The sequence below is a fragment of the Mustela erminea genome, chromosome 9, assembly GCF_009829155.1.
Source record: "Mustela erminea isolate mMusErm1 chromosome 9, mMusErm1.Pri, whole genome shotgun sequence".
Lineage (NCBI taxonomy): Eukaryota > Metazoa > Chordata > Mammalia > Carnivora > Mustelidae > Mustela > Mustela erminea.
The window spans coordinates 58,908,411-58,969,358 of record NC_045622.1 but is presented as its reverse complement, the minus strand read 5'-3'; the positions used below and the strand labels follow the sequence as shown (position 1 = coordinate 58,969,358).

Here is a 60,948-nt window from a genome sequence, read left to right as displayed (position 1 = left end):
GTCGGGGGCTATACAAGTCCCCCTAGGCAGTCAGAGGGTTCGAGTCCCCCTAAGTGGTCACCAGGGGTTCGAGTCCCCCTAGGCAGTCAGGGGATTTGAGTCCCCTTAGAAAATCCCCACCGGTGGCAGGACTATGGGCCTGCAGTTGTCTTTGTCTTGTCCTTTTGTTGTCTACTGTGTTTTTTGTTGCGTTTGAAGGAATGGGGCAGGCAGAGAGTGAGGGGACTCTACTCTGGCTTTTATCTCTTTGTTCCTCATAATAGATGTGTGGCTTCCCCCTCACTCATTTCATGTGTTAATGGGTATAACTGGAACCGACTGGGGTTAGTCTAACTCAAGACAGAGACTTTAAGGAATATTCCCAAGCAGCTGCCAAAACTCCCTTTGTTTTGGGGAATTCTTTGCCTTCTCTGGCCCGACATGGATTGCCTATCCCCTCCCCACTGCTGGCGGGAAAGCATGGCGTCTGAAGTGGAATGGGCCCAGGTGGAACGTGAGGTTTGTTGGTGGAGGGATGGCTGGACTGATGGTTAATTGTATGTCTCAGGGTTTTAATGGGTAATTGTTAAAGTAGCTTTCAGAGTCTTTGGTAACCTGAAACTTTGAAGTTTTGCTTGGATGACAAATGGGATAAAATGCTTGAGCACTGGTTGCTGGAATTAGGTTTGTGCTTTTGAAATCTGCTGGTAAACATGTTTTGTGCTTAACTGAATTCTGTTGTAACAGTTCACAATTGGTTAAAATGTAAATGGTTTTCTCTTTGCCTGCACAAAATTGTAAATGAGATCTCTTTGACTCATAAGGCTTTTCCATGATATGCTAAGTTACTCAGAAGTACTGCTAAATCAATGATAAACCTTGGGTCACATTTGGGTAAACGCTGTAACTACTCCAGAAGTTCTATACATTTCCTAAGGTTTTGGTGTTTTGATAAGGCTCATCACTTGATATTTAACCATGTCTATTCTGAGTTTTTGTCATTTGTAATTTTTTTAATTCTCTTGTAAGATGAATTCGACCTTAAAGGAAATTCATATGGGAGACTTTCAGAACAAATACAGGTCTTTGATATGTTAAAATCCTGGAACTGAAATGGGTAAGAATTTCCAGAAGTAAAAGTGCACTCGGACTAAACCAGAACTAGTACAGTGACTCAAGGTAAGAATGAGTCTCCTCAGTAAGCCTTTCCTAGAAAAGCTTATTGGATGGAGCCTTTAAAATGTATAACCTGATCGACCCTGAGGCACCTGAAAATCAGAGGGCAATGAATCTTGCTTTTGCCAGTTAGTCAGCCCCAGATATAAGAAGGAAACTTCAGAAAATTGAAGGATTTGAAGGGAAGAATCTGACTAAGTTAGTGGGAATAGCAGAAAAGTTGTTTAACAACAGGAATGCATAGGAGGAAGGTTTTGGCATTACAGGAGACAGGTAGGGGATGGCAAATGGAAGGAAAAGCCTAAGCACAGAGAAGGCAGGTGGGAAGACTTAGATCCAGATCAGTGTGCTTCCTGTAAGGAAAAAGGATATTGGGCCAGGGAGTGCCCCAAACAGAAGACGGCAATGCTGGCCACCAGAGACTAAAGGGGCCATGGTTCAGAGCTCCTCCCCAAACCTCGGGTAAAAATGGAAGTGGAGGGGAAATCAATTGATATTTTGGTGGACACAGGAGCCCAATTTTCATCATTGCTTAAACCTATGGGAAAACTATCTAGAGAGGAACTCTGGGTTCAAGGGGCAAATGGCACAGAAAGATGCATTTTTCTGCATATCTTTAGCGGGGGGGGCTCAGCCCCTCTTTGCTTTTGAGTGGTCCAACCCACAGGAAGTATTCCAAGGCCAGCTTACCTGGACAAGACTTCCCCAAGGGTTCAAGAATTCACCCACTATCTTCGACGAGGCCCTACACAAGAATTTGCATGAGTACAGAACCTCCAAGCCCTACACAAGAATTTGCATGAGTACAGAACCTGTACAGTATGACAGTACATACTGTCACTCTGTTATAGTATGTTGATGACTTGCTAATAGCCACTGAGGACTATGAGTCATGTTTGTGGGGGACGAGAGCTCTTACAGACTCTGCAGGAAAAAGGGTATTGGGTGTCAGCAAAGAAAGCACAACTCTGTCAGAGCCAAACCACTTATCTAGGCTTTGATCTCCATGAGGGAGTGCATTCGTTGTCTGAGTCCAGGAAACAGTTGATCACCCAATATCCCCACCTTACCACATCCCAACAAACTCCCAAGGGAGTTTCTTGGGACGGTGGGCTACTGTAGGCTGTGGATACCATGGTTTGTGGAGATTGCCCGACCTCTCTACAAACTTGCAAAAGGGGGGTTCACTACGATAGAATGGACAGCTGAGGCCAAAGGAGCATTTCGGGAATTACAAACAGCCTTCCTGAGTGCCCCAGCATTGGTCATCCCAGAAGCCCTTCCACTTCTATGTGGATAAAAAAGCAGGGGTGGCCAAAGGAGTTTTGACTCAGACTCTGGGGCCTTGGCAAAGGCCAGTAGCCTATCTTAGCAAAAAATTAGATCCAATAGCACCTCGGTTCCCTGCTTGCCTCAGCATAATTGCTGCCATGGCCCTCCTGGTCAAGGAGTGTATGTAAACGCAAGTAAATTGACTTTGGGTCAAAATCTCATCTTGAACACCATGCACGCTATTGAGGGCCTTCTCCAGACTCCACCAGACCGAGGGATGATGAACACTCGAGTGACGGGGTATCAGGCCCTCCTCCTCAATGAACCAAGAGTGACCTTCGGCCCCAGTGGTGCTAAATCCAGCCACATTGCTGCCAGAGGAGCTAGCTGACCACCTACATGACTGCAGGGAGGTCCTAAACCAAGTAACAGGAGTAAGGCCGGATCTCAGAGACATTCCCCTTCTGGTTGTGGAGATGACTCAGTTCACAGACAGGGGTAGCTACATGGTCAATGGAAAGAGGTATGTGTGGGCTGTGGTGGTTTCCCCTGAGCAGGAACTCTGGATGGCAGACCTGCCACAGAGAACCTTGGCGCAAAAAGCAGAGCTGGTTACACTCCTGGCTACACTCCCAGAAAAACTGGACTATTCAGAGGAAGATTTAAAGTGTTTATAAAAATGGGCTAAGTTAGACTATGAAGGGGACTGGGCTAAGACTAAAGCAGGAAAAATAATTCTTTCTCGAAGACTAGGTAAAAAGTTAGTAGACCAGATACAGCAGGCTACTCATTTGGGGACACACAAACTCAAGGAGCTTATAAGCAAGCAGTTCCAGGTTTCTAAATTAGGGCGTATGGTTCAGGATGCAGTTGATATATGTGCTCAATGCCAGGCAGTTAATGTGGGAAGAACTCGAATGGGAAGAGGGAAAAGAGAAAGAAGTAAGAAACCAGGAATTTATTGGGAAATAGATTTTACAGAAATGAAACCCAGAAAATATGGGCACAAGTATATATTAGTTTTTGTAGATACCTTTTCAGGTTTCATAGAGACTTTTTCCACCAAACATGAGACGGAGACAGAGACAAAGATGGAACCACATCCTTACCAACCTAGGGACTTGGTTTGGATACATTGCCATCAAGTGGGAAACTTGGAGCCTCGCTGGAAGGGACCATTTACTGTCATCCTGACCACCCCCATGGCAATAAAAGTAGAAGACATCAGGGCCTGGATTCACACAGGTCATGTCAAATGAGCTGAGGACAAGGACACCCCCCAGAGATGGAAGCCGCAGCCAATGGACCCCGCTGACCAAGGACTAAAGCTAAGACTCAAAAGACTATGAGTTTGTGTGGGAGCTTCTGAGTCACCTCATAAGTCAGAAAATATAGGTGGGAAATTAGATGAACGGAATTAGGAAAAATGGAAAAGGTTATAGAAAGCAGTGAATGGCTAACTCATCAGCCAACTGTGCACTACTGCTACTTTTTGGTCCCTGCATTATAAACACCCTAATGTCATTTGTACAAGAGAAAATTAGAGCGATAAAATGTTATTCTTACATGCTCAATATAACCCATTACAACAACAGAACATAAAACTGGCTGAAAAGTCAAGGATTTGACTAATTTCCAAAGAAAAGGGGGGAATGTAAGGGCCTGGTTAGCCAGAGGGAGCCATTTCTTTGTAAACTTGGATTGACCCTGCCCCTCCCAGAGGAACTTACTTGCAAACCCCGGATATAGGGGTGGGCCAGGACAGATGGAGATATCCAATCAGTGAGGCGCACATATATTTACTATGGTAAATTGAAATTCAATTGGTCACCCATATTGCCAACCTAGCATGACTGTGCAGTTTTCCCTGTGTATTGCAATCTCAGTGGCCACCTGTGTGTGGGCTGGGCTCAACCCTACTTCTATAAAAGTTAGTCTGTGAGGCTCGGAAGCGTAGTCGTTGGGAGCGTCGTGGTCGTGGGGAGTGCCATGGTCATCATGGTCGTCAGGAAGGGTCGTCATTGGGTAGGGGAGTCGTCAGGTAGGGTAGTCATCAGGAGCAGCGCCGTGGGAAAGTGGAGTCGGGAGCGGCGTTGTTGGGGTCAGTGTCCTGGTCGTTGTCACCTCTTTGTAAGAGATGGCCCCAACCAGTCAGTTTGATTTTCGATGCTTGGCGCGAAATAAAGCTTTGCTTGACTTTCATTTTGTGTTGGTCTCGTTCCTTTGATCATGGACCCTAACATTCTCCACACTATCTGTAAGCATAGGAACTCCTCTCATTCACATATAAGACCTCAGATACGACTGGTCTCAGGTCTTATCTCTGCTCCCTCTGCTCCTTTCTGGTGGTTCTTTCCTTGACATGGTAGTTTCTTCACAGACATTCCCTGACCAGTACACAACTGAAGGCTTCTGAGGAATGTCCTGAGGTCATTTGTCTGTCTCTGCACACCTCTTCTTGCCTCGTGTTCTACCTTGTCATTCAGGGAGAACATCACACTCTGGGTTCTCTGCCCCTCTCTGTGACTTGATAAATTGCCAGTAAATAAGTAATGTCAGGTCAGTCTTTGGGCTCATGTTATTTTTTCCTTCTCTTAGAAATCACTTCCTTTGTTTCCTTTTTATCCAGTTTTGAGAACTATTATTTTATAAACTTTCTGACTGTTATTCAGTTGTAGAAGGTGAAGGAATAAATCTGATCCTTGTTACACCATCATGGCAATAAACAGAAATCAATTGTCTTGTATTTAATGTTTGAGTGCTTAATTGTTTTTGTCCAAGTTATAACCTGATTGTATGGGTGAACGTTCTCCACAACCATCTACATTCCAGATTTGGAATCATCTTCTTGATCTCAATGTGGTGAATGCACTCCTGGTTCTGTTGTCCCACTTACTGTATGTTGACTTTGGTTGAGCAATCATGACCTCGGTGTTTGTCTCAACACCGACAGGTGATTATGATTTCTAATAGATATACAAAGGAGTGAATGAAGAGGATGTGCAGATAAGTGGAAAAGGAAAAGTTTAAGAAGTCAGTTATAGGGATGATATTTGATAGAGAGAAGACAGGGTTTGGCAAGGTCCTCAAAATTTCAGGACCACTACAGGACAAGCCTACTTTCTTGAAAAAATTTTTCCACAACATTCTGGCACTGGGCTCTTGTGTGTGGATCACAGACTGCTAAAGATAACCTTATTTGGGTCTTTGAATTATTAAGAGATTTCAATTGTATTATTGTTTTTCAAAACAATACAATATGTCATTAAAAAGATTACTTTGTTATATTAAAATCCTCATAACGAATTATTCACATGATGTTCACATAATGCAGAGCCATCATCAGAGCAATGATAAAATTTCAAATTTACAAACAAGAAACTTAGAAATGAAAGAGATTTAGAGAATTCTCTAAAACCACCTATCTAGAAACTTGCACCATTAAGAATCTGATGGAGAAAATTTTCCTCCAGACCAATACCATGGGATTTCTAAAGACTCAGGCTTTGCCTAAACATGTAGAAAATTTGAAGATGAACCTACTTGGCCCTGACACTATAGATGATGGGATTAAGTACTCGTAGAAGAAGCAGGTAAATGACCACCATGAGAATGTGGACTATGGGAGACAGATGTTTCCTAAAGTGATGGACCATGCATACCCCTATTAGAGGTACAAAGAAGATAAGCACCACACATACATGGGAAAAACAAGTGTTGAGTGCCTTTAGTCGCTCTTCACGAGATGCAATGCTCAGCACAGCATGGAGAATTAGGACATAGGAGAGGAGGATGAGGACTGAGTCTGTGTCCAGTGTGATAATAACCACATACAACCCATAGATGTTGTTAACACTGGCATCAAGTAGGATAATTTCAGAATATCCTGATGCAGGCGAAAGGGGTGGCTGAGGACATTAGTGTGGCAATAATGATAACACCTTAATAATATGAGGGTGGGCATCATGACTCCTGAACTTTGTAGCAAGTGGTCCAAGCCAGTCTTACCAATCACATCATTGGTGAGGATGCCTGAGTAGTGCAGTGGATGACATATAGCCATGAATCGGTCAAGGGCCATGGTCAGCAGCACTGAAGATTCCAGGAACGTGAAGGTGTGGATGAAGAAGAGCTGAGTGAATTAGGCTCCTACTTTGATTTCCTGGGCTTCCCACCATAACACGGTCAATATAGTGGGGAGTGTAGACATGGACATGCTCTGTTCAGATATTGCCAGGATGGACAGCAGATAAAAATGGGCTGGTGGAGTGAAGACTCATTCCAGATAACAGAGAGGATAGTGATGTTGCCTAGGAAGGCCCCCAGGTATGCAAGACAAAATGGAATTGGGAACCAAGCATGAACAGACTTCAGTCCATGGAAACCCTCTAAGAGAAAGGTGGGTTCCATAGTACCACTGTTATTCCAGACCACCATGGTGGTACTTCAGAAGCCCTTTAGGTGTGAGAGATGCTGAGAAAGTTATAGGCTATTCAGAATGGTGAGCAAATTCTACCATATTCATGTAAAATCAACCATTAGTGTTCAAATGATTTACAAAAATACAAGTAGGAAGAAAGACATCCCAGGCAGCTGAATCATCAGGTCAGGAACAGCTTATAAAATATGCAGTCTGGTCGCAACTGTATACAGGGACCTGTGATCTTTGTAGGATGCTTCAGGTGTACATCACAGCCTTGAAAAATTTAATGTACATGCAAAATAGAGAAATAAATCCTCTAGCTAAATTATTTGCATTAATACAACAAAATTTAAGTGAAAATAAGGACACTCATTGATCTCCTTCAAATTAGCCTGTGGATCAATTCTTAATCTTATTTTCATTCTTCAGGGGTAGCCTTATATCCTTAATCTCATTGTTAACGATATATAACATTTTATTTATTTACCATTCTTCACTTCATTCTGTTTTTCAGTTTAAAAATAGTTGTTCATGCATATGAACACATGTCTCAGTTAAATAAAATGATTTAATTGATTAGTTCTTTTATTTACATATCAAATGAATTCCAATTTCTAATTCTTTTATTTATTTTTCCAGGAACTTGAGTAGTCCTGCATACGTGGTTCCAAAGCACACAACAATAGACCTTCTTATGCACTTGTCTTTTATTTAATATTAAAAATTGTATGATTAAGTTTTAAGTCAGAACTTTTGTCTCTCAACTTTAACTTTCTTAATATTTGGTAATGATATTTTGTTACCCTTTCTGTTTATTATCCAACTGACTTAGACAAATATATACCAATCCCCAAATGGATGTTTTTATTACTCTCAGATAAATTTGAATTGGTGTATACAAAATATAAATTACTTGATATTACAAGACTTTATCCAGTTGAAATAGATAATCAGAAAGGAAATGCTGCTTTATGTTCATTATTTTGACTTCTGTATTATTCACCAATGTATGTTTATTTGTCTATGTAGTTGTTGATCTCACTGTATAAATATTATTATATTCTTTTTTTCATTATATATAATGTGGTATCTCTATATTTTTACTAATTTTTTAGGCCACTATTTTCACACCTACCATTATATGAATATCTTCATGTAAATCATTTTTTCAAAAGATTTTATTTACTTATTTGACAGAGATCACAAGTAGGCAAAGAGCAGGCAGGCAGGCAGTGGGGGAAGATGGATCCCTGCTGAGCAGAGAGCCTAGTGCAGGGCTCCATCCCAGGAACCTGATATCATGAACTGAGTCAAAGGCAGAGACTTAACCCACTGAGCCACCCAGGTGCCTCCATGTAAATCAATTTTTTATATCTTAAGGTTTTCCTCAGCATGGATTTTCAAAAGGGGTATACTGAATCAAAAAATAAAACAATATATACTGAGATACAATATATACTGATATACATTGCCCAACACAAATTTAAAAATAATACTTAAACATTCATTTCTTCAATAATATGACACTGGTCCTTCTGTTAAGTATATATACATATCTCATCTTATTTATTTATTGTAGCGACCATATAAAAACAGAGTAACTAAAACAACAGGGGTGTCTCATAATTTGTCCAAGGTTATACAACCAGTAAGCAGAATAGCCAGAAATTCATGAGTCTTTCTACCATCAGTTCATGTCTAAATGATGTAAGAAATTCTCTCTGGCTATTAATAAATATTATTTCTAAGCCCCTTTTCCCTCAAAAAAAAAAAAAAGCTATTCTCATTTGTTTACCAGTTAGATCATTCTTTCACATAAATGACTATTTATTTTCATTCTTCTGTGAATTGTCTTCTTAAGCTTTTTATACATCAATTATATTTGTTAACTAAATAACACAAAATTAATGGTTTAATCAAAACAGTTAACCCATTTTAAGTTTTTTATAATTTTCTTACTCTGGCCATTATTCTTCAGAAATCAATTTTAGGCAGTAAATTAAACTACTCTTTTCTTTTGCTTATCTGTTCCTTGCAAACATGGAAAAGCATTCTGTTTTCCAGCAATTAACAAGTATTCAGTAGCATCTTCTTTGATTTTTTTTGGGGGGGTGATCTATAAACTTTTTCTTTTCATCTGTCAAGATGCTGTATGTGTGTGTATGTGTGCAAGGAAGAATATAGTATAAAGAACAGTATTATTAGATGTTCATGATTACTAAATTCTATCCTTCATTATCATTTCTCAAATTATCTCTTCTTCAAAAACCTGCAGAAAATACCAGGATCTTACCCTTCCCCTTCTCAACAATGCCTAAATCTCCAGACTCTTAAAAATCTGTCCCTGGTATTTGTCCAGACCAGGGTGAGAACTTCCTGCAGAGAGTTTGAGTTTTCTTTTAAGTTTCAGCTGCCTGCACTGATTTATGTGGATTTCTTTCCTAGTAGAGAAAACTGAATATTTAATGCAGTGTTTGGAACCTGAGGGTTCAAATTTAATTTCCTTATTTTCTAAGGTGTGCCTTGTTCCACGTAACAGCTGAAAGGTTCAGAAGGAACATGGAACCAGGGCCTCCAGGAAAAAGTATAAATACATTTCTCAAGTTCCCAAGTCCAGCAGTTCCTGATCCATAGGTTCTCATCCTGTCCCCTAGGGGACTGACATGTTGTTGACTCCTCTGGATGTTCTTCTCACAAGTCTAATCTGAAATCTCCTCCTGGGACCTTGTATCACAAAGATAGCTTCTCATTAACTTCCCATGGTCTATCCTAACCAAATACAAACACCCCCCTCACCCTCATCCAGAGGGTTTTCTGTCATAATTGCCAAACAATTCTTTACTTCTTAGGGTCTGATGATATCAACTTTCAACATTCTTTTCTCCTTCTTCACCAGTAAACTCTTGTCCTGTCTACCTTGCCCTACTACTTAATCTATGCACCTCTCTCATACATCCAAGATTTTAAGTTTAACCTGTGTCTACAGAGAAAGAACAGTTATTTCTACTCACTATGAGGAGTCTCTTTATGACATTTTGGGCTATTTTTTGAACTCATGTTTCACTCACTCCTGGTGGAGATGGAGAATGAAAGATGGACATAAGTTCCATTAATTAGTTAGTCTGTCTTCTCCCATGCTAGATTCTAGGAATACCTACCAATGTTCTAGGAATACCTACTACCTACCTCAGGTAGGAATACCTACCAGAAGTCCCTACTTCTAGAACCATGCTTTCTCACTACTCTTGGGCCATGTCCATCAGTCCCCATCATGTTCTCTTTCTCAAGCTCCCTGTCCTTAACTCTCTGACTCTGTTTCTGTGACTCTTCTAAGCGACTGAGTCTCTTTATATCTCCTTGTCTCTGTAGTGTGTCTCTCAACTGATTTCTGGTTCCATCTCTCACTGATACTCGCTTTCTCAATCCTGGGGTTTCTGTGCAATGTAGTAAGCACTGATATATCAGCCATGACCTGAAACAGAACATTACCATATTTTTTAGTAAGAATATTGAAGGATCCCCTTTAAATTCATCTCTCCATCTGTATTTCCAGTCTGGTGATTCTCAAGACGCTGGAGGAGTAAGCAGAGCTGAGCTAATGTTTTTAATATTGTTGCAAAGTAAAATGTGCTCCAGATTCCCTCCTCATGATCAAAAACACCCCTTCCTTCCTTTTTTTTTTTTTTTTTTCTTTTGGTCTTCTGAAGCTTACAAAGAACTTGTTGTATTCTAGGTACTGCTTTGTCACCTTACAAATATTTATTTGTCAACCATACGAGGAAATTATTATTCTCATGTAACATATAAGAAAATTGAGGCATGCAGCAATAAACCATTTTGCCCGAAGTCATAGAAATAGGATATAGTGAAGTAGCATTTCAGGACTTGCTAATAGGGCTCCAGACTCTGTGCTCTTCGTCACTATGGTATGCTGTCTCTCCAGTCTGGATAGACAAGGGGAGTCAGGTATGCCTTGCTAGCAGACAAGAATAAAGGAAGAGTTAACGTCAGTGTTCCTGTTAAGTATAAGATTTTACAAAAGCGAGTTCTCTCCAAGGGTGTGAAAGTTTTTCTGACCTTTCTATCTCCCTTTCTGCTTATTTTCATCTTCTTTTTCTATACCCATATCTCCTATGAATAAAACTCCTTTGTATATGTCTATGTATTTACTCCTCTGATTCCCTGACTCATATTTCACAGTCTTTGTCCTTTTTTCTCTCCTGCCGGGCCTTCACTATATTTTCACTTTTTTACCCATTTCCTTTTACTTCTGTCTGCTTCCATCTCTTTGAAGTCTTTTCCTCTTTCTCCCAGATTTCAGTGTTTTGGGTATATCCATTGTTTTCCCATGATGTTCTCTCATTGCTTTGTCCCTTAATCATGCCTTTTTCTTTCTTCTCTTTTAGTGTCTTTCTCATTGTTGTTCTGCTTCTATATATTTCTCTACCTCCCTTGAGGGTTTCTGTACTCACGAAAGATGCTACCTTTGAGTTTTCTTGCTCAACATCACCCATCATCAGGGAAATACAAATCAAAACCACAATGAGATGTTACCTCACACCAATCAGGATGGCTAAAATCAACAATACAGGGAAAAACAGATGTTGGTAAGGATGCATAGAAAGGAGAATCTTCATGTTGATGGAACTGCAAACTGGTGCAGCCACTTGGGAAAACAATATGGAGGTTCCTCAAAATTTAAAAATGGAACTACCCAATAATCCAGCAATTGTACTACTAGGCATTTATTCAAATGATACAAAAGTAGTAATTCCAAGGGATATATGCACCCCAGTGTTTATAGTAGCATTATTTACAATAGCCAAATTACGGAAACTGCCCAACTTTCCATCAATAGGTGAATGGGTAAAGAAGTATATATATATATATATATATATATATACACACATACATACGTGTGTGTGTGTGTATATATATATATCAGATATATATATGCATATACATACATATATCTCAGATATATATATAGATATCTCAGATATATATATGCATATCACATACATATATATATATATCAGATATAAAAAAGAATGAAGTCTTGCCATTCTCAGTGACATGGGTAGAAGTAAAGAGTATTATGCTAAGTGAAATAAGTCAGAGAAATACAGATACCATATGCTTCCACTCATATGTGGAATTTGAGAAATAAAACAAATGAGGCCACAATTGGGAATTTTAATGTCATAGCATTGTGGAATACCTTTTCTGATACCTTTTTTGATATGGTAAGGGCATAATAGTATTAGATTAAGGGGAAGTTTGCTTTCTACAAAACAAATCACTGAATTCTTTTAGGAAAGTAATGTGCATTTTTTTTTTTTATGTTCTGAACAAACAAGAGAGAAAATAGGGGGTTAATCACCTATGATAGTAATTTTAATGTGTTATTAATGTATTCCTGGCCAGAGAGGGAAGTTAATTGCCAACCTTCTCTCTCTTCATGGCTAGCCAAACTCTTTATGTTCTGGCCATTGTATTTTTAATTTTCAGAATATAATGTTGTTTTATATCTCTTGCCTTTGCAAATGCTACCAGTGCTCTATAGTATACTTTTTTTAATATGTCTGTCTTTGCTTATATCCTAAGACAGTCAGCATTTTAAAAAAACCTCTAGAAGTCTCCCCTGCCTTCCACTGCAAAATGACAGATGGTTTGGTCTATAACCTCTTCAGGAATCTTGCAAGGTTATCCTACTAATTATGGTTCATTTGTTTGGCATCTCTTTCCCCAACCTCACTGCATTCTTTGAGAGCAGAAGATATTTTATATTTATCTCCTGGTCACTCGATCCTGTGATACATTTGGTTCTTGTTCAATATTTGTTGGGCAATCTATCTTTGTCACAAAGAGGCTAAAGAAATGTAGGACAGGAACAAAACAAGTAAGAATAATCATGGAAACAAATTCTGTGCTCCAAACATTGGCTTGCTACTAGGCTTGTATTCTTCTTCCTTTTTTTTTAATATTTTGTTTATTTATTTGACAGAGAGTGAGAGAGAGATCACAAGTAGGCAGAGAGGGGGTGGAGAAAAGCAGGTTCCCTGCTGAGCAGAGAGCCTGATGTGGCGCTCAATCCCAGGACCCTGGGATCATGACCTGAGCCGAAGGAAGAGACTTAACCCACTGTGCCACCCAGATGCCCTTAGGCTTGTATTCTTGAAGAAATAATCAATCTCAAAGCGGTCAATGTTAGTTTACAACTAGAAAGCATGAGGAACATATTTAGAGATGTATATGTTACCATAACTAGTGTTTGACTATTGTTTTCTTCTGACAACAAAAAGGCAATTACATTGAAGAAAAGTATTCACTCTATAAACAAACTATCTATATTCCAAATTGTTAAAGGATAAATATAAAATTAAACTGTTTTGCATTCACAACAATACACAGTCATTAGAGAATTTATATTCTTCCACCAAGAGGCATCTAGCAATGTCACCTTACACTGCTTTGTTCTTTTTTCTTGCCTTCACTTTCCCTCATCCCTGTTGCAAGAGGCTTACAGATAGATGCTTTCGGTATATAATAGGTGCCGAGGTTTTCTATTGTTGCCATTCTTTCCTAAACATATACTCTCACAATTCCTTTCTCCATGTTTCTCTTCCTTGCACCTAACTTTCTGTATGTATCATTCCCTCTCTTGTATATTTTTCTCTTAGTTGTAGACTGATAAACTGCAATGTAATCATGGTATGTTTCTGAGCTGCTACTTCTGTGATCACATTTCTGGAGCTCCTGAATTGCTTCTCCTGGGCTGAAGTTATTGCTCAGTTTGGTTTGTCCCTTTCGATTGCCTACAGTAGTTTAATGATAACTGAATCCACAGCAACAAATCTTTGAAATAAAACAGGGAATAACAGGACACTTAGCAGAGGATGCAGGATAATTTCTGGATGCAGCTAATAATAAGGAAAATGTTTAAAAACTTTTAAGAAGTTGATTAAACAGTTATTACATGAAACGTGGAAGACACCACTAATGTCAAACTGATTAATGAATAAAGTGAGAAGTGGGATTTATATATCGCACATCTTTTTTCTCATATATATATATATGAGAAAAGATATATATATATATATATATATATATATATATATCAGTATAAGAGAGAATGAAAACTTGAAAATTTCAGCAATGTATATGGAGCTAGAGAATATTATGCTAAGTTAAATAAGTTAGTTAGAGAAAGGCAAATACCTAATGATTTCACTCACATGTGAAATTTAGGAAAACAAAGAAGCTTAGGGGGAAAAAAGAAAGAGAGAGGCAAACCAGAAAACAGACTCTTAACACTAGAGAACAAATTTATGGTCACCAGAGGGGAGGTGAGTGGGGGGTGGTTGAAACAGATTATGTGAGCTAAGGAGGGTACTCGCTGTGATGAGCTCCGGGGGTGTATAGAATTGCCAGATCACTAAATTGTACACCTGAAACTAATATTACACTGTTTGCTCACTAATTAGATTTAAAATAAAAACTGTCAAAAGTGGGGGGGGGGACAGTATAGGTACACAATTGTTACAATTGCCTTTGTGCCAGGTTTCAGAGTTGCCTTCCTCTATCATTAATCTGATCAGTCCATCTTCCCCTAAGAAAACTCAGAAGTGCACTCCAATGTCCAATTCTTTGTCTGACCTTGCCCTCTCCCTAGTTTGGCTACACACATTTCCAGCCTCTTTCCCACCTCACTCCTCCACTTAAGTCCTTTGTTCTACCAGCTGAGTTTGTTAGCCTCTAAATATTTCATGTGTTTAGAGCTTCATGCTGCATACTCTTTCTTTATAAGATGATTTGAAATGCAAGATTGCTTGATCAACAGGCAGCAGTCACTTGTTTAAAGGATACATATTTCCAAATGATAGTGTAGATTCTTTTCTTTGTGTTAGGTGAGCTTAAGACAGAATATGATAATTTTAATGTTGTAAAATTTGAGCAATACCTATAATTCCTACAGCTTGAAAATGATGTTTTGTTGTTTTGTTTTCTTTTAATCCTTCCTACCTAGTGTACCCAAATTAATCCTCAAATTTTCGGTCAGGGATTAACAGTAACTCAGGTCACAGTGGGGTCCCAGTGATGACAGTATGCTTGGCCTCCTCTCTCTGGCTGCACAGATCCCATGTCAGCGATATTCAATATGTACTGACAAACACTGAATGAATGAAAAATTTATAACCTCATCTTGCAGGGCTGTGTCTTCAAATTAAATAAAATTTATGCAAAAAAAAAACCCTTAAAAGATGATTTTAAAACTATGAGCTCATAGATACCATTTTTGTTAGAATCATAAGGTTGCTTTCTTGTTTATCAAGAGGGAAATGTAAAGCAAGGATTTCAATTTAACCAGAAGTATGCAGGGTTAGTATAGGCTGTGGAGAAAGACTGATGGAGGCCACCATTTTTTCCTCTGTTGCCTACCTCAAGCTCAGTAGACACGTATATCCACACCCAGAAGCAACTTATATTATCACATAAGGGGACAACTATGACAACAGCAAACCACATCACTCAATATCTAGGTCAATGTTCTTTTCTTGGAGTTTCTTGCTGTGACCTGCACCTATCAACAAGTTGATCCTCATGGTTGGCAGGATCGTGAATTTCCACCTATGCATTCACATGTATTGCACTTGTTAGAAAATTGGACTTCTGGCATTTATGCTAAGCACTGGGGAAGCACACAGACTCATAATACAGACCTGGCTTGCTTGAGTTAATCAAAAGGGACTGACACCTGTGACTATCAGGAAACTTACCAGCAAGTGGGGAGGCACATCATTGTACCACACATCACAATAAAGAGGAACTAGAGGTGGCACACAGTTACTAGAGTTGTGCTGATGTATAAACACACTGATATATGCTGACTCACATAATCTAGCCATCCTTGATGTTTTCCCAGGGGCCCAGAAACTTCTGAAGAGTCCAGCTTAACAGGATGTACTCAGAAGAAAAAGAAAATTCCACACAGGTGAACCTTTAGAAGGGACCAGAGACCATGGGAGTATCAGAATTAGTCATTTGTGGAGAACACTCTGAAGCCTCCTCTGCTCCTTCTGGTATGATTATGGTCACCCCACCCATGATCCCAGAGTGCCAAGTGAATAATAGAGCAGTTTCAGATTATGTAACTAAGCCTTTCTGTGTCAGCCTCCTCCACTAGATTTACATCCTGAAAGTTACAGGGTTTTTCTTCTACAAGTTGAGAACATTCTGAAATTTTAATTGTCATTGAGCAACTTCAAGATCAAAGGGTTTTAAATGGAGATACAGATAGAATTCACTATGGTGTTTTATAAAAATGCAGATGTCTAGGTCCTATTCAAGACTCACTGAATCTCTTTACTTGATGTTCTTGGTGTATGTTTGATATTTGCTTGTTACATTGTATATATTATTTCTCGTGACTACTGTGAGTCGAGGTACTTTCCTCAGAAAAAATTCTATTTATCAATTTTTATACAAAAATGTAATATCTACTGTCCTTGAGCATCTGCTTTATCATTATTTGAGAGATGATTATCAAGAAACTCATTTCTTGAAGAAGAAAGAGAGAGGGGAGCAGAAGGTATACTGGAGAGAATATTGGGGAGAATTTCCCCAATATAGCAAAGGGAACGAACATCAAAATTCAGGAGGTTCAGAGAACGCCCCTCAAAATGAATAAGAATAGGCCCACACCACGTCACCTAATAGTAAAATTCACAAGCCTTAGTGACAAAGAGAAAATCCTGAAAGCAGCCAGGGAAAAGAAGTCTGTAACATACAATGGTAAAAATATTAGATTGGCAGCTGACTTATCCACAGAGACCTGGCAGACCAGAAAGAGCTGGCATGATATTTTCAGAGCACTAAACGAGAAAAACATGCAGCCAAGAATACTATATCCAGCTAGGCTATCATTGAAAATAGAAGGAGAGATAAAAAGCTTCCAGGACAAACAAAAACTGAAAGAATTTGCAAACACCAAACCAGCTCTACAGGAAATCTTGAAAGGGGTCCTCTAAGCAAAGAGAGAGCCTACAAGTGGTAGATCAGAAAGGAACAGAGACCATATACAGTAACAGTCACCTTACAGGCAATACAATGGCACTAAATTCATATCTGTCAATAGTTACCCTGAATGTTAATGAGCTAAATGCCCCAATTAAAAGACACAGGGTGGGCGCCTGGGTGGCTCAGTGAGTTAAGCCGCTGCCTTCAGCTCAGGTCATGACCTCAGGGTCCTGGGATCGAGTCCCGCATCGGGCTCTCTTCTCAGCGGGGAGCCTGCTTCCCTTCCTCTCTCTGCCTGCCTCTCTGCCTACTTGTGATCTCTCTCTGTCAAATAAATAAATAAAATCTTTAAAAAAAAAAAGACACAGGGTATCAGAATGGATAAAAAAACAAAACCCATCTATATGTTGCCTCCAAGAAACTCATTTTAAGCCCGAAGACACCACCAGATTTAAAGTGAGGGGGTGGAAAAGAATTTACCATGATAATGGACATCAGAAGGAAGCAGGAGTGGCAATCCTTATATCAGATCAATTAGATTTTAAGCCAAAGACTGTAATAAGAGATGACGAAGGACACTACATCATACTCAAAGGGTCTGTCCAACAAGAAGATCTAACAATTTTAAATATCTAGCCCCCAACGTGGGAGCAGCCAACTATATAAACCAATTAATAACAAAATCAAAGAAACACATCAACAATAATACAATAATAGTAGGGGACTTTAACACTCCCCTCACTGAAATGGACAGATCATCCAAGCAAAAGATCAACAAGGAAATAAAGGCCTTAAACGACACACTGGACCAGATGGACATCACAGATATATTCAGAACATTTCATCCCAAAGCAACAGAATACACATTCTTCTCTAGTGCACATGGAACATTCTCCAGAATAGATCACATCCTCGGTCCTAAATCAGGTCTCAACCAGTACCAGAAGATTGGGATCATTCCCTGCATATTTTCAGACCACAATGATCTGAAGCTAGAACTCAACCACAAGAGGAAGTATGGAAAGAACCCAAATACATGGAGACTAAGCAGCATCCTTCTAAAGAATGAATGGCTCAACCAGGAAATTAAAGAATAATTGAAAAAAATCATGGAAACAAATGATAATGAAAATACAACGGTTCAAAATCTGTGGGACACAACAAAGGCAGTCCTGAGAGGAAAATATATAGCGGTACAAGCCTTTCTCAAGAAACAAAAAAGGTCTCAGGTACACAACCTAACCCTACACCTAAAGGAGCTGGAGAAAGAACAAGAAAGAAACCCTAAGCCCAGCAAGAGAAGAGAAATCATAAAGATCAGAGCAGAAATCAATGAAATAGAGACCAAAAAAACAATAGAACAAATCAACGAAACTAGGAGCTGGTTCTTTGAAAGAATTAATAAAATTGATAAACCCCTGGCCAGACTTATCAAAAAGAAAAGAGAAAGGACCCAAATAAATAAAATCATGAATGAAAGAGGAGAGATCACAACTAACACCAAAGAAATACAAACTATTATAAGAACATATTATGAGCAACTCTACGCCAACAAATTTGACAATCTGGAAGAAATGGATGCATTCCTAGAAACATATAAACTACCGCAACTGAACCAGGAAGAAATAGAAAGCCTGAACAGACCCATAACCAGTAAGGAGATTGAAACAGTCATTAAAAATCTCCAAACAAACAAAAGCCCAGAGCCATACGGCTTCCCGGGGGAATTCTACCAAACATTTAAAGAAGAACTAATTCCTATTCTCCTGAAACTGTTCCAAAAAATAGAAATGGAAGGGAAACTTCCAAACTCATTTTATGAGGCCAGCATCACCTTGATCCCAAAACCAAACAAGGATCCCATCAGAAAAGAGAGCTATAGACCAATATCCTTGATGAACACAGATGTGAAAATACTCACCAAAATACTAGCCAATAGGATTCAACAGTACATTAAAAGGATTATTCACCACGACCAAGTGGGATTTATTCCAGGGCTGCAAGGTTGGTTCAACATCCACAAATCAGTCAATGTGATACAACACATCAAGAAAAGAAAGAACAGGAACTATATGATACTCTCAATAGATGCTGAAAAAGCATTTGACAAAGTACAGCATCAATATCATCAAAGCCATCTATGAAAAACCCACCACAAATATCATTCTCAATGGAGAAAAACTGAAAGCTTTTCGGCTAAGGTCAGGAACACAGCAGGGATGTCCATTATCACCACTGCTATTCAACATAGTACTAGAAGTCCTAGCCTCAGCAATCAAACAACAAAAGGAAATTAAAGGCATCCTAATAGGCAAAGAAGAAGTCAAATTATCACTCTTCGAAGATGACATGATACTATATGTGGAAAACCCAAAAGACTCCACTCCAAAACTGCTAGAACTTGTAAAGGAATTCAGTAAAGTGTCAGGATATAAAATCAATGCACAGAAATCAGTTGCATTTCTCTACATCAACAACATCACAGAAGAAAGAGAAATTAAGGAGTCAATCCCATTTACAATTGCACCCCAAACCATAAGATACCTAGGAATAAACCTAACCAAAGAGGCTAAGAATCTATACTCAGAAATGTATGAAGTACTCATGAAAGAAATTGAGGAAGACATAAAGAAATGGAAAAATGTTCCATGCTCCTGGATTGGAAGAATAAATATTGTGAAAAAGTCTATGCTACCTAGAGCAATCAACACATTTAATGCAATCCCTATCAAATGCCATCAATTTTTTTCAAAGAAATGAACAAATAATTCTAAAATTTATATGGAACCAGAAAAGACCTTGAATAGCCAAAGGGATATTAAAAAGAAAGCCAAAGTTGGTGGCATCACAATTCCGGACTTCAAGCTCTATTACAAAGCTGTCATCATCAAGACAGCATGGTACTGGCATAAAAACAGACACATAGATCAATGGGACAGAATAGAGAGCCCAGAAATAGACCCCCAACTCTATGGTCCACTAATCTTCGACAAAGTAGGAAAGAATGTCCAATGGAAAAAAGACAGCCTCTTCAATAAATGGTGTTGGGAAAATTGGACAGCCACATGCAGAATGAAACTGGATGATTTAATTATACCACATGTGAAAATAGACTCACAATGGATGAAGGACCTCAATGTGAGAAAGGAATCCATCAAAATCCTTGAGGGGAACACAGGCAGCAACCTCTTCGATCTCAGCCGCAGCAACATCTTCCTAGGAACATCGCCAAAGGCAAGGGAAGCAAGGGCAAAAATGAACTATTGGGATTTCATCAAGATCAAAAGCTTTTGCACAGCAAAGGAAACAGTGAACAAAACCAAAAGACAACTGACAAAATGGGAGAAGATATTTGCAAACGACATATCAGATAAAGGACTAGTGTCCAAAATCTATAAAGAACTTAGCAAATTTAACACCCAAAGAACAAATAATCCAATCAAGAAATGGGCAGAGGACATGAACAGACATTTCGGCAAGAAGACATCCAGATGACCAACAGACACATGAAAAAGTGCTCCATATCACTCAGCATCAGGGAAATACAAATCAAAAGCACAATGAGATATCACCTCACACCAGTCAGAATGGCTAAAATCAACAAGTCAGGAAATGACAGATGCTGGCAAGGATGCGGAGAAAGGGGAACCCTTCTCCACTGTTGGTGGGAATGCAAGCTGGAGCAACCACTCTGGAAAACAGCATGGAGGTTCCTCAAAATGTTGAAAATAGAACTGCCTTATGACCCAGCAATTGCACTACTGGGTATTTACCCTAAAGATACAAACGTAGTGATCCGAAGGGGAACATGCATCCGAATGTTTATAGCAGCAATGTCCACAATAGCCAAACTATGGAAAGAACCTAGATGTCCATCAACAGATGAATGGATAAAGAAGAGGGTGGTATATATACACAATGGAATACTATACAGCCATCAAAAGAAATGAAACCTTTCCATTTGCGACAACATGGATGGAACTAGAGCGTATCATGCTTAGCAAAATAAGTCAAGCGGATAAAGACAACTATCATATGATCTCCCTGATATGAGGAAGTGGTGATGCAACACGGGGGCTTATGTGGGTAGGAGAAGAATAAATGAAACAAGATGGGATTGGGAGGTAGACAAACCATAAGTGACTCTTAATCTTACAAAAGAAACTGAGGGTTGCCGGGGGTGGGGGGGGGAGGGTGGCTGGGAGAAGCAGGGTGGGGTTATGGACATTGGGGAGGGTATGTGCTTTGGTGAGTGCTGTGAAGTGTGTAAACCTGGCGATTCACAGACCTCTACCCCTGGGGATAAAAATATATGTTTATAAAAAATAAAAAATTTAAAAAATAAATAAATAAATAAATACTCATTTCTTGTAATGACTTAATTACATTGAAGTGAGGTGAGACATGTCTGACAAAGCAATGGATAATGGCCAAGCTGACGATGGGCACTGTACAGATGTGTGAAACACAAGTGTTGAGGGCCTTGAGTTGCTCCTTTTGGGATGCAATTACCAGCACAGTCTTGAGGATCAGAATGTCAGACACAGTAATGAGCATAAAGTATACCATAAGGCAGAGTACTCCAAAAAAAAAAAAAACATAGAAGACATCAATTTGGTTGTCAGAGAAGGCCAACTACATGACATCCTGGTGGAGACAGTAGGAATGGCTTTTTCTACAAACTTCTCAGAGAGAAGGGTAAGGGAAGAACCATGAGGAAATGCCTGAAAACTAATGTCATTCCTATTTTTGCAACTCTGACAGGAGTCAGGATGGAACTGTATATCAGAGTGCTCTGGGTGGCTAGAAAGTGGTTAAATGACATGATCAGGAGCACTGAGGACTCAACTACTATGAATCCATGGGTGAAGAATTCCTGAGCAATGCAGGCATTGGAAGAAATTTCAGGAGCATCGAATAAGAAGATCCTCCCCATGGTGGGTAGAGAAGAGAAGGTCAAGCCCAGGTCAGACAAGGCCAACATGGAAAGGAAGTAGTACATGGGCTCATGCAAGGAGGGCTTTGTCATGATAACAAGAAGGATGGTGCAGTTTCCCAAAATAGCAAAAAGATACATGCTTCAGATGGGGATAGAGATCCAGATGTGTGCATATTCCTGCCCTGGCATCCCAACCAGGAAGAAGGTGGTGATTTCAACATATGCTATGTTGAAATACATTTAGAGGGCTCTACAATGAGAGAGATAGATGCTGAGTTAGTAAAATATGAGGATCTGAAAATATCACAGAAAAACAGCAGTTTTTGAAGAGCTTCTTTCAGCTCTTTTGACAGAACAAAGCATTTATGTGGCTGCCATGCAGTGAAAAATACATGCCACTTTGAACTAGACTTTTCAGATATCCTAGCTTAGAAAAATTACTGCTGGCCATATTTTCCTTATAAAGAAACTGGATCTTTATTTTGCATTCAAGATTTTATTTATTTATTTGACAGAGATCACAAGTAGGCAGAGAGGCAGGCAGAGAGAGAGAGGAGGAAGCAGGCTCCCCACTGAGCAAAGAGCCCAATGCGGGTCTTGATCCCAGGACCCTGGGATCATGACCTGAGCCGAAGGTAGAGGCTTTAACCCACTGAGCCACCCAGGCACCCCTTTATTTTGCATTCAGATATAGGTCTGAATTCATTTTTTTTGTAGTGTTTTAATAACCAGTCGTCAATCCCATCCCTTTTTTAGTTTTTTAAACAAAAACTTGACAAGTTTTTGTTTAAATTCTAGTTAGTTAACATATAGTGTAATATGAGGTTCGATAGCAAAATTGAGTGATTCATTGCTTACATACAACACCTGACAGTCATCACAACCAGTTCCCTTGAGTTGTCTATTGTTTTGTTTTCATGTCCTAGATCTACTATTGGGTAGAATATATGATTCCCAAAGTGACACTTATTAAAGGCAAAGGGATTTCATACTCTTTTTCTTCCTAACCCTTCCCACAAATGTATATAGCCTTCTCAAAATTAAACTCTCCTTAATTCTGTTTCTTGCCATCTGAAAATTGGTTATTTAAACCTTCTTTAAAAATCATTACTATTTCAAATCATGTATATATTTGTCAGGGAAGTCCTTGTAGAGATTACTGACAGAGTATACCTCATTTCTTTCAGCCTGGAATTTGTGGAACACTTTTGTAGTGTTGCCAGAAGAATAATAACCTGGTGCGGTCAATATTGCAATTTAGGAGGATTTAAATACTATTGAAGGCTGATCCTCCAAAAAGTAAACAGTCTTTTTAACTAGTCTCTGAAAGGAAAATTCTTGCTAGAGGTATGACTTTTGGAGGCTTCTCCCTGCTCTATATGAAGTTCTGTGCTGTTGATTACCAAAAAATTAAAAATAAAATACAAATTTTAAAAAATTAAAATATAAGTGAAAACTAAAAAGAAGGATATCTGGGTACTCACCAGAGAGTGGATATTTTGGAGAGCATCTTTGAGAGTAACTGAAGGCTTTCAGTATAAAATCGCAGAAGTCATTGAATTTGACTTACAGAAAGTCTTCTCCTCATATAGGAGGGCTTCTCCCTTTTTATTTCCCCAGTCACCAGCTCTAGGGGCATTGAACTCTCTGGCGATTGCAACCAGGCTGCATCTGTTCTGAAAATAAGCATATAAACACATGCAGATGCAGGAAATCCAGAGAAAGTTAATACCAAGGACATGTAATAAGCACCTAGACCATGAATTAGGAACTGTTTTCATTAGAAAGAGGACCTTAGTAACCAGGTATGGAAGAGACATGGTAGTGGTAAATGCTGAGCAAAATCTCTGAGACTTCTGTTTGATATTTGGCTCAGATATTCCTCTGCCCGTCAGAGTCAAAGCAGAGATGCTGGGAGTTGAGTTTGTGTCTTTAAAAAAAGTGATGCAAGACAAACACCCTATGATGTGTATTTTAGCCTAGACTTCACTCAAGTTGGATTCATCCTTCCAGATAGTCCTGGATCACTAATTAAATATCCCTGTAAACCAATATATACAAATTAGACATCATTTTCTCCTTTCCTAAATCTGCCTCTTCTTAGGGACTCATCATAAAAATACACTTTGATGCTCAATTTTCACAAACCAAAAATCTGAACCCTTTAATCTCTTCTTTCCCACCTTTGTCCTTTTTTTTCCCCCACTTATTTGTTTTATTTCTTAATTTCCACATATAAGTGAAACCAAATGGTATTTGTCTTCCTTTGACTTATTTTGCTTAGCATCATACTCTCTAGATCCACTCATGTCATTGCAAATGGCAAGATTTCATTCATTTTTATGGCTGAGTAATATTTGATTGTATGAATATACCACATCTTCCTTATTCACTCATCAATGGACAAGAGTAAGTTAGTTTTATCTTTCTGAAGATCCAGTTTCTTTAAAAGATGTTATTTATTTTTGAGAGAGAGAGAGAACACAAGCGGTGGGGAGGGGCAGAGGGAGAAGCAGTTACCAGGCTGAGTAGGGAGCCTGATATGGGACTCTCAATCCCAGGACCCTGGGTCATGATCTGAGCCAAAGGCAGTCACTTAACTGACTGAACCACTCAGGTGCCCAAGAATAAGTTGTTTTTTTGTTTTTTTGTTTTTTTTTTAAAGATTTTATTTATTTATTTGACAGAGAGAGAAATCACAAGTAGGCAGAGAGTCAGGCAGAGAGAGAGAGAGAAGCAGGCTCCCGCTGAGCAAATAGCCCGATGCGGGGCTCGATCCCAGGACACTGAGATCAGGACCTGAGCCGAAGGCAGCGGCTTAATCCACTGAGCCACCCAGGCGCCCCGAATAAGTTGGTTTTAAAAAGCCAGCCAGCAATATACAAAACTGAGATCCTACACACTTGAAAAAATAATTTGTATTAATACAAAATACCATTTATGTCAGTCAGGGTGTTTAATCAGTAAAATCAAATATGTAAAAATAAATACAATAACTTTATTTATTTATTTATTTATTTATTTATTTATTTATTTATTTGACAGAGATCACAAGCAGGCAGAGAGAGGGGAGTAAGCAGGCTCCCTGCCAAGCAGAGAGCCAGAGGTAGGGCTGGATCCCAGTATCCTGGGATCATGACCTGAGCCAAAGGCAGAGGCTTTAACCCACTGAGCCACCCAGGCACCCCAATACAATAACTATTTTAAGATAGCTACACGGATAAATTCAAAACCTTGCACAAAATTTCAAGAAGATATTTGTAAGTAGAGAGATCAGACTCATTAGTTAGAAAACGGTGTCGCTAACAATTCTTCACAAAGTAACGTTGGCTCTGCGAAATCCTAATCAAGCCCTAATAGCTTTTATTGTAGATACTGACAAGGCGATTGTAAACTTTGTGTGGAAAAGCAAAAGATCTACACTATGCAAGATTAGAAAAACGTTGTTGGATCTCACTAACTCTAAAGCTACATTTATTTAGGGGTGTGGTATTGACACAATGTTGGAGGAATTCATCAGGAGGCTCTGACTGTCAACTGATCCATTAGCTGGGCCTGGATAATTGGAGGGTCCTCACCCCCTCCCAATCTTCAGAATGTACATTCTGTGCACCATTCCCACAGTGGGAGCCCTGAAATGTTCAAGGACATAGCCTCGAGAAAGCACGGTGTTATTGAGACCATCTGGATGGTGTACATGACTGACCCCCACTAAAGCCTCTGTATAAACTTTTTAAGATTCTGGAGGCAGGTGTGGACATTTACTCATTTTAGGACTTCCCAAGACAAATCTCATATATGTTTCCATGCTTACTAAACCTGCTACCTACAAATGTGGAGGGCTCTGCCTCTTTCTTTGGTCTCTGCTTGCCCTCCCTGTATGGGGGTCCTTTTCAGATTTTACCTGAGAAATTCCTGAGGTTGCAAACCAACACACAATAAGGAACAGAATGACAGTGAAAAAATTCAAAAGGGAAAAATCTTTTCAATAAATGAAGCAATTCATATACAAAAATAAATGAATGAATAGTGAGATTTATCATAAATTAATTTCAGCTAGGTCATAGACCTAAGCATTAAACATAAAAGGAAAAAATGTAGAAGAAAAATTACTAAAAAAATTCATGACTTTGGAATAATTGAGGTTCTAAAAAGATTAGCCCGGAAGTAATAATAATCACTTATAATTAAGAAAAGGGAAGAACTTCTGGCACTGAACAACACTTTTAAGAACACCAAAAGACAGACCACTCATGAGGAATAAATAAAGATTACACATATCTGACAATAAATAAAGATCACACATACCTGACAAAGTATGTATAAAGGACTCCTAGAAATTAGTAAGTAATGTAAAAAAAAAAAAAGTGTACTTGAACTCTCACATTTTAATTTGCACTTAGGAAAATAAAAATTAATATCATAATGCAATACCATAAAATAAATACTACAGCTGCAACAAGAAAACACATCTCTAAGATTATCTATAGGAATTTTATTTATAACAGTTAAAATTTGGAAACGACTCTAATATCCATCAATGAGATAATAGGTTAAATACAATTTTGTATTCTGATTTAATTGGTCTGTGATATTACATAATATCCAGACTTTTAAAAGCTCCCAAGTGATTCTAATGCCTTGTCAAGATTGAAAGGAAGACTTTTGTTGGCTCTTACATAGGTGCTGTCAGTTAAGATGATATATATCAGCATACTTGTCTGTCTTCTTAAAGGTAGCATTCCAAAGATGACTTACCATTTCCATGATGAATTGCATTCTCTAAGTACACTAATTCCTAATTCTTGTATAAAAGTATAATGGATGTATTTTCTAAGAACTCCCAATCAAACTCTTAAAGGCCTCTATTTGAGTTCATATCTTATGTATCCTTTAATAATTTTTTTATTGAATCATGGTTTTTATATTTTTTCTCAATAATGTCATTGTGCTCTTTGGCAGGTCTAGTAGACAACTACTGGTTTTATTTTGTTTTCCTTTATTTAATTTGTTTTGTTCTATTTTTTCCAAGTAACATTTCTCCAACCTCCCTAGGAAAAGAAATATCTTCCTTTGTGTATTCCAGTCACTGTAATCTAGTAGTGCCATAACCCAGTTTTGCAAATCACAATGAGTTCATATCCAAAGGTATTATGACCAGCTCTGGTTTAAGAATGTCAAGTAATTCGTATTTTTTAGCCTTTTTCTTAAGTCTCTAAGCGAAGTTCATGTTGAAAGTCCACTCTCTTTTGTTAATAGAGATGTAAGAAGTGTCCCCACTACCTATCACTCCAACCTCTGACCATTTATTCAACATGTAGGGGCTTTCACTCGGAATAGTGATTGAAGCAAAGTAGAAAGGTGAAGAGAACAAGAGTGGGTGATGCTAAAAGTAACTTCCAGAATTTAAGAATGATGAAGCTCCCCAGGTTCCTGTGACTTCTATTTCCTATCTGTGAGTCATTGCAATGTCTCACCTAAGAATGTTGTGTTGCTTAGGATACTGTAATGTAGCACCATCTCTAGCATGGAGTGTTTAATCTTACTAACACTTGCTAATCTTACTAACACAGGGTTCTAATTTCCAGGGTTTAGTGTGGATTAAATAGTCGTGCTTATCAGAAGTGAGACTAAATTCAGTTAATTTTTAGTGAGGGCCCGCCTAGATCTTATCTACATACATGAGATTACTCCACTTATTTTAGGATTGCTGACTATATTTATGCTTTATTTGTGCTTGCTTTTAGTTTAATTTTTTCTTTTTTCTTTAAGACTTTTTATTTACTCATTTGACAGAGAGAGATCACAAGTAGTCAGAGAGGCAGGCAGAGAGAGAGGAGGAAGCAGGCTCCCCACTGAGCAGAGAGCCCGATACAGGACTCGATCCCAGGACCCTGAGATCATGACCTGAGCCGAAGGCAGAGGCTTAACCCACTGAGCCACCCAGGTGCCCCACTTTTAGTTGAATTTCTATCCAAGTAATTAGTTTGTAGAAGTGAACTTCATATTAATGGAGATTTGCAGACATACTTTAATGGGTTCTTTGGCGTTCTTATCATGCATTATATTTGTGTCTTCACAATGTGCTAGGATTGCTATGCTTTCAACAAACATATGATAAACAATTCATATGTTCCAGGTACTTTGCTAGACACTGAACACAAAGATGGAAATTTAAACATTCTACTTCAATCACATACACAGGGATGGAGGATCTAGACAATTAAGAAATAATACTACTGCTTAGGTATGTAACTGGGGAAAAAAAGAATACTATACAAACTTTCAAGGAGCAGCTCACCCAATATGTATACTAAAGGGGGAGATTTATTAAATATATTGCAGAGAACTTAAAATATAAATTAATGACATATTGCTCATCTGCTACTGTATTTACGTTTAGTACATGTTTCACAGTACTTGAGACAGGAGCATTTTTATGATTTATTTGAATTTCTGTAGAAACATACACACAAACATACATATATCAGTCCCCAACACACAAACATACATACATACACAAAAACACACAAATACATATACAAATGCACACAAACTAGGGGATGTTTAGGGGATGCTGATGCTGTGTGTATGTGTGTGTGTGTGTGTGTGTGTGTGTGTGTGTGGTGTGTGTGATTAATCTTTCAATTCATTTCAGTTAGAGCTGATCATGCCCGAGTTAGAGTTATGTTTGCTTTTTTCCCAAATGGACACACTAATTTTCTTTTCTTTTTTTTAGAATACTAAATTGAAAAATTTATATACTCAAATTAAGAAGGTACTTCTGTAGCTATTGTTGACATAGTCATATATAGCTAGTTGTGAAGAGAGGTAAAGGAATAAAGGAGGCAGAAAATGTAGTGGTCAACATATTACAACCCAAGACATGTTGGATATTGTTGCTGCTAAATGAAATCAATACTTTGAAACTTGATGAGCCTGCTGAGTATATGAAATATGTATTTTTGTCAATCTCTATCACTTCACTGTCATTCCTGTACCCCTACATTTGCTCAAACATTGCCAAGTGAGCTGAGCATTCATTGCAGCTCAAGTTTCTCATCAACCTTGTCTCTCACATAATTTCATGAGAATCAGATTTCTAATCTGCTGACTCTTCAGAGAGTACACAATAGGATTCATTAGAGGGGGAACCAGAAGGAAAGTATCAGCTATGATGACCCTAACAACTGGAGAAATACTTTTGGCAAAGCGGTGAATAATAGCCAAGGTGATGATTGGCACATAGAAGATCAGCACAGCAGAAATATGGGAAATGCAAGTGTTGAGGACCTTGACGCAGCCCTTGTGTGAGGCAATGCCCAGAACAATTTTCAAGATGAACAGGTAAGACACAGAAATGCATACCAAGTCTAACATATCTGTTAGAGCTACAAGCAGTCCATAGATGACATTTACCCTGTTGTCCGAACAGGCAAGCTTCATGACATCCTGGTGGAGGCAATAGGAGTGGGATAGAAGGTTTTTCCTACAGAATTTCAGCCTCTTTAGAATAAAGGGGAAGGGGAAAACCAGTAAGAGACTTTTTATGGCAAATACAAGAACAATTTTAAAGACTCTGACACTGGTCAGGATGGAGGTGTATCTGAGAGGACTGTAGATGGCTATCAAGTGATCGATGGACATGACAAAAAGTACTGATGACTCCATAGCTGAGAATCCATGAATGAAGAACTCCTGGGCAAAGCAGGCATCAGGAGAGATTCCAGTGGCATTGAACAAGAAGATTCTCAGCATGGTTGGAAGGGAGGAGATGGACAACCCCAGGTCAGAAAAGGCCAGCAAGGAGAGAAAATAATACATAGGCTCGTGCAGAGAGGTCTCTGTTTTTATGAAAAAGAGGATGGTGCAGTTCCCCAGGATGGCAAGGAGATACATGAAGCAAATGGGGACGGAGACCCAAATGTGAGCATGCTCCACCCCTGGGATCCCAATGAGGAAGAAGGTAGAGATTTCCCCTTCAGAGGTGTTAAAGACTGACATTGCAGGAAAGTGAGATGAGGTTGTGGGTCTCAGAAGAGTCTTCTTGCTATGGCAAAAAGTAGTTTGCTTAAATGCATATTTGCATAACCATTTGGGTCAATGGAAATCTTGTAATTCTACCTATTCTTCAATAATTCTTAGGATGAAAATAAAACATTTTGTAAAGTATAACGTGTAAGTAATGTAAGTAACATGTAAGTAAGATACAGGAACATGAATATATACCTATCCCTCATATATTCATCAGTAGATGGATATAAATATTCAAAATGTTTCCCCTAGACTCAGCACATAAGAAGGAAACAAAATTTGTCAGACTCTATTTCTTACAGCGTATTTTGTTAGGATAATGACTCTCAATGAATTTGGAAATGATATGCATTAACATAGGTTCAGATCAAGAACATCACACTATAGATGCATGTGCAGTTATTTGATATTTAACCTTTAAGAAACTGTATTGTTTTTAAAAATGGTGGTAGGACAATTGCATATTCACAAGCAAAAGAATGAATTTAGACACTACCTCACACTATATACAAATTATTTCAAAATATGAGACTTAAATAGAAGAGCTATTATAGTAAACCCATTTGAAGAAAACAAATGAGTAAACCTTTGTGAATTTCAGTTAGAAAACGTTTTTGTATGGCACAAAAAGTATAAACAAAAAAATACATAAATTGGACTTGATCATACTTTTTCTTAAGTTTGTGATCCCAAGTACACCATTGAGAAACTCAACAGACAACCCACAGAATAAGAGAATGTATTAGCAAATCCTATATCTAAATGTGTATCTAGAATTTAGAAACAATCTTTATAACTCAAAAATGCAGACATAAGTGATCTTCCACATCATTTGTCATTGGGAAAATGCACATCAAAACCACACAGATAGCATCCCACACCTTTAGGCTAGCTAAAATTTAAAAATAATAATAATATGTTTCGGCAAGGGTTTGGAGATGTTTTATCTTTGTACATTGCTGATGGAATTGTAAAATGGTATGCCAACTTTGTAAAAGGGATTGGAAAGTTACGGTAGAACCACAGTTAATATTTTAGATTTGTTGGTTATTTTTATCATCTAGGAGCTGAACATAATGCTTTCCATAATGAGACCACAAACTGGAAGTTTAAAATCCACACTGATTGTAAAATTCACCCTATGATATGATAAGGGTGTAAGAATTTTAGATTAAGAGAAATGTTGCTAAGAAAGTAATTTAGTTCTTTCTATGTAGTGAACAAAAAAGAGAAAATGCTGGACGAAACATTTTTAATAGTGATCACAGGCTAGAGGAGGCTATTAATTACCAGTCTCCTGGCTTTCTATGGCTAACTCTCCTCTTCATGTCCCAGTCAACGTCTTTCAATTTCCAGAATACTATGCTATTTCAAGTATTTTGCTTTTATGTATCATAAAAACACTCTTATTTTCCTTTCCTGCCTTTGTCCAAATCCTTAATTAGATATCATGTCCTTTAGAATACTTTCCTGAAACATTTCTTCACCTTACTTACAAAATACTGTGAAACAAACTGAAGGTTTGGGAGGGGAGAGGGGAGGGGGTGTTGAGTGAGCCTGGTGGTGGGTATTACGGAGGGCACATATTGCATGGAGCACTGGGTATGGTGCATAAACAATGAATTTTGGAACACTGAAAAAAATTTAATTTAATTAAAAAAAACAAAATAGAATATGCTTTTTTTATGAACTTTTGCGAGTTTAGGAGTATTTATTTGACATTTATTTCACATCTGTTCCTCCCACTTCACTGATCTGTTTGTGGTCAGGGTATATTTCATGTTTATCTTGATGTTCCTTGAAGCTTTCACCCATTTGATTATCAATAAATATTTGTTGGATAAATACACAGCATCATTTTAAACTAGAGGCTAAAGGAATGAAGGACTGAAGTGGAATATGTAAGGATAACTGCTATGCATGGGTGCCTGCCTCATGGCGGCACCCACCCCATACTCCAACCTTGGCTTGCCATCCAGCCTGTATTTCTGTGGGAATCTTGGAAAGTCAATGTTAGTTACAAGTGGAAAAACATGAGGACTAAAAGAAAACATTTAAGTAAAAGAGATACATTTTAATATAACTGGTGCCTGGCTACCACTTTGTGCTGGCATGAAAGCAGTATTATTGAAGATAACTTGTTGACATTATTTAAAGTAGCTGTAAATATTCCAAAGTGTTAAAAGGTACATTGTAAATAAACATAAATTTAACACATAAGATTTACTTTTATACCAATTCCTGATCACTAGAGAACTGATGCTCTCCCATAAAGTGATACATAGGTCAATTGTTTATTATGCTGTCTTGTTCTTTTCTCTTCCTCTCTTGTCCTCACATATGTTGCCAAAGTCTTATAGATTTCTTTTGTATATAATCAGTATCAACTAGTTTGTAATGTTGTCTCTCTTTTCTATACCTTTGTTCCTTCATTCTTGCTTTTATCTTTTCTCCATTCCTCTTTTTTTTTTTTTCAAGATCTTATTTATTTCTTTACTTGAGAGACAGAGTGTGAGTGGGGGTAGGAGCAGAGGGGAGGGGAGGAAGAATCTTAAACAGCACAGAGCCCCACAGTTCAGGACCCTGTAATCATGATCTGAGCTGAACCAAACCAAGAGTCAGATGCTCAACAATACAGCTGCCCAGGCATCCATGCATTCCTCTTCTTTTGCACATAATATTGTGTGTGTGTGTGTGTGTGTGTGTGTGTGTGTGTGTGTCCACACCTATCTCTTGTACCCTTTTCTTATCTCTCCTTCACAGTCCATAAGCTGCTTGGACATGCCTGCTGCATTTCTAAGCAGCTATATCTGTGATCACTTCTGTTGAGCTTTTGAGGTTTTTTGATTGTTTTTTTTTGGGGGGGGGGTGTTAATTCCATCTTTGTAGATTAAATTCCTTGCTTAATTTAACTTCTGTCTCTATGTCACCTATTAGTGATTTAGTGGTAAATATATCCACAGAAAAATATAGTTTGGAAGTAAATGCATATAGAATTTTATGCTAAATAGTGGAGAATACAGAGTAAATTCTAAATGCAACTAGCACACAAAAAGAAAATAAAAGCCTTATAAGCAATCAATTGGTCAGTACATTCCGGATGGAAAGGTACTCGCCACCAGTATCGCAGAGGCCCTGTGTGTGCATGGGTGTTACAAAATGCCTTTTGTGCCAGCTGCCAGATTTGCCTTTCTGTAATGTCAGTCATTCTCTTTCTCTTAAAAAATCAGAATAACCTCCACTTCTCCAAGTCCAATCCCTTCCCTGAAGTTCAAGGCCCTGCCTTCTCCCATATTAAGGGGGTGTCTGTTGACTTTCTTGATGATGTACTTTGAATTACAATAAAACTCCCACCCTCTTGGACTGCCCTGCAGCCCCACCCCTGTCCTCTACTGATGCCTGTGGGCTGTTTAGCCCCAAACACAACATAGGATAATGCTTTTGTCCTCCCTGCTAGTGCTGCAGAAGGTGAGCTGATGAGAAAGAGTGCAGTGATAGAGGCATTTCTTTAAAGGATATATGTTTTTATATAATAGTGTAACATTTTTATTTTACAAAGATGAACTTAGGGCAGAACTTGGCATTTTCAATAATACAAAACTTGAGCAACACTTGTTTTTTTCTGGTTGGAATGCCAGTTGTGGCTTTGTTGCGGTTTGTTTGTTTGTTTTAACCCTGCCTACCTTGTGAACACAAATTAACCCAAACTTTAGGTCAAGGGCTAACTCAGTAATGAAAGAAATGGTAACTCAGAGCATAGTGTGCTCTTGCTAATAATATTACTGTTTTTCCTCCTTCCTCTAGCTTATTGTGTCCCATGTAATCATATATCATTTCCCATGACATCCAATGAATGAATGAAAAATCCTATCTTCAACTTGGAGGACTCTAAAATCAAGTGATTAAGCGGAATTTGTGCAAAACCTAGCCATATGTGATTTAGTAAAATCTGTAAACTCAGATCAAGCAGTTTGCCTTTCCCTCTATGGGATAGCATGATCCAATCAGTTTAGAGCCTGAATAGAGCAAATAGGGGGAGGGAAGAAGAATTCAGTCCTTCCTACCTGATTGCTTGAGCTAGGACATCAGACTGAATTATACCACTACCTTGCTAGAACTTCCAGCTTCTAAGTGGCAGATTATGGAACTTCTCAACCTCCACATATAATCCTCAGCGTCCAAGACATATCCTATTGCTTCTGTTTCTCTGAAGAACTCTAATCAAGACAGTGGTATTGCCAAGGTCTTAAGTATATCCTGAGATTTAAGCCAGTATTAAACGTAAAATACTAACAGTTCATCAAGGACACAATTTATCCATCTGAATGTTCTTGATCAATAACATCTAACTGGAACATTAGGGTCTTCAGGTACTTACCGAGGAGTGGGCCATTAAGTCTACACTTCAGGTTCAGATATATGAACCAAGAATGAAGCCACTCCAATCCCAGTCTCAGGTACACAGAATTATCATGACTTCTGATACTAGTCCTTCCTTCATAATGCTTTGTTACTGGCCTTTTGGGATGATAATGCTACCTCCAGAGGGAATAAAAAGCCCAGCTGTATACTTTAATGAATCCTTAACTGGATGCAAGAAGAGTCAGGTGAATTGCCATAATGCAAATGATTTAGCCATTTTTTTAGGGAAAAAAAAGAGAGTATGAGAGTGTCCGGGTCCCATTATGCTGCATTAATTGCTCCCTTGCCTGCAATTTCAGAGCATTCTGTTCTTGGCTTTTTCCCAGCAGTTGTCACATGTATTATTCTGTCATTATGTGAGTGATACTATAGTTGGTTTATTGGTTTTTTAATTTTTGTTTTTTATTTTATTTTATTTTATTTTATTTTATTTTATTTTATTTTATTTTATTTTATTTTAAGAGAGAGCACAAGTGGTGGGAAATGGCAGAGGGAGAAGGAGAAGCATTCTCTCCAATGAGCAGGGAGTCCCAAGTGGGGTAGACCCTGAGACTCCAGGATCATGACTTGAGCTGAAGACAGGCAATCAACTAACTGAGCCACCCAAGGGTTTTTTAATTCTTACAGGAGCAAATTATTACTTTTAAAAGATAAGGGAATAATACTTACTTTTAAAATACTGCCCGAAATTGAAAATAAATAATACTGGCATGTTTAATACAAAAGTGAATGTTGACCTCTCTCTCTGACCCACAACCATAACCAAGGATAATCTCCATTGACCATTTGAAATGATTGATTCCATGGATCTCTCTCTCAATATATACACACACATACACACTACATGCACACATTTCATTTGAATTATTTTTTTAGAATTGAAATAATTCTACAGCACTGTTATTCAGCTGCCTCCTTCAATAAATCATATATAAAAAGTATATGATTACATATACATCCATATTATTCCCTTCGGTTGCATAATATATATTCCACAAACAAATTTTCCTTTTATTTTAAGTGTTGATCCCCTACATGGAGACTTAAGTGGTGTACCTTGTGATCACTTTGGGTGAAAGAGGAAGTATCCTGAGGCTGGCACATATACAGAATCATTGGCAGTGGTGAATTAGGGCTGGTCAGGAGACTGACAGGAAAAGACTGAAAAACCAGAGTCCAGGAGGTCTGGGTGGCAGAATGACATGAGCATATGTTGCGAATATCTTCGTACCACACATTACTGCCCACCAGAGATGGGCACCATGGAAGATGCAGCCAGACTGACCAAAGAGCCTAATCAGCTATCAGTCACCACAGTGTTTACACAATGGTGCATGAGCAAGGAGGCCATAGAGTGCTATACAGCTGCCCGAGGGTCGAACACTATGGAACCCCACATGATTAAGTCTGATCTAGCTGTTGCCATCGCTAAATGTCAGACCTTCTAGCAACAGAGACTAATTTTGAGAAATTGAATTGTAACCATTTCTCATGGTTACCAACTACCCACTTCATGACATGTTGACTACATTTGTTCTTTCAATCCTGCCACGAGGGCAGCTTGATTTCACAGAATTAGACATGCATTCTGGGTGTGGGATTGTCTTTCTGTCCTCAGATCCTCAGCACCATTCTCTGAAAGCTTATGGAGTGTTTCATCCACTGCTCAGGATTTGACTAAACACTGTGTCAGACCAGGGGACAGAGGTTATAACCAAAGACGTGAGAGAGTGGGCTCGTGACTATTCAATCTGTTAGTTATATATCCTAATACTACAAGTTATAGGCCTAACAGAGCATTCACACAGCTTGCAAAAGGCACATCTGCAGTTTCAGCTCAAGGAGTAGTCTATGGAATGGCATCCTCTTAGCATCAATGTACACACCAAATCAATGACCTTCATATGTGCTGGGACCACAGTGAGAAGACTACATGGGTCATGGGAGATATTATGCTTTCTGACCTAACAATGACTGTGTGCTTATAGGTCCTGGTGATATAAAGGGAATGTACTTTTCCAGCAAGATTTGTACTTAATTATAAATTCTGGCTATCATCTGGGGACTTAGGGCTTTTGGGCACAAGAACCAGGAGGCAGGAAGAAGGCATACCATATCAACACGTATAGTTAACCTTAATCCTCAAGAAAAGCTAAGGCTGCACTTAAACACATAAAAAAAGCCAGTTCATTGAGGTCCATCCAAAGATCACTATTAATAGAAAATACTCACAGCAAGATCTCTTCAGCGTTGGACACAGTTTTTTCAGGGCTATATTACAATTCTATTTCTCTCTGTTGAACGCTACTGCCTTTCCTTTCCTTTCACTAGCATTAAAGCTTTCATCAATACATTATGCCCCAAACACCGTCTCAGGATCTATTTACAGAGAACGCATATTGCCAGATCTGTTTTCTAAGTGTTGTAGTATTTTATGCACTCAGCTACATAGGAAACTTCAGAAAATCTCATCCACACCCTTGTTTATTGCCTCAGCCTCTTTAATTCTAGCCTCCCTGAGTAGCCATATGGATTTTTTTGTGATTTTAATTTGCATTCCTCTAATTCCAGAACACATTTTTATATGCTCATCGGCTGTTCATATATCTTCTTTGGTGAAATGATTCTTCAGTTCTCTCCATTTTATACTAGGAGGTTTGTCTTTTAATTATTAAGTTGTAGGAGAAGTTCATTCTACCCAATACACAATACATTCTACACATAACACTTGTCATGTGTTTTACACTTATTTTCTTCCAGAATTTGGCTTATCTACTTTTTTCAAGACTTATTTATTTATTTATTTATTTGAGAAAGAGAGAGAGAGCACAAGTGGGAAGGGGAGAGGGAAAATGGGAGAATCCCAAGCAAAGTCCACGCTGAACATGGAGCCTGACTCAGGGTTTGATCCCAGGACCCTGAGATCATGCCCTGAGCTGAAATCAAGAGTCCATCACTGAAACAACTGCACCACCCAGGTGTCCCTGGCTTGTCTATTTTCAAGCACTATGTTTGATGCACAGAGTATTTTAATTTCATTAAGTCTAACTTAACAATTTCTTCTTCTTAGACAATGATTTCAGATTATAGTCAAATGCAGCCTAAAAGTAAATGCTCTAAGACTTTACTTTGAATATACACACACACACACACACACACACACAAACAGAGCAAACACCAGTAAAGGTAATTTTATAATTATAAGAGACAGTTTAAATGTATATTTTATCTCTTTTTTTATCTTAACTTCCTTAAAAAGCAGTTTTAAATAAGTGATATGTATGCAATATCATACTGGGCCTATAACATATAGAAATATAATGTATCTATTACGTATTTGACAGTACAGCCCAGAGGAGGTAGGCAGATACAATGCTGTATTCTCAGAAATGTCTACAGATGGTAAACTAATAATTAAAACAATGTATTTTAGGATTGTGACATTAATAGATGTATTATACATGTAATAATACCACAAATAAAGGGAAAATGGAATTAAGCTCTATAGGAGTAACAATCTGAATGTTCCCATATATCACTGAAATTGAGCTACATCAGAAGCTTATTTTGGTAATATGATTGTGATAAACCCTATTATAATCACTTAGGAAAACCTTCAAAAATATCTAGTGAAAAAGTGATTAAAGAAATTAGAATGCTACATAGGGCAATATTAATTTAAAGCAAAAGAAAGTACCAGAGAAGGAATGGAGAAATTTTTAAAAAATGAGTTGTGAAAAAACAAAAAATTAAATGGCAGATGTAAGTCCAACTTACCATTATCAGTATTATTATTGAAGGTAATGGACAGAGCAATCCAATCAAAAAAGCAAAGTTTTCAGACTAAATAATAAAACATGACCCAACTATGTGCTTTCTGTAGGCAACATATACAAATGTAAAATAATGGAAAACAAAATATCACACATAAAGCAACTATAAAAAAGCTGGCTATACTACCTTAGAAACAAATAGACTTTGAAACAAAAAACAAAAAGAATACTTATACACAAAGATGCCAATTTTTTAATGGTAAGAGGGCTCAATCTATCAGGAAAGTATACCAATGATAGGCATAAGCTCACATAATTACAGAGCAGCAAAATATATGAAGCAAAAACTACAGAAATGAAAAGATGAATAAACAGTTCAAAAATAAAAGCTAAAGATTTTAATATCCCACTTTCTCACTATCAATAGTGGATAGAACAATTGAACAGATCAATAAGGAGATGGAAAACTTAAGTAGTATAAACCACTCCACTCAGCAATAGGATACACATTTTCTCAAGTGCTTATGCAACATTTTCCAAGATAGACTATATGCTAGATCATAAATACAGATATAGATTTGTATCATATATAAATATATATATTTAAAATAGTAGAAATAACATAAACAGTGTTCTCTGATGACACAAAAAGAATATGCATACTGGCATTGTTCATAATAGACGGGAGGTGGCAACAAACCAGATGTTCATCAATCGTCTGAATAAGAAACAAATTGTATGATATGCGTTCTAGGGAGTTTGAGGATCTGGGGAGTGACTAAGGAAAAGGCTTGGCCATGAGATGGCAGTAGCACAGTGAAGTAGGGGAAGCAGGGGAGGTCCCACACAGCAGGAAACCTGCCAGGGGAAGTGGTCAGTGCCACCACCCCAAGGGGAAAAGGGCAAAGGACCTCCATAGATATAGTGCGATTGGAGAAAGGGCATGTTTCCTGACAATGTCTTTCAGCAACCTGGAAGATAGTGTCTGAGTCAGAAAGCCCTGAAGGGCACCAGTGGTTTGGAGTCTTTTTTATAGCCCTAGAGTTCGTCTTATCTATAGCTAGCAGAAGTTGAATACAGTTTTGTGAAATATGCACATTGGGGAGTCTGTACATGGTTATAATTATTTTTGTTTGGGATTTACTTGAAGTATCTGAATGTGTAGTAATACAATCTGGCACTAGTGGGCTTGAGCTCAAAGTCCTACCTGCAGTGAAGAAATAAACAATATTCAGGTCAACACATTAGGGGCTCTCCTGAACCCATTTATATAACACCACAAAACAAAGTGTCATTCAGCCATAAAAAGGACTAAAGTACTGGTATATGCTACATAAGTATGCTAAGTGAAAGAAATCAGCCACAAAATAACAAATATTGTATTATTACATTTATAAAAAAAGTGCAGAATAGGGAAATCTACTGAACCAGAAAGTAGATCAGTGATTTCTCAATGCTTAAGTGGAGGATATGGGATGAAAATGATAGCCAGAGAGAATGAAATTATTTTTGAAGTGATAAAAATTGACTGCTTTGATGGTTGCACATATATGTAAATATATATCTGTTTTTATTTAAATAAAATTAACATATAGTTTATTATTAATTTCACAGGGAGAGTTCTGTGATTCATCAATTATATGTAACTCCTAGTGCTCATTATATCACATTCCCTCCTTAATGCCCATCACCCTGTTACCCCACCCCCACCTCCTTCCGCTCCAGCAACCCTGTTTCTTTCCTATGATTTAGAGTCTCTTCTGGTTTGTCTCCTCTGATTTCATTTTGTTTTATTTTTTCCTCCCTTCCCTTATGATCCTCCATTTTGTTTCTTAAATTCCACATGAGTGAGATCATATAATTGTCTTTCTCTGATTAACTTATTTCACTTAGCATAATACCCTCTAGTTCCATCCGTGTCATTGCAAATGGCAAGGTTTCGTTCTTGATGGCTGCATAGTATCCTGTGTGTGTGTGTGTGTGTGTGTGAGAGAGAGAGAGAGAGAGAGATCATATATATATATATATATTTATATATGCCTGTATATATACACCACATCTTCTTTATCCATTTACCTGTCAATGGATATCTGGGATCTTTGCATACTTTAGCTATTGCACACATTGTTACTATAAACATTGGGGTGCAGGTGTCCCTTCAGATGAATACATTTGTATCTTTGGGGTAAATATCCATTGTGCAATCGGGGGATTGAAGGATAACTCTATTTTCAGTTTTTTGAGGAGACTCCATTCTGTTTTCCAGAGTGGTTACACCAGTTTGCATTCTTACCAACATTGTAAGAGGGTTTCCCTTTCTCCACATCCTCGCCAACATCTGTCATTTCCTGAGTTCTTAATTTTAGCTATACCAACTAGTATGAGGTGGTATCTCGTTGTGGTTTTGATTTGTATTTTCCTGATGCCAAGTAATGTTGAGCATTTTTTCACGTGTCTGTTGACCATTTGTATGTTTCCTTTGGAGAAATGTCTGTTCGTGTCTTCTACCCATTTCTTGATTGGATTATTTCTTCTGTGGGTGTTGAGTTTGATAAGTTCTTTATAGATTTTATATGCTAGCCTTTTATCTTATAAGACATTTGCAACCATCTTCTCCCATTCTGTTGGTTGCCTATCAATATTGTGAAATATCTTCTTTGCATGCAAAAGCTTTTTATCTTTTTTTTTTTAAGATTTTATTTATTTATTTGTCAGAGAGCACACAAGCAGGGGGAGCAAGAGGCAGAGGGAGAAGCAGGCTCCCTGCTGAGCAAGGAGCCCAATGCAGGACCCCATCCCAGGACCTTGGGATCATGATCTGAATCAAAGGCAGATGCTTAGCCAACTGAGCCACCCAAGCATCCCAAAAGCTTTTTATCTTGATGAAATCCCAATAGTTCATTTTTGCCTTTTTTTCCCCTTGCCATTAGAGATGTATCTAGCCAGAAGTTGATACAGCCAAAGTCAAAAATGTTGCTGCCTGTGTTCTTTTTTAGGATTTTGAAGGATTCCTGTCTCACACTTAGGTTTTTCACCCATTTGGAGTTTATTTTTATTTTATTTTTATTTTGTGTATGGTGTAAGAAAATGGTTTCATTCTTCAGTTTCATTCTTCTACACGAGGTTGTCCAATTTTCCCAACACCATTTGTTGAAAAGACTGTCTTTTTTCCATTTGATGCTCCTTCTTCCTTTGTCAAAGATTAGTTGAACATAGACTTGAGGGTCCATTTCTGGCCTTACTCTGTTCCATTGATTTATGTGTCTGTTTTTGTGCCAGTACGAGACTGTCTTAATGATTATAGCTTTGTAATAGAGCTTGAAGCCAGGCATTATGATGGCCCCAGCTTTGGAATTCTTTTTCAACATTCTTTTGGCTATTTCAGGTCTTTTCTTGTTCCATACAAATTTTAGGATTATTTATTCCAGCTCTGTAAAAAAAAGTTGATGGTATTTTCATAGGGATTTTATTGAATGTGTGGATTGCTCTGGGAAACATAGGTATTTTAACAATATTTGTTCTTCCAATCCATCCACATGGAATGTTTTTCCATTTTTTTCTATCTTCCTTAATTTCTTTCATGGGTGTTCTATAGTTTTCTCTGCCTCTTTGATTAGGCTTATTCCTATGTATCTTATGGTTTTTGATGCAATTGTAAATTGGATTGACTCTTCAATTTTTCTTTCTTCTAATTGTTAAGGTATAGAACTGTAACTGAGGGGTGCCTGGTAGCTCAGTACTTAAGCATATGGTCTCGGCTCAGGTCATGATCCCAGGGTGCTGGGATTGAACCCCACATCTATCTCCCTGCTTAGAGTGAAAGGTGGGGAGCCTGCTTTTCCTTCTCCTTCTGCCACTTCCCCTGTTTGTGCGCTCTCTCTCTCTCAAATAAATAAAAAATATATATTTTTTAAAAAATGCAACTGATTTCTCTGCATTGATTTTATACCATGCCAATTTGCTGAATTTCTGAGTTACTTCTGGCAATTTGGGGGTGGACTTTTTTGGGTTTTCCACATAGAGTATCATGTCACCTGCAAAGAGTGAGAGTTTGACTTCTTTTCCAATGCAGATGCATTTTAGTTCTTTTTGTTGTCTGATTGCTGACACTAGGACTTCAACTACTATGGTAAACAAAAGTGGTGAGAGTGGACATTCTTGTTGTATTACTGACCTTAGGGAAAAAACTCTCAGTTTTTTCCCATTGACAATGATATTCGTTGTGGGCTTTTCAAAGATGGCTTCTATGACATAAAGGTATATTTCATCTATCCCTACACTTTAAAGAGTTTTAATCAAGAAAGGATTTTGTATTTGTCAAGTGCTTTTTATGCATTTATTGAGAGGATCATATGGTTCTTGTCCTTTGTTTCATTTATGTAGTGTATCGCATTGATTGATTTGCAGTGGTGTTGGAGGATATGGCATGGTTGGAGTCGAGGATCAAACAAGGCCCTGACTTGTGTCTCCTTCAAAGTCCGGACACCTTGATAAGGGGTTAAGGACAGGAAAGTTGAGTAACACTGAGAAAGGGTCTGTGCTATGTGTCGTGTGCTCACCTACATGACTTCCCACATGCTCTCCCTATAGAAGGGAATAATGTGGTCAGGGTCATGAGTTCTTAGTTGGTCCTTGTTGTTCCTCTACCTCCCATAACCTACTCCCTGGTTGATTATCTTGCTAATGGCTTTAGCAGAGACTACCTGGCATCACGAGGTTTGCTTGTAGTTAATGTAAACTTGTTATAGAAACTTGCGGTCATCTGACTAGGTACTGATGTATTACTCCTCCTACTGTGGTCTGCCTTATAAATGACTGTAAGATGTGGAATAAAATCGGCACTGTTGGACATCCTCCTCAGTGTCCCTCCTGCCCCCATCTCTTTGTCTCTTAATTTCTTTTCACCATCCTCTTAACCCTCATATTTCCTGGTTGATTTGTCGTGCTGGCCGTGACACAGTGGAATCACCCATGCAGCCCAGGAATAAATCCCACTTGATTGTGGTGAATAATAATTTTAATGTACTGTTGGATCTTACTGGCTACTATTTTGATGACAATTTTTGCATCCAGCTTTATCAGGGATATTGGTCTCTAATTCTTCTTTGTGATAAGGCCTTTGATTTTGAGATCATCATAATTCTGGCCTCATAGAAAGAATTTGGAAATTTTCCTTCCATTTCTATTCTTTGATACAGCATCAGAAGAATAAGTATTAATTCTTTTTTTAATTTATTTTTTATTTATTTTGAGCATAACAGTATTCATTATTTTTGCACCACACCCAGTGCTCCAAGCAATCCGTGCCCTCTATAATACCCACAACCTGGTACCCTGACATCCAACACCCCCGCCCCTTCAAAACCCTCAGATTGTTTTTCAGAGTCTATAATCTCTCATGGTTCACCTCCCTTTCCAATTTCCCCAAATTCCCTTCTCCTCTCTATCTCCCCATGTCCTCTATGCTATTGTTATGCTCCACAAATAAGTGAAACCATATGATAACTGATTTCAAGCTTTACTACAAAGCTGTGATCACCAAGACAGCATGGTACTGGCATAAAAACAGACACATAGACCAGTGGAACAGAGTAGAGAGCCCAGATATGGACCCTCAACTCTATGGGCAAATAATCTTCGACAAAACAGGAAAAAATATACAGTGGAAAAAAGACAGTCTCTTCAATAAATGGTGCTGGGAAAACTGGACAGCTATATGTAGAAGAATGAAACTCGACCATTCTCTTACACCATACACAAAGATAAACTCAAAATGGAGAAAAGACCTCAATGTGAGACAGGAATCCATCAGAATCCTAGAGGAGAACATAGGCAATAATCTCTTTGATATCAGCCACAGCAACTTCTTTCAAGATATGTCTCCAAAGGCAAAGGAAACAAAAGCGAAGATGAACTTTTGGGAATTCATCAAAATCAAAAGCTTCTGCACAGCAAAGGAAACAGTCAAGCAAACAAAGAGACAACTCATGGAATGGGAGAAGATATTTGCAAATGACAGTACAGACAAAAGGTTGATATCCAGGATCTATAAAGAACTCCTCAAACTCAACACACACAAAACAGACAATCATACCAAAAAATGGGCAGAAGATATGAACAGACACTTCTCCAATGAAGACATACAAATGGCTATCAGACACATGAAAAAATGTTCATCATCACTAGCCATCAGGGAGATTCAAATTAAAACCACATTGAGATATCACCTTACATCAGTTACAATGGCCAAATTTAGCAAGACAGGAAAGAACATGTGTTGGAGGGGATGTGGAGGAAGGGGAACCCTCTTACACTTTTGGTGGGAATGCAAGTTGGTGCAGCCTCTTTGGAGAACAGTGTGGAGATTCCTCAAGAAATTAAAAACAGAGCTTCCCTATGACCCTGCTATTGTACTTCTGGGTATTTACCCCAAAGATACAGATGTAGTGAAAAGAAGGGCCATCTGTACCCAATGTTTATAGCAGCAATGGCCACAGTCACCAAACTGTGGAAAGAACCAAGATGCCCTTCAATGGACAAATGGATAAGGAAGATGTGGTCCATGTACACTATGGAATATTATGCCTCCATCAGAAAGGATGAATACCCAACTTTTGTAGCAACATGGACGGGACTGGAAGATATTATGCTAAGTGAAATAAGTAAAGCAGAGAGAGTCAATTATCATATGGTATTAATTCCTTTTAATGTTTGGTAGAATTTCCCTGGCAAGCCATCTGTTCCTGGGCTCTTGTTTGATAGGAGATTTTTGATCACTGCTTCAATTCCCTTACTTATGGGTCTCTTCAGGTTTTCTATTTCCTCCTGTTTCAGTTTTGGTAGTTTATATATCTCTAGGAATGCATCCATTTCTTCCAGATTGCCTAACTTATTGGCACATAGTTGCCAATAATATGTTCTTTATAATTGTTTATACTTCTTTGGGGGTGGCTGTGATTTCTTCTCATTCATTCATGATTTTATTTATTTGGGTCCTTTCTTTTTTCTTTTTGGTAAGTCTGGCCAGCAGCTTATTAATCTTATTAATTCTTTCAGAGAACAAGCCCTTAGTTTCATTGATCTATTCTGCTGTTCTTCTGGTTTCTATTTCATTGATTTCTGCTCTAATCTTCATTATTTCTCTTCTCCTGCTGGGTTTAGACTTTATTTGTTGTTCTTTCTCCACCTCCTTTAGGTGTACAGTGAGGTTGTGTAAAGAAGAGACATTTCTTCTTTCTTGAGAAAGCCTTATATTACAATTTTCTCCCTTCTAACAACCATCTTTGCAGCATTCCAAAGATTTTGAACAGTTCTGTTTTCATTTTCATTTTTTCCATGAATTTTTAAAATTCTTCTTTAATTTCTTGGTTGACCCATTCATTCTTTAGTAGGATGCTCTTTAGAACGCATGTATCTGAGTTCTTTCCAAATTCCCTCTTGTGATTGACTTCCAGTTTCAAAGTATTGTGGTCCAAAAATGTGCAGGGTATGATCCCAATCTTTTAGTACTGGTTGAGGCCTGATTTGGATATGATCTATTCTGGAGAATGATCCATGTGCTCTTAAGAAGAATGTGTATTCTCTTGGGCGCCTGGGTGGCTCAGTGGGTTAAAGCCTCTGCCTTCAGCTCAGGTCATGATCCCAGGGTCCTGGGATTGAGCCCCACGTCAGGCTCTCTGCTCAGTAGGGAGCCTGCTTCCTCCTCTCTCTCTGCCTGCCTCTCTGCCTACTTGTGATCTCTGTCTGTCAAATAAATAAATAAAATCTTAAAAAAAAAAAAAGAAGAAGAAGAAGAAGGATGTGTATTCTCTTGACTTAGGATGGAATGTTCTGAATATATTTCTGAAGTCCATCTGGTCCAGTGTGTCATGCAAAGCCCTTGTTTCCTTGTTGATCTTCTGTTTAGATGATCTGTCCATTGCAGTGAGTGGGATGTTACAGTCCATTACTATTATTGTATTATTACCAATATGTTTCTTTAATTTTGTTATTATTTGGCTTATGTAATTAGCTGCTCCCATGTTAAGTGCATAAATATTTATAATTGTTAGATTTTTCTTGTTAAATCAACCCTTTAATTCCAATATAGTGTCCTTCCTTATCTCTTATTATAGTCTTTGGTTTAAAATCTAATTTGGCTGAAAGAGAATTGTTACCCAAGCTTTTGTTGATGTCTATTAGCATGATAAATATTTTTATACTGTCTCACTTTATCTCTGGCGGTGTCTTTGGGTCCAAAATGTGTCTCTTGCAGGTAGTCTATCTCATTTATGTAATTCTTTATTCTGTTTCTTGTCTTCTTTTACTGTCTGTCCTGTTTACTACTATATTGGCAGTGCTTAAATGGTGCCTGACATGTAGTAGATGGTCAGTGCATAGTTTGAATTCATCAGTGAATGAATGATGAAACTGATGGATTCATGGGAGTGTCCCAGATCAATTCTTGTTACTCATGGAAAGCCCTCTGGAATGGAATTTTGAACGCTCAGCTCTACCTCCCCATGTGATCTTCTCTTTCTTCTCTACTTCTGTCTCTTTGTTAGTAAAATGGGATGATATGTGATGTTAGGACTAAAACTAGTTTGACAAATGTTCTCATTTTACAGTTTTCAAGATTGAGATAGAGAGGAAAAGGCAATTCCTACATGACTGTAGATAAGTAATCAGGATGAGAGTGATAAAATGACTAGCCTCCACCTTCCAGATTTTTATTTCTGCTTTCCATTACTGATGGGAAACCTCCACTGGGATAACATGATATGTTTCTGTGTGATTCAAAACGGTATGCATTTCCTCACTTCAGGATACTGCAATTATGTTAAATACAGAGTCATTATGATATAATTTTAGTGTACTTCTCTACTTATCAGCACTTCAATTATAATAAATATTGACTTAATGTGGTAGTTGCATGATACTAAGACGATCTACCCAGACTTAATATAATCCTTAGCTTATATATATTTGGAGCCTGGATATATGTTTTGAACTTCCCTTCAAGAGGTTCAAAAGTAATAGCCTAAAACTGATTCCAGGAACCCTATTGGAAAAAAATGTTTTAAAAAATTTACAAGACCAAAATAATAATAATATTAAATAATAATAATAATAATCCCACTGGAAATATGCTAATATTAGATTTGGGAGCCAAGGTCCAGAATCAGGACATTACCTATTGGAGTCTGGTATATTCTATTCCACTAGAAAAGGAGTTAAACCAGATCTCAGAGCTTTCTTGCCCCCACTCTCCCTAGGGAATCCCAACGCAGACAAAGTTCCCCTCTAGAGGTTGGCCACAGTATTAAAAATCCTTCCACCAAAGCAAAAGGAGTTCAGAAGGTTGCTAGGGGAGATTTTCTAACTTCTCCAGGAGTCCTTGCTTTGGAGGTATGCATCCTTATCTGTAGCCAGCTGAGCACAAGAAAAAGAGAGGGAGATGATAGGATGGGGGGAGTAGAAAAACTTGCTGACTGAAGGCAGGGGATAAGGGAACTGATTGTAGAAATGTGTTGGCATAATTTCTATGTGCAAATGAGCAACTGCTGCTTTTATTTCTAATACACCCTTATAATATCTCTGCATGCAGCTCTGACACCTTTTGATACGTCTGCCATTCTTTCTGTGCAGAAAGCTCTTCACTGACCTGGAGCCTATCTAATCACTGATCTATCAAGGTTCTTTTTTTCCTGTGTTCTGATTCTTGCTCACTGTAATCTCCCCTTCAATCCCTTCTAATCTAATTTAAAGGTTGGATAAATGTCCCCATCCTGAGTTCATTTTTGCCATAGAGGGAGAATAATAATTGAACTTACCTTAACCTATTCAGAAATTGTCTCTCACCAATTACAACCTAGTGAAACACACTGAACCACTTGCTACTTTTTTCCAACGAAAGGTAGTGCTAATCATTTTGGAATGGTTTGGTCTTCTAGTGTGTAATGCTAATGTCTGAAAATGTTTAAGGATTGGTTTAATCAGATAAACTCTATTGTAAATGTTAGGACCCCTACCAAAATATTTAGAGGGAGGTAAAGTGAGGATCCGTATTTAGTCTGCTGACTCCTGATGTACGGATTATCTGAAGGCCTGAGGTAAGTCAAACAACTTCCACTATAGCTGTCTACTTTATTGTGTTCTTATCTATAGGTGTTTACCAATAATTGTAACTATACTTTTTTGATATCGCATCTTGACTCATGCAAACCTTGCAAAAATTCAGCTTACATAGGCATTTTAGCCTCATTTCATGCATAGGTGAGGAATCATAGAATCAAAGAGAGGAAATAATTTAACCAAATTCACATGGCAGGAAGATTCTGGGTTCAATTCCTAGTGTCTGCTTCTAAACATTATGCCATATCTTATCTACTAAACTCTAACTTAGCTGAACCACAATCACAGAAAAATAAATCTGATTATAGGATTCTACTTCATCCCCTTCCCAAATCCCCTGCGTTTAAATGCCTTTTCCTGCATATAGTCATCTCGGTTAAAATTGGGGATGGTTTTCTATATAGTTCATATTGCTTTCTTGAAATACCTCTTCTCTTTTCCTGGTGTAATAATTTGCTTAACTGATTATCTTAACTGCTTCCTCCCTGTAACTGTGATCAAACTCTTCTTTCTATCATTTCTTAAGCAATTTGCCCAAGACCCAAGTTGCAATGCACCCTTCCAACTCACAGACACACACACACGCACACACACACACACACGCTTCCATCCCCAGACACACTTTCTAATACAGTTACTCTGGCTAATGTCGTTTGTAGCTTGTTTCTCGTTTGCACAGGGCTTAGCAGTCTCACAGAATACTGAGCAGAGGAACAAGGGAAAGGTCTAATCCTATCTATAGGGAATGGAGTACATCAAAGGTGATCTATAACAATAATACATTTACCTCAGCCCTCCAGATTCTTCCAAAATTGTCATGTCAGTAAGGAGATAGCCTTCTAGTGGTATGGATTAGATCTACTTTCCTGCTAGTGGTAACTTCTTAAAATTGTAATTCTTACATCTACTGAGTTCCAGACCTTCTCTCTCTGTGTGCAGACATCTCTCTATCTATCTGCCTGTCTATCTATCTATCATCCATCATTTATTTATCTATCATCTATCCATATGGATGTATAAGAAAGAGAAGGCAAGAGGTTTTAATCAGAATGTGCTTAGAGTTATTAAAGCATATATATTGTAATAAATTATGTAGTCAGATAAATGAAGAATTTAGCTTCCAGGAGTGGTGTGCATAAATTAATTTACTATATTTGTGAATTTTGTGATATTTTATAAAACTGTACATTAATGTTTCTGTGCCCATGTGTAGATCTGTGTTTCTTTCTGGACAGACATCAGCAGGAAGACACTTAAAGGGCAAGGCTCTATTTACCTACCATCAGAACAGAAATGAAGAGGAATATGTGAATATTTTTCTAAGCAGACCCAGATTAAAAGGATTATCTTGAAATAAAGTTTGGTATGGCTTCTTGATAAAACCTCAAGGCAGATTTAATCTCTGATATTGGTACCAGGAAGAAAGTAGAGATCAGAAGATGACTACAGCATGAAAAACTTTCTTGGGGACTTAAACAGTGAGAAGCCTACATAGATCCAAAACTGTCTTAGAAATTTCTGGTTTGGTGCACTTGATGTTTCCTTGAAGACACATTATATATATCAGCTCAGAAATGTGATACATGCAGAATCATAATGGTTGTTATTGCATTTATGTTTATGTTCCTACCTTGTACATAATATTTATAATTATAAATCCAATAATATTTCTATAAAATACTAAATAACATTCAGGAAATATTTTGTGCATTTAAGAAGCAAGGGAAAAACTTTATCTTGGCACTTATTTTCTTAATTAAAATGGTTCATTTGCATAACTGTTTCAACCACTAAAGCTTTAAGTTCCACCATAAAAGGAACCTTCTCTAACTCATCTTTTGCTATCAGCCTTAGCACAGAACTTGGCACATCTATATTAGGTACTCAGAAAATTTTGGTTGAATAACAATATTTAATTTAATTTAATAGATATGATAATGTATACTGAAATCATGTGGCTTTATTTTACCATTCAATTTTGTACACTTTCAGGTCTCAATTATGGGTAGGTACAATAAAGGTTTCACTGAGTCTTTCATTTTCTCTGTGTGCTAAGCAAGGAGGAGGCTTATTCAGTGAATGGGAGGTACTTGATATATAATATCTTTCACTATAAAAATATCCCAGGAAGATGGTCTCACTTAATACCACCCTATTTCATCCTTACTCTTTCTTCCTTCTGGGGATCCCTGGTCTGGAACATATACATATGTGGATTGGTTTCCCTTTCTTTGCTGTGTACCTGACAGCTGTTCTTGGGAATATCAGCATCCTTTCTGTGATTGAGACTGAGAGCAGCCTCCACCAGCCCATGTTCTACTTCCTGGCCATTCTGTCATCTATCGACCTGGGCCTGTCCACATCCACCATCCCCAAGATGCTTGGCATATTCTGGTTCAACCTGAGAGAAATCTCCTTTGAGGGATGTCTCATTCAGATGTTCTTTATCCACCTCTGCACTGGCATGGAGTCGGCAGTGCTCGTGGCCATGGCCTATGATCGCTATGTGGCCATCTGTAACCCTCTTCAGTATACACTGGTGTTGACAAATAAGGTGGTAGTCATCATTGCAATGATAATCCTACTGAGACCTTTGTCTTTCGCTATACCCTTTGTTCTACTCATCCTACGGTTACCATTTTGTGGACACCAAATTATTCCTCACACTTACTGTGAGCACATGGGCATTGCCCGCCTGTCCTGTGCCAGCATCAGGGTCAACATCATCTATGGTTTATGTGCCATCTCTATCCTGGTGTTGGACATCATAGCTATTGTCATTTCCTATGTCCAGATCCTTCGTGCTGTCTTTCGACTGCCTTCCCACGATGCCCGGCTCAAAGCACTGAGTACCTGTGGCTCTCACGTGTGTGTCATGTTGGCTTTCTACACTCCTGCATTTTTTTCATTTATGACCCACAGGTTTGGCCGGAATATTCCACGCTATATCCACATCCTTTTGGCTAATTTCTATGTAGTCATTCCACCTGCTCTGAACCCTGTAATCTATGGGGTCAGAACTAAGCAGATTAGAGAACAGGTGCTGAAACTCTTTTCCAAGAAAACAATATAACTCTTGTAAAGAATCAAATTAAGGAAAGGAGCAGCACTGATTGTCTTTGTTCAGAATGGAAAAAGGACATTTGAAAGTTACGCAGATCTCTCTCAGGGAAGACCTGTGAGCCTACTTCCCAAACCCAGAAAATGGAAGGCAAGACCCATGTCAAATGCATGAATAAAAGTTTCTTATGATTTTCAATTGTATGAAAATAATTCAGTTTCCCCATGTGGAAGAGAACAATCACTTTGTTCTACTTTCATTAGGACCGAACACATCACATTCTTCAGTTAACATCATTTTGAAGCAAAACCAACCCTCCAAAAAGAAGACACCACATGAATAATTATAAATTATAATTTTTAATAATTATTAAATTTTAATTATAAAGCCCATAAATTCCCTTATATCCTAATTTAAACGAAGATAGTACATTGTCCTTATTATGCTGGTTCCCAAAATAATAGATGATAAAACATTTCCCACATGCCTGGCCTCCCTCTCATAAAGAATGCTTTTCTGACTCTACCATATTAATGTTCTTAGACATGAAATTGATCCTGTGACTATGATAATCATGTGTGAAAAGTAGAGATTTTCTATCATGAACAGAATTGTAAAAACTTGGTAATCTTTTAAAGTTCATAGTCTGTTTTTGTTTTAAAGCTGTGTTGTGTTCCTTTTAGATGGATGAGTATTTATAGAGCCTAATTTATAGATCTGTTTTTTCAAACAAACTATTATTTTCAAACAGTTCTGTTTCTGTGTCTTGTGACATTTCACAGAGGAGTTTCTCTCTCATGGAAAGCAGGAAATTTTAGCAATGTTCCAAGTCCAGTATTAGCCAAGTGTGTATCTGTGTACTCTTGTGCCATATGACATTATTCAGTGTTCTCTAGTTCTAGGTGGTATTATTGACATTATCTGTAGAAAGAAGTCAGGAGAAATATATTTGTAAATTTTGACCAATAAAATTAAATTTTTAGCTATACTTTCACTGCAGAATTTCTCAGATCTTTCAACTAACAAATATTCATTTGAAACTTTAAGATAATACTGGCTTCGGATTGCTCCTTTGACCAAAATATGACACTAATATTCCATAGCATGAAATTTAGAAAAAAAAATCCTACTTATATTTATTATAATAGAAGAGTTGCTGTCATAAATTCTTCAAGGGAGTTTATATTAATTGACATCACATCCTGAATTTGAAGCTGTCAGTTATGCTGTATAATTTATAAGTACCAGTGACTGTTCCTGGAACCCTGTTGTGACCCTGAACTCAGTCGCTATCTATATATTTATTCTACTTATGAAGTGGATTTTAATGATGTGGTCTCAATTATATCTTCAATGATTTGGTTAGAGTTCAATCTGTTTATATGTGTTTTGGCTAGTTTTTGGAAAATTGGTACTTAGCCTTTAAATAGCTAAATCCACCCGGGCCTGAAGTCTGTGTTAGAAGGTTGCTAAGTACAGATTCAACTTATTTCATAGGTAAAGGACTATTCAGGTCATCAAATTCTTCATGCTTTTGCTTTGAATGTCCTCAGTGAATGTATCACATTCCTCTAACTTTACCTTGTATTCAGGGTGTGGCTGATAAGTTAGGTTTTCTTGATGTCTACCCCACTGTCAATGTTAGATCTTCTCTTTGTTCCTGTGCTGCAATAAGGCCACCCTCCATGTTCTGCACACTCCCTCATGTGTAGAGCACTGTTACTTGTTCCTCAAACCCTGCTAATCTGGTGGTAAGAGCCAGAGGACATTAAATACCATTTGGGCTAATTTAGCCTGTCTTGGGCAGGTAGTATGTTCCCGAGTCTTGAAAATGAAATGGCCTCAGTGATTCTGCCCCTTGCCTAGCACCGTAGGACATGTCTAAGGAACTTGTCCCACCCTGGGTTATAGAGTTTGTTTTTGCTCCTTTGGCTCAGCAGCAGTGGGTCTCCACTTGTGCTCTTCCTCCAAGTGATGGCTTTTGTTCCTTAGGGGAAAGAACCTGAATGAGGAGTCTTTCCCATCTTATAGTGACAGCTATTCCCCTCCACCAGTCCTGGTTCATGATGAAGGTCTAGTCCTACACTCAGACTTTCTTATGAGTACCTGGTCTAGTCTAGGGAGAAAAACATGAGTAAGTATGAATTCCCCTTTGTGTCATATATATATATTACTCCCAGATATTCTGTATTTCATATAGGTTTATACTCAGCTGTGAATAATTTGGTTTAAATTTTAACAAATTCTTTATTGTGGCTTGTACAGTATCTGACATATACCCCTAGTATGCACAGGATCATGTTCTATCTCTTTTCAGAGTTACCTATCTTTCCTTAAATTTTGGATTAATTATTCTCATTGTGATTTGAACTTTCTGACAGGTCCAAGAAAATAGTGAGTTTTTTTATTATTATTATTCACCACTTAGTTTTTGTCATAATGTTTTAAGTGACATTCTTTCCAACCTTTTGTATTTGAAGTAAGAACTATAAAACTCTGTAGGAATTTTTTAACTCATGCCATATTCTCTGAGTAGGATATCTGTGTGTTTATTCTCAGCATCCTACAACTGTGGCATGGACATTGGATCACTGAATTATAAATATACAGAATGATTGATGAAAAGTAAATGAGATTTTTTTTTTATGGGATACACCACAGACATTTTGAGTCTAATAGTTTTTAAAAAGGCCTAAGGAATATGTATTTTTAAGATGGTTCAAGCCTAAATTTTGAAAACTATCATTCTAGAAAGTTGAAACTTGGTTAATAATCAAATTGGGTGATTGTTATATGGAGAAAATGGGATAAACCTTAGAAAGTGAAATGAATGCAGAATTGGATACCACGCAAAAATGGATACCACTCTAATGTCCAACACACACACACACACACACACACACACACACACACACACTCCACATATACCACACACTCCACATACTACCTACTTAAGCTGGCCTAATCCACAGGAAATTTGCTTAGTTGCCTACCTGATGTTCCTGATGTCCTATCTTCTGAAACTATTCTTGACTTTCTATAATCCCTAGCCTAGACTGATTCTATATCTCCTTTCTAATTTTATCTTAGCACTTGTCGAATTGATATATCAGGGTGAAAATGTTAATATGTAACTAAGTATAGAGTAGTGGTTGAGAATATAAACCTGGTGTCAAACTTCCTATGTTCAAACTCTATCTCTATTTTTTTAAAGATTTTATCTATTTATTTGACAGACATAGATCACAAGCTGGCAGAGAGGCAGGCAGAGAGAGGGAGAGGGGGAAGCAGGCTCACTGCTGAGCAAAGAGTCCAATGCGGGGCTCAATCCCAGGACCCTGAGATCATGACCTGAGCCGAAAACAGAGGCTTTAACCCACTGAGCCACCCAGATGCCCCTCTATCTCCATTTTTAACCATCTCTATGACTATGAGAAAGTCCACTGATTTCTGTATTTCTCAGTTTCCTTATTTGTAAAATGTAGATATTAATCCTAAAAATCATTTTTAGTTTGCATGAGAATTTAATGTGTTGATATAAAGAACTCAGGCTGACAATGAGAATGCACACATTTTAAAAGTGTTACACATTATTATACTGAAAGTAAATGTTTATTACATCTGAATAAACTATATCAGACTATAGCAACAAAATATTTCTAGCCAATTCTTTATGTTCATATATTATAAACTCCATCCTTTTTCTACCCTTATTCACTATGTGCTAGGGAGAAGCTGCACATTGGAAAATTCAGTAGGAATGCATTGAGTGAGTGTAATTAAGACCCTTCTCCCTGTGTCTCTCCCACCCCAACATACACACTTCTTGGTAGTGAGACTTTCTAAGGCAGTCCTGTGTTCTTTGGTGCTCCTCCATGTAGTAAGTCTTCATGATTTGATTAGGACTATATGCCTAACTCTGGGGTTTAGTTAAAGTGTTCACTGACTCTTGTACCACACTTGGTCCTCTAGAATAGACTTTGCTACTAAGAAAGAGGATATTTGCAACTCACATCTTCCATGTCTTTCTTCAATCTCGATCTTTTTAGGAATCAGATGGAAAGAACGGATACATTGATTCTGTGCACCTCTGAGACTCTGAAACTGTTTACAAACTTTGTCTCAGTCATTCCTATATCCCCAGTGAATTCTGTTACACAAGTAAACACTAGCTAAATGGATCTAAACTGAGTGTGGTTATGAAGAATGCAATGACCAGTAGCAACAATTATGACAGCTCACCTGTGAGAAGCTGTGTTCCTAGGAGTCCCACTGAGTGATTTTGGTGTATATGGAACCATTGTGAGAGTATAAGAAAATTATGGCATTAGTGCTAGACAGACTTCTAATCCTAGCACCTCTAAACTAGCCATTGAATATGAGTTTGTTGAGTTACTTATCATGAGAGGATTTATGATAATTTATTCTACAATATATTGTGAAGTTTATGTATTAAAATAATAAAGATATTAGAATCCAGTAAATGCTTAGCAAATGTTGATTCTTTTCAAAATTAACTTGAAAGATGAAGTGCTTGACTGAAATACTACCTCTGTCGTCAACTAATGTCTCTGTTCCCCAATGTACATAGCCACAGCTCAGTTTTAGCTCCATTTAAGAATCACCTACAGGACCTTAAAACATGGATGCCTGAACACTACCTCCACACTACTTTTCCTTACTTAGAGTTTCATTTAAACAGAATCACAGTATATGTAATTTTTCTCACTTGAATAATATCTGTGAAATTTACCCTTGTGAAACTATAGAACACCCAAGAACTCAATAGGATCTAACGACAGTCAGACAGAAAAGATAATTACCTACAAATTATTGACAATTTGGTCAACAACAGTTTTCTTCAAAATAATGATAGTTTCTAGAAGACTGTAGAAAAACGTCTTCAAAAGACTAAGGAAATGTTATAACTGGAGAGTGGAACTGTGCAGCTAAAAGGTATCATCATGAAGACAAAGAAATCATTAAACACAGAACACAGAAGTTAGCATCAAAAAACTCTCATTAAGAAAGTGGTGAGGTATGTTCTTGAGAAAGAAGGACATTTAGTCAAGAAGAGATGACTGGGGCAAAAATACAAAAGAGAGATAAAATTTGTAAATCTGGTAGAAAGTCTTAACTGGTAAATCAGGTTTACCAGTTAACAGTAACTGTTTACCAGTTACCAGTAAACAAAAAATATATGATTATATATCATGTTAATTTTAAATATCTCTTATTTTTCGCCACAGATAATTCTAAATTTTGTTTGCTTGTTTTTTGTATTTTAGGAAATAACATTCTAATATTGTATTAGATTCATACTCAATAACACATAATTATTGCTACAACATAAAATATATGTTTATGAATGAGTTACTTCCCACAGAAAAACTCATGCCCTCTGATTATTAATAGAGGAGCCTCATGAAGAAGTCATTCAAAGATAGATGATATTTGTTCATATATTACTCATAAACCCAGAAAACATAACTGAAGGCTTTGAAAAACTGAAAAACTTAAGGAATCTGTCCCTTATCTTCTTGGTCCTTACCCCATAGATAATAGGATTCATCATGGGTGGGACCAGAAGATAGATGTTGGCCAGAAGCTAGAAATGGACATGGGGAGCCACATGGTGCCCCAACCTGTGGGTGAGAAAAGAGAAGAAGGCTGGAGTATAAGACACTAAGATGACACAGATATGGGAACCACAGGTGCCCAAGGTCTTGAGTTGGGCCTCCTTGGATGGGAGGTGGAAGACAGTGTGAAGTATGAGAACATAAGAACAAATGATTAGTATGAAGTCTACCCCACCATTAAGGAAGTCAACAATGAGGCTGTAGGCTTTATGGAGTCTTGTCTCAACACAGGCAATCTTGATGAGGGCCATGAACTCACAGTAGGTGTGGGAACAGTAGGTGTGTGGGTTCTGCAGTAGGGAAGCCAACGTAACAGAAAGGGGTGAGGACTAAGAAGTGCTATGCCCCTGAGTACTATACCTAGGCCCATCCCCCCAATCACAGCATGTGTCAGAATAGCTGAATGTCTTAATGGGTTACAAATGGCTACATAACGGTCAAAAGCTATGGCCAGGAAGAAGCCAGATTCCATGGTGGAACAACAGTGAATCAGAAAACTTGAGTGGGGCAGACTTCAAAGCGAATCTCTCCATCATGGAACCAGAAAAGACTAAGCAGTTTAAGTACAGCTGTGGTGCACACAATAAGATCAGCCAGAGCCAGCATGCAGAGGAAGAGGTACATTGGCTCATGGAGGCTGGTGTCTGTCTTGATGATAAACAGAAGAGAACAGTTTCCCAGGAGGACCAAAACGTAGACCACACAAAAGGGGATGGAGATCCAGATGTGGGCAGCCTCCAGCCCAGGAATGCCAATGAGAATGAAGGCTGATGGATGGACATTGGTTTTATTGTATGCTGACATAACAGGTGTCAGAATTTTAGCTTTCTCTTCATGAATTTTTCTCTATACCAAGTAAAAGTAATAGCTTACAAATTTTCAAACCTTTGATGAGTTAAGTCAGCCAAATGCAGGGAATTGTAGGTCAGGGAGTCATTACAATATCTATGAATATTTATAAATTATTTCACCATCATATCTGACTGTCAGATCTTATTTCACTACTGTAATTTGTAATATGGCTGATCTGTAGATGCCAAATGAGGGAAAATATGCAGGTACCAAAAATCAGAGCTAAATGTATGAAAATCCAAAGTCTTCTATCCACTGAGAAGAAAGTAATGCCAACTGAAATCTAAAAAATGTGTAAGACTCTCAGGTGTATAATTTAGTGATTCAGTATTTATATACAACACTTATAGTACATTGTATTTTAACTAATTGGAATTTAAATAAAACCTAAAAAATAAGATAAACACAAGTGTAGATGCACAGTGGAATAGCTGTATGCTTAATCATTGAAACTTCACTGTATGTAATGAATATCTCCTTCAACTAACTTCTTTCATTAAGATACATGAATTTGTAAACATATATGTAGAATCATATAAAAAATGTGTAAGAGTCATGGGTTTGGTGGACATAGAAACAGTAGTAAGACATAGATTACACAGAAAGAAGGAGTGACAGGAAGCTTTGAATAGAAAATGTACCTTTAGAAAAATATTTAAGTCATCCTAGTCTGGGACATGCAAAGATGCCAGTTTATAGGGTGTAGCATTGAGAATGGAATGCCAAATTTCGGAGATGTGTTGCTTGCTTTGGAATGACCAGAAGGAGGTTATTCACACCAACCTGGAACTCAATCAGCATGATGACAAGAGTGGGGTTGATAACACTGTGTCAGGAAGTGAACAGGTCATTGCATTGTTTGTGACTCTCCGATGGTGACACCTTTGTGTTTACTTTTGACCGCACAGGCAAGAATTACAACAAATATGATTATATCCACTAACATGAATTTCCTTCACTTCCTTACACGCATCTAGTTAGTCAAATTACTCTATGACTGGCTCTCCACTGGCTCCCTCTCCAGGCAAATTCATCCAAACCTCCCCTCATGACCTTTCCTTTGCTCTGCACACTTCTCTTGCATTGGCTGACCCCTTCCCCACCCCATGTTGTGATTTGCTGATGATACTTTTTCCTTTCTTAAGACTAGTAGAACTTTCTGAAAGCCATACGCATCCCATATTAAACAGATCTTTTTCCTCTCTTCTTAGAAGCACAATTGACACCATTCCACAGACAGTCCTTTTTTACCACTATTATAGACAGTTGAAGATTAAAGAGTATTGTGATCAAGAAAAATAATCCTTAAGCCAGTGTCCACTGAAACTGGGATTTGAATATGTATAGCACACTGAGCATCAATCTGAAGTGAGAGTGATGACAGGTTTCATACCCAGAGTTTCAGCTTGCTGGGGTTATTTGGCCTTCCAGATCCCTAGAGGTGGATATTCTCTTTTGAATGCAAATACATCAGGTTAGGTAGGTTAAGGAACCATGGGACATTTATGTAATGACATTTCTGTCTGAGGCATGCTATGAGTTGGGATAGAAGATAAATCCAGGGCAACCAATCCATTGGGGAGTTATATAATAGTGTAACAGTTAAACATTTTTAAATGCTTGATGTGAGTCAGTTCTTTTCCTGAAAACATTCCACATATTATTTATAATACATATTTATAATAATAAATATTATTGTGTTTGTTAGAGTGGAGGGGGAGTGGGAAAGATGAGGTGCCTGGGTGATGGACATTGGGAGGGTACATGTTGTAGTGAGTGCTACGTATTGCATAAAACTGGTGAATCATAGACCTGTACCCCTGAAACAAATAATATATAATATGTCAATAATTTAAAAAAATAAATTTTATCTCCATTTTAAAATGAGAATAATTTAAGTAACTTCTATAATTTTATATAGCTGGTAAATGATAGACCTGTTTCTAGCCACACACACTGATTCTAAAAACCACATTCTTTTTTTGTTTGTTTGTTTAAGATTTTATTTGTTTATCTGAGAGAGAGAGAGAGAGAGATAACAAGCAGAGGAGAGATCCCAAGCAGAGGGAGAAGCAGGCTTCCTGCTAGGTAGGGACCCTGATGTGGGACTCGATCCCAGGATCCTGGGATCATGACCTGAGCCAAAGGCAGACTCTTAACCAACTGAGCCTCCTGGGTGCCCCTAAAGCCCTTATTCTTAACTGTGGTGATAAAAACTGCCCTAAGCACGTGACAGTATATTTGAAATTGTGCATATAAGAAGAAGAGGAGGACTTGTTCTGTACCTAACAATAAAGAAAACCATCACCATTAATTTGATTATGAATACTGTTCAGAAGTCCCCAACTATTATATTCCATAAAGGAACTGGTCCAAATCCAAGACTTTCTCTTCTTAATTAACCCTCCTGCACTTTCAACAGATGACCTCTCAGAGGGAAAATTAACCTCTCAACCTCAGAGACAAAATTAACATTTGCCACCAGACAGGTTTGTCAGCCTTACCCTCTTACCTTTATGTTTACGTACATGTAACACATTGAGCTAGTACATTTTCACATACTCTCCTTCCTTTAACCTGAAACGAAATTTCGTGTCCTTTTACCTATATTTGTAATTCCATCAACATTCTCATCTTTCTCATGCAGTTTTCCTTCATTTCTTCTACTTGCTCTATGCCATTACACAATTTAAATATATTTTACCGACAGAAAACATGTGGACAGGTGTGCCTGGGTGGCTCAGTTAGTTGAACATTTAACTCTTGATTTTGGCTCAGGTCATGACCTCAGGGCCCTGAGATGAAGCCCCAGGTCATGCTCCATGCTCAGTGGAGAGTGTGCTGGAGATTCTCTCCCTCTCCGTTTGTTCCTCCACCTCCTGTCTCACTTTCTTTCTCAAAACAAACAAATAAATATTCAAAAATAAAAAAAAATATATGGACAGATTATGTAGAGCAAACATTCACACTGAAGTAAATGCAAATGTTCAATCACATAGGCTTATTCTTACTGGAAATCAGGAAATTAAAAATTAAATGAATATGATACAATTCATACAGTATTATATTTTTAACCAACAGAATTTCAAGATTGATGATGATAAGCATTAATGAGGTTTGGGTTAACGTGTGATTCTTATGCCCAGTTGATTAGAGAGAATTACTCTTAGAGGAAAATTGCATAGTATTATTCTTATTAAAAACAAAGTTCTGGGCAGAGCAATTTCACTACTTGCCATTTAGGG

General features: G+C 37.9%; 2 protein-coding genes and 2 pseudogenes across 2 annotated transcripts; 1 reads left to right on the top strand and 3 right to left on the bottom strand.

Moving 5' to 3' along the window:
* Positions 1 to 5,918: 5,918 nt before the first annotated feature.
* Positions 5,919 to 6,864, bottom strand: LOC116599766 (annotated as a pseudogene).
* Positions 6,865 to 7,028: 164 nt separating this feature from the next.
* On the bottom strand, positions 7,029 to 22,049 carry LOC116599765 (annotated as a pseudogene).
* Positions 22,050 to 28,871: 6,822 nt separating this feature from the next.
* On the bottom strand, positions 28,872 to 29,813 carry LOC116599764 (olfactory receptor 51A4-like). Its single transcript, XM_032359741.1, has one exon. It carries the CDS (start codon positions 29,811 to 29,813, stop codon positions 28,872 to 28,874), a length of 942 nt encoding a protein of 313 aa, XP_032215632.1.
* A 20,469-nt stretch (positions 29,814 to 50,282) lies between these two features.
* Positions 50,283 to 51,224, top strand: LOC116600037 (olfactory receptor 52E1-like). Its single transcript, XM_032360022.1, has one exon. The coding sequence runs from the start codon at positions 50,283 to 50,285 to the stop codon at positions 51,222 to 51,224; it is 942 nt and encodes a 313-aa protein (XP_032215913.1).
* Positions 51,225 to 60,948: the final 9,724 nt, after the last annotated feature.

What these genes read in the sequence shown, in the direction of transcription:
- LOC116600037 (XM_032360022.1), top strand. Translation starts at nt 50,283, where the DNA reads ATGGTCTCACTTAATACCACCCTATTTCATCCTTACTCTTTCTTCCTT.
- LOC116599764 (XM_032359741.1), bottom strand. Translation starts at nt 29,813, where the DNA reads ATGTCAGTCTTTAACACCTCTGAAGGGGAAATCTCTACCTTCTTCCTC.